The sequence below is a fragment of the Bos taurus genome, chromosome Y (genome assembly GCF_002263795.3).
Source record: "Bos taurus isolate L1 Dominette 01449 registration number 42190680 breed Hereford chromosome Y, ARS-UCD2.0, whole genome shotgun sequence".
In the NCBI taxonomy this organism is placed as follows: domain Eukaryota; kingdom Metazoa; phylum Chordata; class Mammalia; order Artiodactyla; family Bovidae; genus Bos; species Bos taurus.
Window position 1 is genome coordinate 57806188 of NC_082638.1, and position 72089 is coordinate 57878276.

A 72089-nucleotide genomic window follows, 5' to 3' on the forward strand; every position below is an offset into this window, starting at 1 on the left:
CATCACCAATATCGGTTAGACAAACAGAACAGATTTTGGTAAATCAACCTGCTGTTTTAAAAAAGTTGAGCATTTTTAATTGGCATTCACATAGCAGCTACACTCAAGTAAATGGCCCCATTGAGGACTTTGCTACTACAACTACATCTACTTCTCAGAACCACATTGTATCCCCATTACAGAGCACTTATTCTGGACTGATGGTGGAGCCTTCTAAATTTCCAGTCAGGCATAGCGATATGTCAGGCCATGACAATCCTTTTCCTAACCTGCAAGAGACAGGCAACTCGTGGTTCTCAGTGCCAACAAGCACTTACACATCTGCTTCCTCTCTTTCCAGTCAACTCATCAACAATCACCATTATATGGAAACCATGCTAATTAAAACTGACCTACCAAATACGTGTCAGATTATGGAGCCTAAGGAAGATTGAACGTTACTTTGGGAGATGTCAACAAATACCTACCATTCCTGTATTTGAACATTAAATTTACATGTTCATCTTCATAGTTTCATTTTCAATTTTTAAACAAAGAAGAGAAAATGAGGCTTTAGTTCATTGGTTTACTATTTTACTGCATGGTATTCCAAACTCTTCAGTTCAAGAAAGCATTCGTTATGCATCCTAGGTAAATGACACCTGATATAATATTTGTAAGCAAGAAAATGAGAAGCAAGGGAAAAGAGGTAATGGATGTAAAGTGATTTCTGAAATCATCCCTGCTGAAATGAAGGGGTGTCTAAATTAGGATGGTATGGGTGAAGAAAGAGATGCAAATAAAATTAGATAAATAAAAATACACAGTATGATCTTCAGCACATTCACATATTATATTCTATTAGTTACTGGTAGAGTCTTAAAGATTAGACAGCAGATTGTTTTCATTATAGAAATTAATTTTGTCCCTGAAAATATAGATATTGTAGTACATCCAAAATCATGATCACAATTATACCATCACTGTGATAGAAAAGATAGCATGATATAATCAGTGACTGGCCCATGGTCAGCACACGTTATGTACTTTACAAGTGGTATTCTATAGGGTCATTTTTGCGCTGCTGTCCTTAAGGTACGTCTTCATTTCCTGACACCAAGATTCCACCCTATAATTTCAAATGCATGTTTAGATGTTGCTTATCTGTCCCCGTAGAGACAGAATAAATTCCTGGTCATTACTGCAGCACATCAGCATGGTTACAAAGTTCTTGGAAGACATGATATCTGTTTTCCTTAGTCATTTCATTATCTTTCTCTTCTGAAGCTACAATCTCAAATTATTTTCAGTCATGCTAAGCCCTCGGAGAGGGCAATGACACCACGCTCCAGTACTCTTGCCTGGAAAATCCTATGGTCAGAGGAGCCAGGTAGGCTGCAGTCCATGGGGTCGCTAAGAGTTGGATACGACTCAGCGACTTCACTTTCACTTTTCACTTTCATGCATTGGAGAAGAAAATGGCAACGCACTCCAGTGTTCTTGCCTGGAGAATCCCAGGGATGTGGGGGCCTGTTGGGCTGCCGTCTATGGGGTCGCCTAGAGTCAAACACAACTGAAGTGACTTACCTAACCCACCTTACCTTATGCTAAGCCCCTTCTAACAACTTTGTCTCAACTATTTCTTGCGGTTGGAAGGAACTACTGTTTGCCCTTCTATGAAGGAGAGTACAGATATCTTCAATGTGTTTTGGGTCTACCCTCTTTATGTATCTTTCACAACAGCTGAAACATAGAGCCTGAAAATGACACATTTTAAGTGCTTACTGAATTATCAATAAAGAAATGTAATAACCAATCAAATGCTCTACACATTACTCAACAACATTCTATAACCTGCACTACTATCATAATTCACCTTTCCTATTGACTGAGAAAATTTTCCAAGTTGATAAATATTTATTTTATTTACATGGATGTAAGAATTCTCAGGAGGCATGTATTCCGATGTTTGGAAGAATATTCCACGTTTTGATGTGACTTTTTGTGTGTGTGTCGTTTTGTTGTGTCAGTCAAAGTCTTTGGCATAGTCAAATAAGAGTAGCTGCTTTCCTGGAGTTCTCTTGCCTTTTGGAGGACCCAACGGGTGTTGACAATTGAATCTCGGGTTCCTCTGCCCTTTATAAATCCAGCTTGAACATCTGGGAGCTCATGGTTCACATTCTGTTGAAGCCTGGCTTGGGGAATTCTGAGCAGTTCTGGGCAAGTGTGTCAGACATGTGCAATTAAGTGGTAGTTTGGACATTCTTTGGCTTGCCTTTCTTTGTGGTTGGAATGAAAACTGACCATTTCCAGTCCTCTGGCCACTGCTGAGTCTCCCAAATTTGCTGGCATATGGAGGGCAGCACATTCATATCATCATCTTTTAGAATTTGAAATATCTCAACTGAATTCCATCACCTCCACAAGCTTTGTTTGTCGTTATGCTTCCTAAGTCCCACTAGACTTCACATTCCAGGACATCGGGTCCTCAGGTGAACGATCACACCATCGTGCTTAACTGGGTCATGAAGATCTTTTGTGCACATTTCATCCATGTATTCTTCCCACCTCTTCTTAATAGTTTCTGTTTTGGCTACATCCATACCATTTCTGTCCTCTATTGTGCCCATGATTGCATGACATTTTCCCTTGGTATCTGTGATTTTCTTGAAGAGATCAGTAGACTTTCCAGTTCTATTGATTTGCTTTATTTATTGACATTGATAACTGAGGGTGGTTTTACCTCTCCTTGCAATTCTTTGGGGATCTTCATCCAAATGTGTATAATTTTCTTTTCTTTTCTTTTTATGTGCTATCCAGATTTATTATTATATAAATACAGATTTAGAGGAAGCAGTTAACATTTATTTTCTATTTGAACACATGTTCCAAATTGATTAAAACAATGAATCAAAATATTTTGCATTTTAAAATAAAATAAAAACATTTATAGGTGTTGCAAAATTGTCCTTTAACACGGCTGGCAGGAAGAATGATGAAAACATTCCAGAAATAGTGTCAATAGTTACACAACACTGTGAATGTTCATTTTTCCCTCTAAGGTTTGCTTTATTTTATTTTATTTTTTAATTTTACAATATCATATTAGTTTTGCCATATATCAAAATGAATCTTCCACAGGTATACATGTGTTCCCCATCCTGAAACCTCCTCCCTCCTCCATCCCCATACCATCCCTCTGGGTCATCCCAGTGCACCAGCCCCAAGCATCCAGTATTGTGCATGGAACCTGGACTGGTGACTCATTTCATATATGATATTATACATGTTTCAATGCCATTCTCCCAAATCATCCCACCCTCTCCCTCTCCCACAGAGTCCAAAAGACAGTTATATATATCTGTGTCTCTTTTGCTGTCTCCTCTCAGTGAACTCCGGGAATTGGTGATGGACAGAGAGGCCTGCCATGCTGCAATTCATGGGGTCACAAAGAGTCGGACACGACTGAGTGACTGATCTGATCTGATCTGATACAGGGTTATTGTTTTCTTTTTCCCCTTTTTGTTTAGCTTCGCTCCTCTTCTCAACTCTTTGTGAGGCCTCGTAACTTTACCATTTTTCATTTCTTTTTCATGTGGATGGTCTTGATCACTTTTTCCTATACGATATCACTAACCTCCATCCATAGGTCTTCAGGCACTCATCTGTCAGATAGAATCCCCTGCATCTATTTATCAATTCCACTGTCTAATCATAAGGGTTTTGATTTTACATGTGTAAAATATATTATTCCCTATTTCTTATAGGGAAATCTTCACCCAGATTTTTATCAAAGAAATACAGAAAACTCTATATGGTATTCAGGATATACATGAAATATAGCTGTTTGATGTTTGCGGTTTAGCTCAGATCTTAATTTCTGAATGACGGGAAATTCTCTTTCATGTGTACAAATCTGGAAAATGTTTCACATGTGAACAATTGAGAATTCATATTTCATATGAGAACATTTCTCCCCAGATTGTCAAATGGGAAATACACAGAATTCCGAATCTCATATCAGAATACCTTCCAAACATTCTTGATGAAAAGATAGAGAATTTCAGAGCCCAAGCATGAAAATCTGTGGGAAAATTCTATATTTCTTGTAGGAAAATTAACACAGGTTTTTCAAATGTGAAATAGACAGTATTCAATATTTCATGAAGGAAAGACCTCACAAATATTTTCAAATGACAAATATGAAAAAATTCATGTTTCATGTGACCATGTGTGGATATGTGAAACAGACATTTTTGTATTTCCTGTCAAAGAATCTGCATCCATATTTTCATAACTCTAATGTAAAAAAATTCCACATTTTCTGCAGAATATTTCGTGTCCGTACATTCATGTATGATGTACAGAGAATTCGTACTTTACGTTGGAAAATCTTTCTCCAGATTTGTATATGTGAATAATGGAGAATTTCATGTTTCAAACCCTGAAATCTTTATCTAGGTTTTCATATGTGAAACTGAGAATTTCATCTTTTATGTAGGACTCTCATTTCAGATGTCTATATTTGAAACAGATAATACTTTCATCAAGAGGCGCCTTAATTATTATATTTCTTCTGTCATTTTGGTGTTGTCACTGGGATAACTAAGGTTATTCATATCTCCCACATAAATTCGGTTTCTAATTTGAGATTCATCTAGATTTTTATTTTTTCATGGTGTTCTCTGCACAGAAGTTAAATAATCAGGACAACAATATATAGCTTTGACTTGTTCCTTTCCCAATTTTGAATTAGTTCATTGTCCCCTGTCCAGTTCTAACTGCTGTACCTTTACTAGCATACACGATTCCCAGGAGACATATAAGGTATTCTTGTATTCTTATCTCTAAGAATTTTACAAAATTATGTTTCTTTCTTTCTTTCGTTCTTTTTTTTGGTTTGTGTGTGATCCACAGTGTCCAAGTCATTAGCAGAGACAGTTAAGCAGATATAGATGATTGTATGCTATCTCCTTGCTTATTCTGTGATACAAACATCAATTCATGTGTACCTCTTATAATTAAATAACTAACTACACATTCCTGGTTTTTCTTTTTTTTTCAATTTTATTTTTTGGTCATTGCTGTCGTTTTCTCTCTTTTTTCAAGTAGTCAAGTACCAACTGGTAATTTCCTATGAACTTGCCATCTTATTATACAATAATTAAATTATGCCCATGGAAGTCTCACCTTTGATATCTACTGAATGGAATTGCGCTTTGAGATCTGAAGTTAGACATTTGTACGCTGGGAAAATGTCAGGAACGTTCAAAAAATAGCTAGAGATATTCAAGTGCTGCCTTTTTGAGCCCAATTTTGCTATTATATTTTATGTGGAAAGTTCTGCATTTCTTCATGCTGATGACAATTCCTCATTAAGAGAAATTTCCAAGGGGGAAAGAAAAAAAGACAACACAATATGCTTGATTGCATATTGAAAGTCAAAGTAGTACCAGTTACGTGTGTACGTAAGCAATGTCCCATCAAACAGATTGATTCATGGCAACTAATGTTTCATGTTTTTCTGTCAAGGAAAAAATAATAATTGAGCTTTCCAGGAAAAACTGAGAAGTTCCAAGAAGGCAGAAATGTAGGCAGATGTGAAATGCAACTCTCTCAATAAATGGATCACAAATAATACTTCTGCAAGGACAATAGTTCTCCCACAGCATCAAATAGCAGAAGACCCTGCTCACCAGAGTGTCCCATGTGGGTTCCAGACATACCTGAGTGAAAAGGAATTAAGAAGGGATTTAGAGGGATCCTGGGAGAGGACTGCTGTTGACTATGTGGAAATGGCCTGATGGAGCAGGTACAAGTCATTGTGTAGCAGGGAATACCTTTTGATAATTCCCAAACTGCCAAAGCGACTGTACTGTGTCACACTCAGGAGGCAGAGATACCTTGGTAGTGCCTCACCTTCCCACCTGTTAACACCTACTATAAGGCAATAGAGAAAGACCAGCAGAAGTACCACTCATGCTCCTGCAAACACAGGCTAGAAAAGGATCCCATTCAGGCAAAACCTTTTCTGCCTATGGCTGCTGGCTCCTATTCATAACTAGCACCACCATGTTTCCAGAATTCCAAGCAGCTGTACCTTAACCTTCTGTGCTCATCATGGCAGACCCCAGTGCACCACAAGTGTCTCAAGTCAGACACATTTGGTGACCACATGTGAGGAAGGATGAAATTTACACCTGAGGCCCAGGGACAGAGCCATTAAGAAAGAGGATTATGAATCTTCCATCCAGTTGTGCATGCTGCAGATTAAATACACAGGATTAATGATGCAGACCCTGTGTCTACGGATTACATCCAAAGCTGAGAAGAGGTCAAAAAAAAAAAAAAATGCCCAGGCTCAGGCAGCTATAAGAACGCACAGGAATTATAGCAGTTTTGAGTCTGAGGTGCCCTTAGAGATATCCAGAATCCAGTTCTCTCCATCTTTGGAGAACTTCCCAAAGAGGTGTAATTGTCCTCTGGCCCATGTTGAGCACTAGGACACTCACAGATGAGACACAAGGAAATATGTATTATTCTTTTGATGCATTGAATTGTTGTGTTGTTTGTGCACTATTTTTCTCAGTTGTATGCTTCTTTGTTACTACACATTGATTTGATCTTGAAGATTATTTCAACTATATTTTTATTTTTTGTATAGCTATTTCTACTTTTACTTTGGTTTCCTATTTTCTGTGCCTTTAGTTGCTGTTGCATCACTTCATTCTTTAACATGGGTATGCATTTCTATATTAACTGTGGTTTTCTGTTATTCTGTGGGGGCTGTCCTGCTCTTCTTGTCAGATTTGCTTTCTTTATTTTTCAGTTGGCACTCTACTCTGGTGGTGTTTTTTGCCTTGAGATTTACTTGATTGGCTCTCATTATGAATCTGTTGTCTTCTCTGTAGTGTTTATTGCTTGTGGCACCTTTTACTTATTTATTTACCATTTATCTATGTTACTTTTTTAATCTCCTCAATCTATCACTATGGTATTGTAGTTCTCTGGGCATAAGTTGGGCCTGATATTTTCTGCTGTCATCATCTGAGAGGGTAACAGGCAGGAAGGCCGGGGTCTCCAAATGAAGGATTTGGCCTGAAAGTATCAGACATTTTTATCTCTCTTAAGTAGCAGGAGGAAACAAACTAGCAATATTTTTTTTTTCTGTCTTTATACAAATTTAAAAGGAGGTTTCTCTTAAAATGTTATATTGCCAGAATGACACCTGGTTTCATCTGAAGTTAACTATTCTCAAACCCTGAGATAACCAATGCATTTTTCTTATGGAAATGTTTGTCTTAAACTATGCTAATGTACTATGCTTTTACCCCAAACTCTGTTCTTAAGTCAGTTCCTCCTAATGGCTCAGAACCTACTTGACAAACCAGTATGTCATACTCAGATAGTATTTCCCTAATCTATGTAAATGAATCATTGTATGGTAATCTATCCTTCTTCAGGACAATCATTTTATGGCCCGGGATGAATCATCTGATGCCAAGATTATCCCAAAATGCATCTTATGTGTGAGGGGGCCTGGTACCACTCTGAGTTTTAAAACATTCCTTTCTTTCATTAACAGACTACTAGTGACTATATAATATCCAGCTGAAGACTAGCAGGAGGGTACTCTTTCTGCCCCATTCTGATGCCTATATGAGAAGTTTTCTCTATCTCATTGATATTTTAATAAAATTTTATTATACAAAGCTCTGAGTGATCCAGCCTTATCTCTGGCCCCAGATTGAATTCCTCTCCTCTGGAGGCCAAGAATCCCAGCTCTTTGCATTCCATTACAACCTTTCACACTGAGACCAGGATCATGGGACACTAGAGAATTCCTGTCTACACTGATTATTAACTGGTGACAGTCTCGTTGAAGGCCTCTTTCTTAATCTCAGATGTACGGCACCCAACTGCCTACACAACCCAGGGCTGATGCCTCACACTACACAACAAGCAAGACAGAAAAACGCAACCAATCTTCAGCAAATAGACTGCCTAATGTCAGACTAATTCTATAGACATCTACAAATGACATGAACAGATATGGTATCACCATTAGAGATGGAAGACTCAACTGCAGATTCAAGAACATAGTTGTCAGTCTCTCCAACTGCAAAGCCCACACTAGACACTCAACTAATTTTATCAACTTGGAGTGGAGACGAGGAGCAATAACTATTACGCAGAAGTTTGGGAAGAAATGATGAGGAACGCAGTAGGGAAATGTGAAGCCAGAGAAATATGTTGTAGGCAAAGGAATGTGGTAAAAACTCAAAACATAATGAAAGAAAAAGTAGGCAGGCTCCTTGAAAATAACTTGGATGTTGTGGTAGTAAAGGTGATAAAACATTCTAGAAATGGAATGGGGAAAAGACGATAAACATTTCTATAGGGACTAGAAAAATGAATAAGTAACAGACAATCAACAACACACACACAAAAAAAGACTTTGGCCTCCTATATGCTAATACACACTGTTGTACAGCAGAAGCCAACACAACACTGGAAAGAAACTATCCTCCAATTTAGAAATAAAGTTTAAAATGAAACACAAGTGTTCAAAGGCACATGAGACCAGACAAAGTTAATTGATACGTATAGCACATTTCACTGAAGCAGAGCAGAATACACACTTTTTCTAAAGTGAAAATAAAATATCTTCAAGATATATCACAAAATGGATCTCAAATCAAGCCTTGATAAATTTGAGATAGTGGTAATGGTATTAATCTTTTTTTTTTTTAACCACAACGTTATGATTTACATAGCAGAATTTGTAGGTGAGGACTGTGAGAAACATGAATCCATGTAGATGAATAAATACAACTGTACATGGCCAAGAGATCACTCATGAAATGTGAGAGAAAATGAAAGAAAAATCTTAGAAGAAAATAATATTTAAAACATGATTATCCAAAAGTTATGGAGCATGCTAAAGCAGTAAAAGAGTGAAGTTGATAAATTCTACACATCTCAAGTAATCAACATAACCTACAATCTAAAGCATTTAGAGAAAGAAGAAAAATCAGGCAAAATTCCCCAAAGTGAATAGAAGGGGAAAAAATGATAAAAATCAAAGCAGAAATTAAAAAAAAAGAAATGATTAAAAAAAAATAGCCAAAATCAGTATCACTAAAAAGGGTCTCTTGGAGAGGAGAAGTAAAATAGACAAATCATGATACAGACTTATCAAGACAAAGAGGACAACAAATCCATCAATTTGACATGACAAAGGATGACATTATGACTAATATAACAGAAATAACAAAGAGTCATAAGGGACTACAGCAAACAACTATAAGTCAATAAAATTTAGAATTTGAGCCATGGACAAATACTAAGAAATTCAGCTAAATTTTTTTTAGCTGAAAAAAAAAAAAAAAAAACAGAAAATATGAACAGAGCAATTACAAGCACTAAGATTGAAACTGTGATGAAAAAATTTCCAGTTGGCAAACTTAAACTCCAGAAAGCTTCACAGGGAAATTTTATGAACCAGTCAGAGAACTGCTGGCACATGCACTTCTGAAACGTTTCCAAAACTCTAGAGTGGAAGGAAAACACAGAAGTCATCTTACAAGTTCACCATCACCCTGATATCAACCCCGAGATAACACAGAAAAAGAAAGTTAGAGACTAATATCTCATAGATGAACAGAGGCAAACATCCTTACCAAAATATTAGCAAAAAATTCCACCAATACCATAAAAGGATTGGACACCATAATTAAGTGTGGGGTTTATTCAAGATTTGGAAACATTCTTCAATAGTTGCATATCAATGTATAGTCAAGGTTTAAAACCATATGATTACCTCAATAGTTGGTGAAAGTTTTTGAAATAATTCAACAAGTGTTTGTGATAGAAGCTCTTCAAAAACTGAACATAGAAAAAACGACCTCAACTTAACAAAGGCACACAGATCAAAAGTACAACAACATATCACCTCACACCATTCCAAATGGCCATTATTTAAAAAAAACACAACAACAGGGGAATGCCCTGTTGGTCCAGTGGCTAAGACACCATGATCCCTATGCAGGGGTCCCAGGTTTGATCCCTGGTCATGGAATTGAATTCCACACAGAGCAATTGAGGTTTGTGGCAACCAAATAAAGAAGTAATAAATATATGTGTGTGCATATTAATGCATTTAAGTGGAATCCAGAAAACAGATGCTGAGTAAACCATTTGGAGTGTAGGAAGAGATGCAGTCATGGAAAACAGACTTGTGGACACAGTGCAGGAAGGACATACCAAGTATGTAGTAGATAGCTATTGCTATGCAGTGCTCTAGTGGAATTGGTTTTGGAGTAGGAGAGGAGGCCCAAGTGGGAGATCGGAGGACTGCTCAAAAGGGAGGCTCACCTGTATTTACTAATAACTGATTTATTTTGCTGGGCAGCAGACACTAACACAACATTGTAAGGAAAGAAAATCAGTCTTTGTCTAATTTGTGCTAGTGACAAGTAAAGCATCACTGCATGTCAATTAAAATGTGTACCCAGGATGGCTTTAGTATGTATAGGCAAAGAAAAAGCAAAAAAAAAAAAAAAAAGAGACAAACTTAAATGCAGAGCTATGTTGGGCAGAATAAATTCAGACTCTATACTTGTGTCCCTTCACTTCCCTAATTTTCCATTGTTTCCAAAAGTAAAGAACGGCTTTCTAAAAGTAAAGTAAACATATATGGTTATATATTTTCATAAACTGATGTCACCGGTTTATGAAACCATGAATCCCCTCAAGTTTAATTTTATTTTTTAAATTTAATTTTATTTTTTAACTTTACAATATTGTATTGGCTTTGCCATATATCAAAATGAATCCACCACAGGTATACATGTATTCCCCATCCTGAACCCTCCTCCCACCTCCCTCCTCATACCATCCCTCTGGGTCGTCCCAGTGCACCAGCCCCAAGTAATAGCTGACCTTTGACTTTCAAAAGTTTGGGAAGTAGGAATTAGTAAACATAGGTTAACAGTGAGGTGCTGCACAAGAATCCCTTATATTGCAGTTCTAGAATGTGTGCTACCTAATGGGAAAAATGCATAGTTCAAAAGTGGAGAATTATGTTTTCTTCATCAAGCCTTTCATTCTAAGAAGGATTTAATCATGAGAAGCGACTTCTCAAGTATCGCAAAAAGACTGCTCTAACGGAGGATAGGAGGGTCCAAGTTTTACAGAAATTTTGGTACAATGATCAGGTATGGAGAATGTCTGAATATTATGGTTAACGAAAGAAAAACTGGACACCTCAAGTGAATGGATTTAAATATTTTCTACCTATGGTAGATGCAAGAATCTGGGCTCCTTGAAATAATTCCTTTGATAATCACCTTAACTAGGGCTAGTATCTATTCTTTCTGTCTCAAGTCAGTTCTTCAGGCCACGCTAGCTTCAAGTGCAGTAACTAAGGACTTGATAGTGGGCAAACTGATTTCATCAAGAGTTCTCCCAGGATTTACGTTTATGGATAGATTCAAGGGCTTATGACTTGATGCCTGCAGCATCATTTGTTTACTGATATGGCTGGCAAATTTCTTGGTTCACAGTGTGCTCTATTCTCTACAACCTCAGAAAGATACTGTCTCTAGAAAGATTCTTACACTCTCAAAGAAGTTGACTGTGGGCTTCTGCCTGAATAGGACATTAGTTCAGTTCATTTCAATTCAGTCGCTCAGTCATGTCCAACTCTTTGCGACCCCATGAATCGCAGCACGCCAGGCCTCCCTGTCCATCACCATCTCTCACGTTCATCGAGTCGGTGATGCCATCCATCCATCTTATCATCTGTCACCCCATTCTCCTCGTGCCTCCAATCCCTCCCAGCATCAGAGTCAGAGGACCTAAAGTAATGTGAAAATACCTAATACAGGTTTACTATAAATCCCAAAAAGACAGGAGACTGAAAGCAAACTATAAATCTGAGGAACATGACCCAAAACACTTCAAGATCAAAGAAGGGTTAAAAAAAAAAAAAAATATATATATATATATATATATTTAAAATTATGTACCTACACTGATATGTTCAAATAGGCATATAAACACATACTGTGTGTGTGTGTGTGTGTGTGTGTGTGTGTGTGTGTGTGTGTGATATTTTCAATTGTACCTGAACTTTCTTTGGAATATTCTCAAAAATATGCTTCACATTAAGGCATAAAACAAGTCTTAGTATTTTACATAATACCAAGTATATTCTCTGAAAACCAAGATGTGAAGCTAAAATTTAAAAATGGGATATGTGTTTGCAAATTTGTCAATGTATGAAAAATTATACAAGATATTCCTAAAGAACCAATATTTCAAAGGGTAAGTCACAAGTGAAATTATATAATTCTCTGACATGAATGTAAGTGAAACCACTTTTAGCAAATCATTAGATCCTGCAAAAGGACATACCTGCAGTTATATACCTCCTGCAAAATATATACTGCTACCTGTAGACAGCAAAATTATATACCCAAACTTTCAACATATACATATGCATGTATATGTGTAGCCGTATATAAGCTAATGGTTGCCCAGGTAGTATTAGTACTAAGGAACCTGTCTTCTAACATAGAGGTCATAAGACAGGCAGGTTCGATCTGAGTTGGGAAGATCTCCTGGAACTAAGGATGGCAACCCATTCCTACTTTTTCACCTTGAGAATCCCATGCATTGAGGATACATTATGGTGACAGTCGGTGTGATACAGAGTGTCAGACAGGAATGTAGTGACGTAACACATGAAATAACACTTGAACGGGTATGTATGTATGTATTACACTTGTTCCTTTCATATATTACCAATGACATGCTCAACAACAACAACAACAACAACAAAACAGTTAATTTACTCATTTCATTTCAGTCACAGGCCCGTGTCCGAATCTTTGTCACCCCATGAATCACACCACACCAGGCCTCCCTGTCCATTACTAACTCCTGGAGTTCAGGCAAACATATGTTCATCGAGATGATGATGCCATCCAGCCATCTCATCCTCTGTCGTTCCCTTCTCCTCCTGATCCAAATCCCTCCCATCATCAGAGATTTTTATTTGTCAACTCTATGAGTGAGGTGGCCAAAATACTGGAATTTCAGCTTTAGCATCAGTCTTTCCAAAGAACACCCAAGACTGGTCTCCTTAAGGATGGACTGGTGGGATCTGCTTGCAGTCCAAGGGACTCTCAAGAGTCTCCTCCAACACCACAGTTCAAAAGCATCAATTTTTTGGTACTCAGCTTTCTTCACAGTCCAACTCTCATATCAATATATGACCACTGGAAAAAAACATAGCCTTGACTAGATGGACTTTCGTTGGCAAAATAATGTCTCTGCTTTTTAAAATGAGATCTAAGTTGGACATTACTTTCCCTCCAAGGAGTAAATGTCTTTTAATTTCATGGCTACAATCACCATCTGCAGTGATTCTGGAGCTCCAAAAATAAAGCCTGACATTGTTTCCCCATCTATTTCCCATGATGTGATGGGACCAGATGCCATGATCTTCGTTGCAGAATGTTGTGCTTTAAGCCCAGTTTTTCACTTTCCTGTTTCCCTTTCATCAAGAGGCTTGACACTTCCTCTTCATTTTCTGCCATAAGTGTGGTGTTATCTGCATATCTGAAGTTATTGACATTTCTCCTGGCAATCTGGACTCCAGCTTCTGCTTCTTCCAGCCTAGAGTTTCTCATGATGTACTCTGCATTCATGTCAAATAAGCAGGGTGGCAATATACAACCTTGACGTCCTCCTCTTTCTATTTGGAACCCATCTGTTGTTCCGTGTCCATTTCTAATTGTTGCTTCCTGACTTGCATATAGGTTTCTCCAGAGGCAGGCCAGGTGGTCTGGTATTTCCATCTCTTTCAGAATCTTCCACAGTTTCTAGTGATCCACACAATCCAAGCTTTGGCATAGTCAATAAAGCAGAAATAGGTGTTTTTTGGTTTGTTTGTTTTTAATTTTCTGGAACCTTCTTGCTTTTTCAATGATCCAAGATTGTTGGCATTTGGATCTCTGGTTCCTCTGCATTTTCTAAAACTAGTTTGAACATCTGGAAGTTCATGGTTCATGTATTAATGAAACCTGGCTTGGAGAACTTTGAGCATTACTTCACTAGAACGTGAGATGAGTGTAATTGTGTGGTAATCTGAGCATTATTGGGCACTGTGTTTCTTTGGGGTTGGAATGAAAACCGATCTTTTTCAGTCCCAGGGCCACTGCTATGTTTTCCAATTTGCTGGCATATTGAGTTCAGCACTTTCACAGCATCATCTTTCAGGATGTGTAATAGCTCAGCTAGAATTCCATAACCTCCACTAGCTTTATTCGGAGTGATTCTTTCTATGGCCCATTTGACTTGACATTCCAGGATGTCTGGCTCTAGGTGAGCGATCACACTATCGTGAATATCTGGGTCTTGAAGATCTATTTTGTACAGTTCTAGTCTGTATTCCTGCCACTTTTCTTAATATTTTCTGAGTCTTTTAGGTCCGTAAAATTTCTGTCCTCTATAGAACCCATCTTTGCATGAAATGTTTCTTCAGTATCGCTAATTTTCTTGAGGGGATGGTCTTTCCCATTCTTTTGCTTCCCTCTATTTCTTTGCATTGATCGCTGAGGAAGGCTTTCTTATCTCTCCTTGCTACTCTTGAGAACACTGCATTCAGATGCTTATATCACTCCTTTTCTCCTTTCTTTTTCACTTCTCTTCTTTTCACAGCTATTTTTAAGGCCTCCACAGACACCTATTTTGCTGTTTTGCATTTCTTTTCCATGAGGATAGTCGTGATACCTGTCTCCTGTACAATGTCACAAACCTCTGTCCATAGTTCATCATGCACTCTATCTGATCTAGTCCCTTAAATTTATTTCTCACTTCTACTATATAATCATAAAGGATTGGATTTAGGTCATACCTCAAAAAGTTGACTTAAAAGCCAACATTCAGAAAACTAAGATCATGGCATCAGTTTCCATCACTTCATGGGAAATAGATGGGAAAACAGTGGAAACAGAGTCATACTTCATTTGGGGGGGGGGGGGAGGGTGCTGCAAAATCACCACAGATGGTGATTGCAGCCATGAAATTAAAAGACGCTTACTCCTTGGAAGGAAAGTTATGGCCATCCTCGATAGCATATTCAAAAGCAGAAACATTACTTTGCCAACAAAGGACCGTCTAGTCAAAACTGCGGTTTTTCCAGTAGTTATGTATGGATGTGAGAGCTGTGCTGTGAAGAAAGCTTAGCGCCAAAGAATTGACACTTTTGAACTGTGGCATTGGAGAAGACTCCTGAGAGTACCATAGACTGCAAGGAGTCCAATCAGTCCATTCTAAAGGAGATCAGACCTTGGTGTTCTTTGGAAGGAATGATGCTAAAGCTGAAACTCCAGTAATTTGTCCATCTCATTCGAGAGTTGACTCTGGAAACTACTGAAGCTGAGATAAATTGGGGGCACAAAGAAAAGGGGACGACAGAGGATGAGATGGCTGGATGGCATCACTGACTCAATGGATGTGAGTTTGAGTGAACTCTGGGAGTTTTTGATGGACAGGGAGGCCTGGTGTGCTGCAATCCATGGAGTCACAAAGAGTCGGACATGACTGAGCGACTGAACTGAATGCATGGAAAATTAAACAACACATTCTGAAGGGCTCGATGAGGCGAAGAATAACTCACAGGGGAAATGGGAACATATTCTAAGGTGATTTAAAATGAAAACCCAATGTAGAAAGTCATCAGATACAGCAGAAGAAGAACCCATATATATTTAAGGTTACATAAAAAGAAAGCTCTTCAATTCTGGGGAGAAGGTAATGCCTTCTTTAAAAGCTGGGGAAAAAATCTAATTTCACAGAAAGAAGAAAGAGGAAATGAACAAATATTAGTATGGTTTTAAGTTAATAGAAAAAGAATACAGAAAATTGAACATGAAACAAAGATAGTAAAAAGAATATTAGGTAAACTAAAAAACGAAAAGAGCAGATTTAGTTACTGAAATGAGAATGAATAAGATGCCATTGCTACTAAACATACTAAAAAAGGAGGAATTTGGGTATTTACAACAGGAATATCTGTCAATAAAAGTCTCAAACTATGTGAAGCAGTCAAATTGCTAGAATAACAGAGTGACTAAAACAATTTTATATACTGGGGGGGGGGGGAAACGAACAGATTAATAAAAAAAAAAGAAGAAGAAGAAGTTGAATTGGTTATCCCATTGTTTGTAAATAAGCCCTTAGGACCAGTTTCTTTTTTTTTTTTTAATTTTATTTTATTTTTAAACTTTACATAATTGTATTAGTTTTGACAAATATCAAAATGAATCCACCACAGGTATACATGTGTTCCCCATCCTGAACCCTCCTCCCTCCTCCCTCCCCATACCATCCCTCTGGGTCGTCCCAGTGCACTAGCCCCAAGCATCCAGTATCGTGGATCGAACCTGGACTGGCAACTCGTTTCTTACATGATATTTTACATGTTACAATGTCATTCTCCCAAATCTTCCCACCCTCTCCCTCTCCCACAGGACCAGTTTCTTTTAAACCTGTACTATTTAGGTCGGTAGGTGCCCAATATGCTATTGGAGATGAGTGGAGAAAGAACTCCAGAAAGAATGAAGACATGGAGCCAATGCAAAAACAATACCCAGTTGTGCATGTGACTGGTGACAGAAGCAAGGTCCGATGCATCAAAGAGCAATATTGCATAGAAACCTGGAATATGGGGTCCATGAATGAAGGCAAATTGGAAGTTGTTAAACAGGAGATGGCAAGAGTGATCATCGACATTCTAGGAATCAGCAAATTAAAATGGACTGGAATGGGTGAATGTAACTCAGATGACCATGATATCTACTACTGTGGGCAGGAATCCCTTAGAAGAAATGGAGTAGCCATCATGGTCAACAAAAGAGTCCAAAATGCAGTACTTGGATGCAATCTCAAAAACGACAGAATGATTTCTGTTTGTCCAAGGCAAACCATTCAAAATCACAGTAACCCAAGCCTATGCACCAGCCAGAAATGCTGAAGACGCTGAAGTTGAATGGTTCTATGAAGAACCACAAGACCTTTTAGAACTAACAACCGAAAAGAAATTCTTTTCATTATAAGGGACTGGAATGCAAAAGTAGGAAGTCAAGAAACACCTGTGATAACAGGCAAATTTAGCCTTTAATACAGAATAAAGCAGGGAAAAGGCTATCAGAGTTTGGTTTTCCCTACTTTCTTGAATTTAAGTCTGAATTAGGTAATAAGGAGTTCATGATCTGAGCCACAGTCAGCTCCTGATCTTGTTTTTGCTGACTGTATAGAGCTTCTCCATCTCTGACTGGAAAGAATAGAATCAATTTGATTTTGGTGTTGACCATCTGGTGATGTTCATGTTAGAGTCTTCACTTGTGTTGTTGAAAGAGGGTGTTTGCTATGACCAGTGCATTATCCTGGCCAAACTCTGTTAGCCTAGAAGTAGTTCTAGATATTTTAATTGCTGTTGTTCATTCATTGAGTCATGTCCAACCCTTTGTGACTGTAGCACAGCAGGCCTCCCTCTCTTTCAGTGTTTCCCATAGTTTGCTCAAACACATGTCCATTGAACTGGTGATGCCCTCCAAACATCTCATCCTCTATCAGCACCTTCTCCTCCTGTCCTCAGTCTTTCTCAGTGTCATGGTGTTTTCCAGAGTTGGTTCTTTGAATTAGTTTAGCAAAATCCTCGACTTTCAGCTTCAGTATGAGTGCTTCAGATGTATATCCAGGGTTGGTTTCCTTGTGGATTGATTGGCGGGATCTGTTTGCAGTTCAAGGGACCCCTAAGAGTTTTCTCCAACATCACTGTTTGAAGGCATCAGTTCTCGAGCTCTCAGCCTTCTTTAGATTCCAATTCTCACACTTTACATGACTAATGGATAAACGATAGGGGTTGTGACTGAGGAGACCTTTGTTAATAAGCTCATCTTTCTTCTTTTTAATACAAGGTCAAGGTTTTTCCATCGTTTTTTCTCCAAGAAGAAAGTGTCTCTTCATTTCATGCCTGCAGTCACCATTCACAGTGATTTTGGAGCCCAAGAAAATTAAGTTTATCACTTATTCCATGTTTTCCCCTTCTATTTGCCAAGTCGTGATGGGACCAGACACCTTGTGTTGTTCATTTGACTATTGAGTTCTCAGCGAGGTTTCTACACTCCTCATTCATCCTTAGCAAGACCCTCTTTAGCTCCTCTTCACTTTCTCTTTTTACAGTGTTTCTATCCGTCTATCTAAGGTTGTTGAAGTTTATCCCAGAAACATTGATTCTAGTTTATTATCCACCCAGCCTGGCCTTTTGAATAGTATAGTCTGCATATATTTCACATAAGAAGACTGATAATATGCAGTCTTGTCACTCACCTTTCCCAGGTTTATACTGATCAATTTTTCCATGTCTTGTTCCAATTCTTACATCTTGAATGGCATACACATTTCTCATGTGACAGGTTAGAAGGTCCATGATTCCTGTCTCTTTCAAACTGTTCACAGTTTACTGTGATATACACAGTTAATGTCTTTAGTGGAGTCACTGAAGCAGAAGTAAATGATTTTCTGAAATTCCTGGTTCCCTCTAGGATCCAATGAATGTTTCCAAATTGTTCTCTGGTTCATGTATTGTTTCCAAGTCGAGCTTTCCCCTTGAAAGTTCTTAGTTTATGTACTGTTGTAGAATTTTGAGTTTTACCCAGCTAACATGTGAAAGGAGCAACCGTGCATGCTTGTTTGAATATTCTTTGGCCTTACCTACCTTTGGTGTGAATGAAAACTGTCCTTTTCCAAACTCATGTCCACTGATGAGTTTTGCAAATCTGATGACATATGAACTCAGTGTCCCAGTTTCACCACATCATTAAGAGTTTAGCAGTTTCATGTTAATGACTGCTTAAAACTTTTGCTTAAACCATTTGATTTCTCCTTCATATCTGAATAAGATCCGTGTTGGTGTTGGTTTTGGCTTGTTCATAATTTTGAGAATGTTCTACCATGCTCTACTGGCCTGAAGAGTTTCTATTGAAAGTTCAGCTGCTATCTTTATGGGGATCTGACAGTATATTTATGTCTTTACTCTCGCTGTTCTTAATGTTTGTTTTTTTGTGTTTAAATTTTCAGTGTTTGGTTAAAATATTGTTGTGGGATATTTCACTTTGGGTTCATCCTGTTTGTTGGGACATGCTGTGTTGGGACTCAAGGAGCTATTTCCTTGCCCATTTAATGGAGGTTTTCAACTTTTATCTCTTGAAGAATTTTCTCAAGCACCCAAACACCTTTTTTTTTTTTTCTTTTTCCTTTCCTTTCTTTCTTTCTTTCTTTTTTTTTTTTTTGTGGTCTTTTCCATGTGGATATCCTCACAGTATGGCATTTAATACTGTCTAAGAATTATCAGAGCTTTTAATGTTTTCCTTCTCTAAAAATATATATATATTTACACATGCCACTGTGTTTTCTTTATTCCCTCCTTTCTCAGTTCGGTTCAGTTCAGTCAGTTGTGTCTGACCCCATGAATCACAGCATTTCAGGCCTCCCTATCCATCACCAACTCCTGGAGTTCACTCAAACTCATGTCCATCGAGTCAGTGATGCCATCCAGCCATGTCATCCTCTGTTATCACCTACTCCTCCTGCCCCTAATCCCTCCCAGCCTCAGAGTCTTTTCCAATGAGTCAACTCTTCACACGAGGTGGCCAAAGTATTGGAATTTCAGCTTTAGCATCAGTCCTTTCAATGAACACCCAAGACTGATCTCCTTTAGAATGAACTGGTTAGATCTCATTGCAGTCCAAGGGAGTCTCAAGAGTCATTTGAACACCACAGTTCAAAAACATCGATTTTTTGGTGCTCAGCTTTGTTCACAGCCCAACTCTCACATCCATACATGACCACTTTAAAAACCATAGCCTTGACTAGTCGGACATTTGTTGGCAAAGTAATGTCTCTGCTCTTAAACATGTTATCTAGGTGGTGCACAATTTTCCTTCCAAGGAGTAAGCGTCTTTTAATTTCATGGCTGCAAATCACCAACTGTATTGATTTTGCAGCCCTCCAAAAAATAAAATCTGACACTGTTTCCACTGTTTCCCCATGTATTTTCCATCTCATTAGAACTGATTATGGATGAAACTGGAACCTATTATACAGAGTGAAGTAAGCCAGAAAGAAAAACACCAATAGAGTATACTAACACATATATATGGAATTTAGAAAGATGGTAACAATAACCCTGTGTAGGAGACAGCAAAAGAGACACAGATGTATAGAACAGTCTTTTGGACTCTGTGGGAGAGGGAGTGGGTGGGATGATTTGGGAGAATGGCATTGAAACCTGTGTAATATCATGTATGAAACGAGTCGCCAGTCCAGGTTCGATGCATGGTACTAGATGCTTGGGGCTGGTGCACTGGGACGAACCAGTGGGAGGGTAGAGGAGGAAGGAGGGAGGAGGGTTCAGGATGGGGAACTCAGGTATACCTGTGGTGGATTCATTTTGATATTTGGCAAAACTTATATAATATTGTAAAGTTTAAAAAAATAAATAAAGCTCAACATTCAGAAAACTGAGAAAAAAAATGTACTTTTTAATGGCTGAGTAATACTCCATTGTGTATATGTACCACAGCTTGCTTATCCATTCATCTGCTGATGGGCATCTAGGTTGCTTCCGTGTCCTGGCTATTATAAACAGTGTTGCTATGAACATTGGGGTACACGTGTCTCTTTCAATTCTGGTTTCCTGGGTGTGTATGCCTAGCAGTGGGATTGCTGGATCATAAGGCAGTTCTATTTCCAGCTTTTTAAGGAATCTCCACACTGTTCTCCATAGTGGCTGTACTAGTTTGCATTCCCACCAACAGTGTAAGGGGGTTCCCTTTTCTCTACACCCTCTCCAGCATTTATTGCTTGTAGACTTTTGGATCACAGCCATTCTGACTGGCATGAAATGGTACCTCATTATGGTTTTGATTTGCATTTTTCGGATAATGAGTGATGTTGAGCATCTTTTCATGTGTTTGTTAGCCATTTGTATGTCTTCTTTGGAGAAATGTCTATTTAGTTCTTTGGCCCATTTTTTGATTGGGCCGTTTATTTTTCTGGAGTTGAGCTGTAGGAGTTGCTTGTATATTTTTGAGATTAGTTGTTTGTCAGTTGCTTCATTTGCTATTATTTTCTCCCATTCTGAAGGCTGTCTTTTCACCTTGCTTATAGTTTCCTTTGTTGTGCAGAATATTTTAAGTTTAATTAGGCCCCTCAAAATGGATTAAAGATCTCAACGTAAGACCAGAAACTATAAAACTCCTAGAGGAGAACATAGGCAAAACATTCTCCGACATACATCACAGCAGGATCCTCTATGACCCACCTCCCGGAATATTGGAAATAAAAGCAAAACTAAGCAATTGGGACCTTATTAAACTTAAAAGCTTCATTTGGTTTAGATCGCAGTGGTTTTGGTCCCCTTTCTGCAGGCCGCAGCATTTTGGATCCAGTTTGTGGTGGAATCTGATCTTTGTGGGTGGGACTGAACCTGTAAGTTTTCAAGCTTTAATGTTTGGGATATTGTGTGCCTGTGGTCTGTCAGGTGGTGCTGGATCACTTCTCTATGAAATGCAATGAATTGTCCTGTAATGTGCATTGTGGTGTCTGTGGGTTTGGTACGGCTTCAGGTAGTACCTTTTATAATGTTCATTTTTGTGTTGCTGCTTTGCTGGAGAATAGGTGTGAGTTGTCTTGCACTGAAATTGCTGGTTTCAGCTTGGGGCTTCATTTCCATGTAGGCATGGAACCTTTTGACTTTGCTTCTTTTTTAAAGTTCATTGGTGTCAGGAGTTCAACAATGATCTAAAGCTCTGGATTAACTTTATGGCCTCTGCATTTTGGTGCTGAGTTACAGTCACATTAAGAATTCTGCATCCTCAGAACAGAGGAGAAAACCCAAGGTTGATGGTGAAGCAATTTTCCATAATCAAAAACAGTTAAAGGAATTGACAGAGTTATATGGATCAGAGCAAACTGAGGAGGGAGATAAAGGTTTCTAGGAGGAGTAAAGGGAGAGTAAAAAGGCAAGAGTGCAATCAACTGGGAATTAAATTAATAAGTGAAAATAGATTCTAAATACAGAATTCCTAAAGGATAAACATTTATTAATAAAAAGTTTCAAAATCAAAGATTAAGAACCTAGAATAGGATTTAAACTCCTATGATTACTGGAGAAAATTTAGAAGTCAAAATAATTATCAAACATTTATATTGTGGTATATAGAAATGAGATTAAAGGGAATGATAAGGAACAAAAGAGTGTTTAATTAAAAAACATGAAAACAGTAAAGAATAATCTACCAATTTCTCTAGAGAAATTGTTGTGAGTTTAGTGGTGCCAGATCTGTGTCAGACAATCTCTTTTTCCTGCTTCTACTTGTTGTCCAATACTATTGCTGTCCTTGAATTGCACAGTTTCTACATTAGCTTCAGAGTTTCAATCTGTAGCTTCTGTCACTTCTGGGCTAGTTCACCCTTCTTTGCTTATTTTTACTTCCTCATTTTGCAATTCTCTTCTGTGACATGCTTACACAAGACTAGTTTGCACCATAACACAAGGGGACAGCAGGCCCTTATTTGTATCAGTGGTACAATGATGAGGAGGAGCACACTGAAAAAAAAAACAAAAAAAAAAACAAAAAAAAACACCTGTAGAATATGTGGGTGAGGGTGCTTAAGGTGGATGGAGCACAGTGGGCTTGCCACTGTCATAGGTGACATGTACTTCCTCAGTCCACCCAGCTCAGGTTCCTGGGTAATCTGCGATGGCACTGCCCAAAGTGTTCCCTGTGTTTCATGCACATCCCAAGTCTAAGCCACTCAGGCTCCTAGGTGATCTTCAAGGGCACTGAACTCCATTGGCTATGTGCATTGTTTCCTTCCCTGTTCCAAACTGCTCAGGCATCTGGATGGCAGGAAAGGCACCTCCAGGGTAGGTCATGCATCTTATGTACCTGTCAACCACTCAGTTTGTCTGTAGCATAAGGGAGTCAGAGAAGGCAAGGTTCAGAAAAAGAATGAGACCAGCACTTTACAGGAAGAGATCACCTTTAATAAGGTGAGAAAGGGCAGCAGTCAGATTAGTGAGCTGCTGCACTAACCCAAGACAAGAGTAAATATATATATAGGCATATATTTGGAAAGCCACTGTCTTAAGTGGGCCTGTTCTTCTCCGAGGTTGTTTGGAATAGTTATCTCATAAATGGCTGGGGCAAGGAAATGTGGAGATCAGCCAAAGGCTGATAGGATGATATGGGAGAAGGAACAATACAAATCCCATTTAGAGAAAGCAAATGAACAGTATATACTTTAGTGCTTTTTCAGTTTTATTATTTTATGTCCATTATTGGGAAGAAAGCTAAGAGTTTAAACAGCAGGTTTTATTCATTGAAAATATATATAAATATATGTTTCATACTTGACAGTATAGATGCAGCCTACTCAGAAATCACGATCACTATCATAACATGACTGATATATTCAAAGATTACACCAAAGTCAGCAAAAGTTAGGCATTTTACAAGTAGTATTATAAAAGGTCATTCTTGCTCTACTCTCCTTATATTATGCCTTTATTTTCTCCCACCAAGACACCACCTATATTTCTTAGTGGATATTTTGATGTTGCTTTCCTGCTCCTCCAAAGACAGACTTAAATCCTTGTGGTGAATGCAGCATCTCAGCATGGTAATCAGTTCTTGGAAGACATATGTTGTGTTTCCCTTCGTAGCTTCATTATCTATGTTTTTATTGAATTTCTAGAGATACATTAGGCAAAATATTTTCAGTCATAATAAGCCACTTTTCACAATTTTTCCTAAGCATTGTTTGGGATTGGAAAGAAACTGTCTTCCTTCCTACCAAGTTAATCACAGATTTTCAATTCTTCTATGTGTTTCATGTCTACACAAGTTTCCTTATGTATCTTGCACATCAGCTAAGACATAGTGCCTGCCAAATGATGTATTTTAAGTACTTACTGAATTAACAATGAAAAGATGCTAAATAAATTAGCAATCAAAAGCCATATAAGTTACTCAAAAACATCCGAGAGTCTCCACTCTTACCATAATTGACATTTTTTATTTACTGACAATTTAGTAAAGTGGTGTGTTTTCTTTATAATGCAATGCTTAGGTTTGTCATAACTTTTACATCCAAAAGCAAGTGACATTTAATTTGATAACTGCAGTCACCATTCCTAGTAATTTTGAAGCTCAAGAAAATTAAGCTTGTCACTGTTTCCACATGTTTACCCCTTCTATTTTGCAAGTAGTGGTTGGACCAGATGCCCTTATCTTTGTTTTTATGAATGTAGAGTTTTCAGCACGGTTTTTCACTCTAATCATTCACCCTCATGAAAAGGCTCTTTATTTCCTCTTCACTTTCTCTTTGTTTTTGCGTTAACATCTATATATGTGAGTGTTTTGCTGTTTCTCCCAGCCACTTTGATGCCAGCTTTTGATTCACTCAACTGGTATTTAAATAGTATATTCTGCATATGATTCACGTAAGCAAGTGACAGTAAAGAGATTTGTCACTCTTCTTTCACTTTTGAAGTGGTCAATTTGTCCATGCCCGATCCAATTCTTGCGTCTTGACTCATTTAAGGGTGATTCCAACTTTTATTTCCTCAAGATTTCCCATGTACCCCAACCCTTTTAGTTTTGGTGTTCTCCATCTAGACACCTACATTTCTCATTGTGGGGCATCTATCATTGCTACATCAGACCTTTTCCTGGTTTCCTTCTTTCTTTCATTTTTTTTCCCCGCACCACACTCTGTTTCATTTATATCCTCCTTTCTCAGTTAAGTTCAGTTGGTCCTTCATCACCGACTCTTTGCAACCCCATGAATCGCAGCACACCAGGGCTACCTGTTCACTGAGTTCACTCACGCTCATGTCTACTGATTCGGTGATGCCATCCAGCCTTCCATCCTCTGTAGTCCCATTCTCGTCTTGACCCCATTCCCTCCGAGCATCTGGGTCTTTCTCAATGAGTCAACACTTTGCATGAGTGAGCAAAGTATTGGAATTTCAGCTTTAGCATCAGTCCTTCCAATGAACACCCAGGACTGATCTCCTTTAGGATGGACAGGCTGGATTTCCTTGCAGTACAAGGGACTCTCAAAAATTTTATCCATCACCGCAGTTCAAAAGCATCAATTCTTCAGCACTCAGCTTTCTTCACAGTCCAACTCTCACATTCATACATGATCACTGGAAAAACCAGATCCTTGACTAGACAAACTTTGTTGGCAATGTAATGCCACTGATTTTTAATATGCTATCTAGGTTGGGCATAACTTTCCTTCCAAGGGGTAAGCGTGTTTAAATTTCAAGGCTACAATCACCATCTGCAGTGGTTTTGGAGCCGCAAAAAAGTAAAGTCTGACAATCTTTCCACTGTTTCCCCATCTATTTCCCATGAAGTGATGGGACCAGATGCCATGGTCTTCGTTTTCAGAATGTTGAGCTTTAAGCCAAATTTTCCAGTCTTCTCTTTGACTTTCATCAAGAGACTTTTTAGTTCCTCTTCACTTTCTGCAATAAGGTTGGTGTCATCTGCAAATCTGAGGTTATTGATATTTCTCCCAGTAATCTGAATTCCAGCTTGTGCTTCTTTCAGCCCAGCGTTTCTCGTGATGTACTCTGCCTACAAGTTAAATAAGCAGGTGATAATACAAAGCCTGATGTCCTCCTTTTCATATACAAAACCAGTCTGTTGTTCCATGCCTAGGTCTAACTGTTGCTTCCAGACCTGCATATAGGTTCCTCCAAGGCAGGTCAGGTGGTCTGGTATACCCGTCTCTTTCAGAATCTTCCACGGTTTATTGTGATTCACACAGTCAAAGGATTTGGCATAGTCAATAAAGCAGAAATAGGTGTTTATCTGGAACTCTCTTGCTTTTTTGATGATCCATCGGATATTGGCAATGCGATCTCTGGTTCCTCTGCCTTTCCTAAAACCAGCTTGAACATCTGGAAGTTCACAGTTCACATATTGCTGAAGCCTGGCTTGGAGAATTTTGAGCATTGATCTACTAGCGTGTGAAATAAGTGCAACTGTGAAGAAGTTCGAGCATTCATTGTCATTGCCTTTCTTTGGAATTGGAGTGAAAACTGACCTTTTCCAGTCCTGTGGCCACTTCTGAGTTTTCCACATTTGCTGGCATATTGAGTGCAGCACTTTCACAGCATTATCTTTCAACATTTGAGATAGTTCAACTGGAATTCTATCACCTCCACTAGCTTTGTTCATAGTGAGGCTTTCTAAGGCCCTCTCGATTTCACATTCCAAGATGTTTGGCTCTAGGTGAGTGATCACACCATTGTGATTATCTGGGTCTTGAAAGTCATTTTTGTACAATTTTCCTGTGTATTCTTGCCACCTCTCCATAATATCTTCTGCTTCTGTTTGATCCTTACCATTTCTTCCCTTTATTGAACCCATCTTTGCATGAAATATTCCCTTTGTATCTAATTTTCTTGAAGAGAACTCTAGTCTTTCCCATTATGTTGTTTTCTTCTATTTCTTTGAATTGATCTCTGAGGAAGGCTTTCTTATCTCTGTTTGCTATTCTTTTGGATCTCTGCTTTCAGATACATATATCTTTTCTTTGCTTTGCTTTTTGCTTCTCTTTTTTTCACAGCTATTTGTAAGGCCTCCTCAGGCAGCCATTTTGCATTTTTGCATTTCGTGTCTACACGGATGGTCTTAGTCCCTGTCTCCTGTACAGTGTCATAAATACCCATCCATTGGTCCTCAGGAACTTTGTCTATTAGATCTAGTCCCTTAAATCTATATTTCACTGTATAATGATAAGGGATTTGACTTAGGTCATACCTGAATGGTCTAGTGGTTTTCCCTACTTTCTTTAATTCAAGTCTGAATTTGGCAAAAAAGGAGTTCATGATCTGAGCTACAGTCAGCTCCCGGTCTTGTTTTTGCTGACTTTATAGAGTTTCTCCATCTTTGGCTGCAAAGGTAGAATTAATCTGATTTTGGTGATTTTGGTGTTGACCATCTTCTCTTGTGTTGTTGGAAGAGGGTGTTTGCTATGACCAGTGTGTTCTCTTGGAAAAACTCTATTAGCCTTTGCCCTGCTTCATTCAGTATTCCAAGGCCAAATTTGCCTGTTACTCCAAGTATTTCTTGACTTCCTACCTTTACATTCCAGTCCCCTTTAATGAAAAGGACATCTTTTTTGGATATGAGTTCTAAAAGGTCTTGCAGGTCTTCACAGTACCATTCAACTTCAGCTTCTTCAGCATTTCTCATTGGGGCAAAGGCTTGGATTACCGTGATATTGAATGGTTTGCCTTGGAAACGAACAGAGATCATTCTTTCATCTTTGAGATTGCATCTAAGTACTGCATGTAAGACTCTTTTGTTGACCATGCTGGCTCCTCCATTTCTTCTAAGGTATTCCCGTTCACAGTAGTAGATATAATGGTCATCTGAGTTAAATTCACCCATTCCAGTCCCTTTTAGTTCGCTGATACCTAGAATGTTGACGTTCACTTTTATCATCTCCGGTTTGATCACTTCCAGTTTGCCTTGATTCATGGAACTGACATTCCAATTTCCTATGTAATATTGCTCTTTACAGCATCAGACCTTGCCTCTATTACCAGTCACACCCATATCTGGATATTAGTTTTGCTTTGTCTTCATCCCTTCTTTCTTTCTGCAGTTATGTCTCCACTGATCTCCAGTAGCATATTGGATACCTACCAACCGACCCGGGGATTTCCTCTTTCAGTATCCTATCATGTGTTTCATACTGTTCATGGTGTTCTCAAGACAAGAATACTGATGTAGTTTGCCATTCCCTTCTCCATAGACCACATTCTGTCAGAACTCTCCACCATTACTCGCCCATCCTGGGTGGCACCACAGGGCATGGCTTACTTTCATTGAGTTAGACAAGGCTGCAGTCCATGTGACAAGATTGGCTAGGTTTTTGAGATTATGGTTTCAGTGTGTCTGAAATCTGATGCCCTCATAAGTGAAATCTGATCCTAAAAATTGTATTCCTAAAGTTACAACATTGATAAACATTTTTGGAAAGCAAAAGTTAAGAACCAAGAATAAAAATTAGACTCATTTAAATAGTACAAGAAAAGAAAACGGAGGTCGAATTCATTCTTGTATATATAACAAGTGTTTAAAACACAGACGTGTTGTTTTTATTTGAAAGGTAATAATAGTTAACAGAAATAAAAGTTTAGGGTATTAAAAAGGCCTAGCATTGTTAAAAGTTACAGAAATCATATAGAAATAGATCTCAGAATTAAAAAAAAAAAATTGCTTTTTGGTGTCAGTACAGTGTCAGATAGTCCCTAGTTGAAGCTTGTACTTGTTGTCAAATTCTACTATTGTACCTCAGTTGAACATTAATTGAATTAATTGGCATTAATTGAAGATTTATGCTGTTGAACCTATCACTTCTGGGTTGGTTTATGCTCCTTTGTTTATATTTCCTTCTTTTATTTGAAAGCCTCTCCATATCTGGCTTTCAACATGAAACGAGGGTGTGGTAGCCTCTTATTTGACCTCACTTGCTCGGTGTTTTGGCGGTGAGGTGGGACACTGAAAACAAATACCTCTGGGATATGTGGGTGCTTGAGGTGGATTGACCACATTGGGCTTGCCACTGACAAATGTGACATGTTCTTCCTGGGTCCACACTGCTCAGCCTCCCTGTTGATACGTGAGGGCATGGTCCCAAGTGGGTCATGTGTTTCATGCACTTCCCAGCCAGTCAGGCACTTAGGTGCTCAGCAAGGGCAATGACCATGATTGGCTCAGTGCTTTTTGCTCTTCACAAGTCAAAAATCTCAGGTGGCTGGTTGGAGGACAAGACACAGTCCTAGGTGGCCCATGCCTTATGCAGCTCTCTGGTCTCAACCACACAGTTTGCTACCTGTGCCAGAGCCCACAGCCTCAGGTGTTCCATGTGTCTCTTCAGGGTAGCTGACCCCAGGCTGTCATGATCCCGGCCTATGTGAACTGTCCATGAACTCAGGAATTCATCATTAGCAAATTTCAACCAGCTTAGAGTTTGGTAGGGGATGTCTGTAGGACCAAGTTACTAGTAACCTATTTGCTTCTGCCTCTGGCAGTCATATACATTCCTCTCTACATCCATGGAGGAAAGGGTCTTCAATGGAAGCTGGCTTGGTCTTCTTTGGTATTTTCTAGTTTTCTGGTCTGTGAGTGTGCCATGGTTCACTATGTGGGCTTAGAGCCTTCCTGTAGGAAAAGTCCTTTCTAAAATGGCTGTCTCTAGTTTTCCCATGGTTTATGTTCTTTGTCACATTAGCTCCATCAGATTGTCCTCAGGGCACTAAATCCTGGTTCTAACAATACTGTGTTTGATACACCACAGGTCTCCTCCCAGACCTCATGTATGACTGTGGACAGAAGAATCCGAGTGACTTTTTGGCTAGTAATTGCATTTATTGGCATAATCTGTGTTTTTGTTCTTTTTCCCCTGGTTCTGTTTTTTTCTTTTTTTCTTTTTCCTCCCACTGACACTTTTGAGAGAGGGTTTCCTATCTTGTTTTAATTTTCCTCCTTTACGACTCCCTCTCCAAGGGGAGTCTCGTTCCCTAAAACCTTTTCTTCATGTCCATCTCTTATTTTGTCCTACCTCCTTTTTAAGAGATGGGTTTTCATTTCTTGGTTTCTAGGGACCATCAACATCGTTCAAGTTGATTTCTGGAAGGTGGTCCATGTGCAGTCGATCTTTTGATGGATTTGTGTAGGAGAAAGTGGACTGTGCCTCCTATTCCTCTAACATTATGAGACCTCCACCATGACCCTGGAAGATCCATTTTATTAACTGAAATCTTGTTGTTATTCAGTCACAAAGCCATGTCTTACTCTCTGTGACCCCTTGGACTGCACACAAGGGCTTTCTGCCCTCTGCATCACCCAGGGTCTGCCTGAAATCATATCCATTGAATGGGTGAAGCTATACAACCTTCTCCTTCGTTCTCACCCATGTCTCCTCCTGATTTCATTGTTTCCTAAGAATCAGGTTTTTTTTTTTTTTTCCACTGAGTCATTTCTTTGCTCAGGTGGTCAAAGCTTTGAAGACTCATCTTCAGCATCAGTGATTCTAATTCTTCTTCAGAGTTGATTTCCTTTATGTTTGACTGGATTTATGTCCTTGCAATTCAATGGATACACACAAGTCATTCCTAGCAGAGCAGTTTGGTGTTCTCACATCTGTACATGTCTACTGGAAAGACCATAGATGTGACTCAAAGTGCCTCCATTGATCAAGTCATGTCTTCACTTTTTAACATGCTTTCTAAATTTGTGACAGCTTTTCTTCCAGGAAGAAATTGTCTTCTAATTTTATAGCTTCCATCACCATCTGCAGTGAATTTAGAGCCAAAAGAGGTAATCTGTCACTGCTTCTGTCTTTTCCACTTCCATTTCCCATGAAAGTGTGGGACCAGATGTCATGATCTTACTTTGTGTAATACTGAGAAGGAAATGGCAACCCACTCCGGTGTTCTTGCCTGGATAATCCCAGGGATTGGTGAGCCTGGTGGGTTGCCATCTCTGGGGTCACACAGAGTCGGACACAACTGAAGCAACTTAGCAGCAGCAGCAGAGAATTCAAATGTACTGTTTACCCTAAGTTTTCCTATGAACACTGAGAATTACTGTATTCTCGTACCTTTGTTTTCCCTCAATGTTTTGAATAAGAAATTGTTTTCTGAGAATATTCTATGATAGTTACTTATTATATATTATACTGCTGGTTTTAAGTTGCCTGTTAGAGCATTTGTGCCATACTTCTGTGACAACTGGGTAAAATATTGCAAAATACACAGCCTATAATATATTTTTCCATTAACATAATATATTGAGACTGTTTTTGTTATCTTGTTAGATTTTCTCCAATGTGGCTACCTCAAAAATACAAAGGAGGACAAGGAACAAGATAAATGATATGGATGGGGGCAGGAAGCTGAACCCCTGTGGCATTAAGCAAGATAAATTTTGATCATCAGTGATTTCTATTGAAATATTTCTTACCAGAAGTTGAAAGTGATGAAAGAAAACTTTACATACTGAATTATGGAGAAGTAATTTTGATGTACACCTCATATAATTTCAGTGTTCAGCTAGTCAGAAGAGCCTGTCTATGATCTATGCACAATGCCCTTGGCATCTCTTTTAGCCATTAAGTGGGTAGCTGTTTATCCTAAACCCAGCTAGTTGACCATTGTGCATGTGGTTCCAACATGTTCCTATGCTATTACAGACTTGAATGTTTAAAATTGTATCCAATGTGGGAGAACAACAGCTTTCTTCAAACAATATCTCTAAGCAAATGAGAGTAGCAATTGTATGGCCTCAAGGTTTCCTCATATGTAAGAACGCCATCTCTTATTACAGAAACAATAGTGGAAGACGAACTAGATTAAAGGAGAGCCTTTCAGCAACAGTATCTAAAGCATTCAGCCAGTAATTTATTAAGCAATGTTGGGCTTCCCAAACAGTTCATTTAAGATCTTGGGAGCAAGCAAAGTGTTTGGCCACCTGAATAATGTTGCCTAAAATTTTATTTTGACATATCCACATACATACCCATGTGTGTATGAGTTTGGGTATAAAAAAAGTATATTGAGTTTTAATTCCCATTAGGTAAAACAACATGGAAAAATTAAAACCCAAATGCAGAATGACTCAAGACTCTACTCAGTTATTGAATATATGTAAGTGGAAATACTTCAAAATATGTTTTATTGGCTACATCTAACATATAAGGACTCTTTTATACCACTCCCCTCTCTCCTTTTAATAAATACCTACCAATTTTCAAAAGTTTGCCCAGGTTTAATGAAAAAATACTCAGATATAGAAAAAAAAAAACATATATATTTATATATATATGAGAAGGTGACGGCACCCCACTCCATTACTCTTGCCTGGCCAATCCCATGGATGGAGGAGCCTGGTAGGCTGCAGTCCATGGTGTCACAAATAGATCGGTACAACTGAGTGACTTCCCTTTCACTTTTCACTTTCATGCATTGGAGAAGGACATAGCAACCCACTCGAATGTTCTTGCCTGGAGAATCCTGGGACAGGGGAGCCTGGTGGGCTGCCGTCTGTGGGGTCACACAGAGTTGGACACGTCTGAAGTGACAGCAGATATACCTATTTATATGCATATTTATGTATATAGATATACAAATATCTATATAAAATAGATATGTTTCCATTGCAGAAAATGTTGATACCAACCTTAGATCTCAGAATTTTTTCCAACTCCATGCTCCAGGTCAACAGGAAATAGCCAAAGTTGCTGCTGACTCAAACAGCTCAAGAGCTGGGAAGCCTGTAGACCTCCTCATTTTCCAAGAGTAATTTTAATCAGAGAAGCTAGAAAAGCCAGAAATTAAGGAAAATAATCAAGCAACAGAAGATAGTAATGATACTTTCACTTTTAACTTTCATGCATTGGAGAAGGAAATGGCAACCCATTCCAGTGTTCTTCCCTGGAGAATCCCAGAGACAAGGGAGCCTGGTGGGCTGCCGTCTATGGGGTCACACAGAGTCGGACACGACTGAGGTGATGTAGCAGACATAGCAGAAAGGTCTTTAGTTCCTCCTCAAAGGCCATAGATAACATTCTGAGCAATACACTGTGAACAGTTTTAGAGATGTTAAAGCTCCAACCAGGCTGAAATGTACGTACATAGACCACAGAGTAGTTGGAAGCAGACGGTCGATGATGTTGACTCCCAATATCCTCAGTAACAGGCCATTAGTACAATGCCCCAAAACTGATCACAGGTGTGTGATCAGTCATTAAAATCCTTCCCCTGAAAGTATTTGTGAATTTGGGTCTTTGAAGCACCAAAGACTGCTAGGAAACCTTGCTCAGTCCTACAATAAACACATGCTTTCACTGTAACTCAGTCAGTTGATTGATTTTACTTCACAGTAGCGAGTAGACCCAAGTTTGCATGGGTAACAGTAATGAATATTAAGAATGTGTGTCTAGAAGGATGATAAATCGCTTTTAGTTCAGATTTCAAGTAGATTTATTGATATGATTTTTCTGTGTAAAAATTCTTTAGGAATGAGGTTTTGCAGCCTTCATGGCTTTGGTTAGTATTTCTGTAAGCAGTGTGTATTTTAAGTTGATGCTGAAGTAAGCACTGGTTGAACATTATCCTTCAATTGCTCAAAGACCAGTGACTTTGTGATGTCACAGTTACCCTTCAATTGCTAGGTGACTTTGAGGACCTCTGTGATGGTCTAGAGAGGTCTGTAGGCCAGCCAAGCAGCATTTGAAGTTGCAGTGTGTAAAATCAGACAAATGAGAAAAATATCTGAAGAAAGACTTTCTTTGAGATGGCACATATTTCTTCAGAAATTCAAGATGGGACTCCTAAGGATGAATCAACTGGTTCAGAAACCTCCGTTAGATCTTCTTTGTATGATTATACACTTACTAGGGACTCAGTTTTGAGATCTATGATTGAAGAATATGCTTTTCAGGCCTTGTCTGAGGATCTTGTGATAAAAAGGCTATGCTACACAAATTCTGTCTCTGAAACAGATGAGCTGAATGATTTTCTTTCACATTTCCACAAAACTTTGGAGTATAGTTGCAAATTATCAGCTGGAATCTATTAGGTAGGATGAGAGTGGTGTATGTATAGTGATCAGTGAAGAACTTTTTAAAAAGGTCTTGAAAAGAAAGGAGCCTTTCAGAATATTTGAAACCAACAGTATGAAAAGTTTAGTTTGACAGGTTAACCTTTATGGGTTTAATAAAAAGCAACAAACTTTTCAAAGATCTGCTTCACAAGCGGACTTTCTGGAAGAAAACATCTCTCTTTTGAGCAAGATATTCCAAAAATTTCACTTATTAGCAATACATAAGATTAAATCATGTGACCTAGAAAGCATGTTCACATATGTAGCTAAAACGAATTTGAAATTGAGATAGGGAGGAGGAGCCAAGATGGCGGAGGAGTAGGACAGGGAGAACACTTTCTCCCCCACAAATTCATGAAAAGAGCATTTAAACGTCGAGTACATTCCACAAAACAACTTCTGAATGCCGGCAGAGGACATCAGGCACCCAGAAAAGCAATCCAACTCTTCGAAAGGAGGTAGGAAAAAATATAAAAGACAAAAAAAGAGACAAAAGAGGGAGGGACGGAGTTCCATGCCGGGAAGGGAGTCTTAAAAAGAGAGAAGTTTCCAAACACCAGGAAACCTTCTCACTGCCGAATCTGTGCCGAGCTTTGGAAGCACAGAGGGCAACATAACAGGAAGAAAAAATAAATAAACAATTAAAACTCGAAGATTGTGAGTCCTATGGTAACTCCCCCAGCGGAGAAGCAGCGTAGATGCCTGCACGCGCCATTAGCAAGTGGGGGCTGGGCAGAGAGGCGCAGCGCGGGCTGCATCGCTTAGAGTAAGAATCTGGCCTGAATACCCTGAGCACTATCTGAGCGAAATAATCTGGGCTAGCAAACCAGACTGTGGGATATCTACCACGCGAAAAGCCAGCCCCAACTTAAGACACCGCCAGGCCCGTGCACGGAACAAAGAATTGAACAGAGATAGCCAGCTGCAGACCTTCCCCCTCCGGTGACAGGCAGCCAGAGCCGGAAGGGGGCAATCGCAGCCCCAGAGAGACATTATCTATAAAACTGTAAGCAGGCTTCTTTGCTAACTAAAACTTCTTGGGGGTCTGGACGGTTAACATCTGCCTGAGAAGGTGCGCCGGTATTACGCCCAGATAACCGAGTGGCGGGGAGGCGATAAGTCGCAGCATTGGCGCTCACCAAACACCTCATCACTTGAGCTGCTCGGACCTGGGAAGAGCACAAAACTCAGGCCCAACTGAGTCTGCGCTTCTGAGGACTACCCGAGTGCCTGAACCTGAGCGGCTTGGACCTGGGAGGTACATGCAACCCAGGGCTAGCCTCGGATTGTTCCCGGCGGAACAACCTAGAGCCCGAGCAGTGTGGGCAGGGAGGCTACACGCGCCGTGAGCGGGGGCAGACCCAGTATGGCTGAGGCACTGCGAGCGCACGCCAGTGTTATTTGTTTGCAGCTTCCCTCCCTCCCTCCCCACAGCGCGACTGAACAAAGAGAAGAAATACAGCTCCACCCATTAGAACACCGACACAAGCTTACCAAACCAGGAAACCTTGACAAGCCACCTGTATAAACCCACACACAGCGAGGAAAAGCCACAATAAAGAGAACTCCACAAACTGCCAGAATACAGAAAGGACACCCCAAACTCTGCAATTTAAACAAGATGAAGAGACAGAGGAATAGCCAGCAGATAAAGGAACAGGATAAATGCCCACCAAACCAAACAAAAGAGGAAGAGATAGGGAATCTACCTGATAAAGAATTCCGAATAATGATAGTGAAATTGATCCAAAATCTTGAAATTAAAGTGGAATCACAGATAAAAAGCTTGGAGACAAGGATTGAGAAGATGCAAGAAAGGTTTAACAAGGGCCTAGAAGAAATAAAAAAAGAGTCAATATATAATGAATAATGCAATAAATGAAATTAAAAACACTCTGGAGGCAACAAATAGTAGAATAACAGAAGCAGAAGATAGGATTAGTGAATTAGAAGATAGAATGGTAGAAATAAATGAATCAGAGAGAATAAAAGAAAAACGAATTAAAAGAAATGAGGACAATCTCAGAGACCTCCAGGACAATATTAAACGCTACAACATTCGAATCATAGGGGTTCCAGAAGAAGACAAAAAGAAAGACCATGAGAAAATACTTGAGGAGATAATAGTTGAAAACTTCCCTAAAATGGGGAAGGAAATAATCACCCAAGTCCAAGAAACCCAGAGAATCCCACACAGGATAAACCCAAGGCGAAACACCCCAAGACACATGTTAATCAAATTAACAAAGATCAAACACAAAGAACAAATATTAAAAGCAACAAGGGAAAAACAACAAATAACACACAAGGGAAATCCCATAAGGATAACAGCTGATCTTTCAATAGAAACACTTCAAGCCAGGAGGGAATGGCAAGACATACTTAAAATGATGAAAGAAAATAACCTACAGCCCAGATTATTGTACCCAGCAAGGATTTCATTCAAGTATGAAGGAGAAATCAAAAGCTTCTCAGACAAGCAAAAGCTGAGAGAATTCTGCACCACCAAACCATCTCTACAACAAATACTAAAGGATATTCTCTAGACAGGAAACACAAAAATGGTGTATAAATTCAAACCCCAAACAATAAAGTAAATGGCAACGGGATCATACTTATCAGTAATTACCTTAAACGTAAATGGGTTGAATGCCCCAACCAAAAGACAAAGACTGGCTGAATGGATACAAAAACAAGACCCCTACATATGTTGTCTACAAGAGACCCACCTCAAAACAGGGGACACATACAGACTGAAAGTGAAGGGCTGGAAAAAGATTTTCCATGCAAATAGGGACCAAAAGAAAGCAGGAGTAGCAATACTCATATCAGATAAAATAGACTTTAAAACAAAGGCTGTGAAAAGAGACAAAGAAGGTCACTACATAATGATCAAAGGATCAATCCAAGAAGGAGATATAACAAATATAAATATATATGCACCCAACACGGGAGCACCGCAGTATGTAAGACAAATGCTAACAAGTATGAAAGGAGAAATTAACAATAACACAATAATAGTGGGAGACTTTAATACCCCACTCACACCTATGGATAGATCAACTAAACAGAAAATTAACAAGGAAACACAAACTTTAAACGATACAATAGACCAGTTAGACCTAATTGATATCTATAGGACATTTCATCCCAAAACAATGAATTTCACCTTTTTCTCAAGCGCACATGGAACCTTCTCCAGGATAGATCACATCCTGGGCCATAAAGCTAGCCTTGGTAAATTCAAAAAAATAGAAATCATTCCAAGCGTCTTTTCTGACCACAATGCAGTAAGATTAGATCTCAATTACAGGAGAAAAACTATTAAAAATTCCAACATATGGAGGCTGAACAACACGCTGCTGAATAACCAACAAATCACAGAAGAAATCAAAAAAGAAATCAAAATTTGCATAGAAACGATTGAAAATGAAAACACAACAACCCAAAACCTGTGGGACACAGTAAAAGCAGTCTTAAGGGGAAAGTTCATAGCAATACAGGCACACCTCAAGAAACAAGAAAAAAGTCAAATAAATAACCTAACTCTACACCTAAAGCAACTAGAAAAGGAAGAAATGAAGAACCCCAGGGTTAGTAGAAGGAAAGAAATCTTAAAAATTAGAGCAGAAATAAATGCAAAAGAAAGAAAAGAGACCATAGCAAAAATCAACAAAGCCAAAAGCTGGTTCTTTGAAAGGATAAATAAAATTGACAAACCATTAGCCAGACTCATCAAGAAACAAGGGGAGAAAAATCAAATCAATAAAATTAGAAACGAAAATGGAGAGATCACAACAGACAACACAGAAATACAAAGGATCATAAGAGACTATTATCAACAATTATATGCCAATAAAATGGACAACGAGGAAGAAATGGACAAATTCTTAGAAAAGTACAACTTTCCACAACTCGACCAGGAAGAAATAGAAAACCTTAAAAAACCCATCACAAGCACGGAAATTGAAACTGTAATAAAAAATCTTCCATCAAACAAAAGCCCAGGTCCAGACGGCTTCACAGCTGAATTCTACCAAAAATTTAGAGAAGAGCTAACACCTATCCTGCTCAAACTCTTCCAGAAAATTGCAGAGGAAGGTAAACTTCCAAACTCATTCTATGAGGCCACCATCACCCTAATACCAAAACCTGACAAAGATCCCACAAAAAAAGAAAACTACAGGCCAATATCACTGATGAACATAGATGCAAAAATCCTAAACAAAATTCTAGCAATCAGAATCCAACAACACATTAAAAAGATCATACACCATGACTAAGTGGGCTTTATCCCAGGGATGCAAGGATTCTTCAATATCCGCAAATCAATCAATGTAATACACCACATTAACAAATTGAAAAATAAAAACCATATGATTATCTCAATAGATGCAGAGAAAGCCTTTGACAAAATTCAACACCCATTTATGATAAAAACTCTCCAGAAAGCAGGAATAGAAGGAACATACCTCAACATAATAAAAGCTATATATGACAAACCCACAGCAAACATTATCCTCAATGGTGAAAAATTGAAAGCATTTCCTCTAAAGTCAGGAACAAGACAAGGGTGCCCACTTTCACCATTACTATTCAACATAGTTTTGGAAGTTTTGGCCACAGCAATCAGAGCAGAAAAAGAAATAAAAGGAATCCAAATTGGAAAAGAAGAAGTAAAACTCTCACTATTTGCAGATGACATGATCCTCTACATAGAAAACCCTAAAGACTCCACCAGAAAATTACTAGAACTAATCAATGATTATAGTAAAGTTGCAGGATATAAAATCAACACACAGAAATCCCTTGCATTCCTATACACTAATAATGAGAAAACAGAAAGAGCAATTAAGGAAACAATTCCATTCACCATTGCAACGAAAAGAATAAAATACTTAGGAATATATCTCCCTAAAGAAACTAAAGACCTATATATAGAAAACTATAAAACACTGGTGAAAGAAATCAAAGAGGACACTAATAGATGGAGAAATATACCATGTTCATGGATTGGAAGAATCAATATAGTGAAAATGAGTATACTACCCAAAGCAATTTATAGATTCAATGCAATCCCTATCAAGCTACCAACAGTATTCTTCACAGAGCTAGAACAAATAATTTCACAATTTGTATGGAAATACAAAAAACCTCGAATAGCCAAAGCGATCTTGAGAAAGAAAAATGGAACTGGAGGAATCAACCTACCTGACTTCAGGCTCTACTACAAAGCCACAGTTATCAAGACAGTATGGTACTGGCACAAAACAGAAATATAGATCAATGGAACAAAATAGAAAGCCCAGAGATAAATCCACGCACATATGGACAGCTTAGCTTTGACAAAGCAGGCAAGAATATACAGTGGATTAAAGACAATCTCTTTAACAAGTGGTGCTGGGAAATCTGGTCAACCACTTGTAGAAGAATGAAACTAGAACACTTTGTAACACCATATACAAAAATAAACTCAAAATGGATTAAAGATCTCAACGTAAGACCAGAAACTATAAAACTCCTAGAGGAGAACATAGGCAAAACACTCTCTGACATACATCACAGCAGGATCCTCTATGACCCACCTCCCAGAATATTGGAAATCAAAGCAAAAATAAACAAATGGGACCTAATTAAACTTAAAAGCTTCTGCACATCAAAGGAAACTATTAGCAAGGTGAAAAGACAGCCTTCAGAATGGGAGAAAATAATAGCAAATGTAGTAACCGACAAACAACTAATCTCAAAAATATACAAGCAACTCCTACAGCTCAACTCCAGAAAAATAAATGACCCAATCAAAAAATGGGCCAAAGATCTAAATAGACATTTCTCCAAAGAAGACATACAGATGGCTAACAAACACATGAAAAGATGCTCAACATCACTCCTTATCAGAGAAATGCAAATCAAAACCACTATGAGGTACCATTTCACGCCAGTCAGAATGGCTGCGATCCAAAAGTCTACAAATAATAAATGCTGGAGAGGGTGTGGAGAAAAGGGAACCCTCTTATACTGTTGGTGGGAATGCAACCTAGTACAGCCACTATGGAGAACAGTGTGGAGATTCCTTAAAAAACTGGAAATAGAACTGCCTTATGATCCAGCAATACCATTGCTTGGCATACACACTGAGGAAACCAGAAGGGAAAGAGACACGTGTACCCCAATGTTCATCGCAGCACTATTTATAATAGCCAGGACATGGAAGCAACCTAGATGCCCATCAGCAGATGAATGGATAAGAAAGCTGTGGTACATATACACAATGGAGTATTACTCAGCCATTAAAAAGAATACATTTGAATCAGTTCTAATGAGGTGGCTGAAACTGGAGCCTATTATACAGAGTGAAGTAAGCCAGAAGGAAAAACATTAATACATTATACTAACGCATATATATGGAATTTAGAAAGATGGTAATGATAACCCTGTATACGAGACAGCAAAAGAGACACTGATGTATGGAGCAGTCTTATGGACTCTGTGGGAGAGGGAGAGGGTGGGAAGTTTTGGGAGAATGGCATTGAAACACGTGAAATGTAAAAAAAAAAAAAGAAAGAAAGAAATTGAGATAGTAAATTTTTTTAAAAAAGTTTTGTTTTGAAGTTGAGAACAGCTGGAGGTTAAAATATTGGATGTTTTAAAAACTTTCCTAGCAATGTGAAACCAGATACAGGTCCTGAAGCTACTTAAAGTGGTATTTACTATATATATACAACATATTTTTAGTTGAGCATAATTGCTTTTAACATATTACCTGTTAAAACTACTAATGGAGGTGTTTTATTTGATGCTATTTAATTGGTGTCATTAAATGAATAATTTTTTATAGCTTAGCTTTGATTGTCAGTTTTACCTTGGTTTATAAAGAAACTAAATAAGTTTTTCTTTGATTTTAGTTACAAACCTACTATAAATCAAATTCCAAACAGGCCATCCCCAACTTTTAGTAAGAATGCAAAGAAGACTTGGAATTAACAATGTGTCTCTAATATCTTCATTAGTTCAAGATAACAAGACGTATGTTAAAGCAAGCGTCAACAAAGATGATCATAACTCTGACTTTCTTCGAGAAACGAGTGGAGAGAGTGCATTTTCAGCCTCCAGAACTTTAAATGTGCCATACATACCAAAGCCTCATAGCAGCCAGATATTTGCTAATACAAGCGCTGTAAGTCCATGTGACTTACCTTCCCCATCACCAATATCACTTAGACAAACAGACCAGATTGTAGTAGATCAACCTGCTGTTTTTAAAACACTGAGCATTTTTAATTGGCACTCACATAGCAGCTACACTCAGGTAAATGGCCACGTTGAGGACTTCGCTACTACAACTACATCTACTTCTCAGAACCACATTGTGTCTCTATTACAAAGCAGTTATTCCAGACTGATGGTGGAATCTTCTAAATTTCCAGTCACATATAGCAATATGTCAGCCCATGACAGCCCTTTTCCTATCCTGCAAGAGACAGGCAACTCACGGTCCTCAATGTCAATGATCGCTTATATATCTGCCTCCTCTCTTTCAAGTCAACTGATCAACAATCATCATCAGATGAAAACTATGCTAATTAAAACTGACCTATCAAATAAGTGTCAGATTATGGAGCCTAAAGAAGATTGAACTTTATATTGGGAGATGTCAACAAATACCTAAAATTCTTGCATTTCAACAATAAATTTACATATTCATCTTCATAGTTTCATTTTCTATTTTCAAACAATGAAGAGTAAAATTATGCTTTAGTTCAAATGGCTGGCTATTTTACTGCACGGTTTTATAAACTCTACAGTTCAAGACAAAATTTGTTATGCATCCTAGGTAAATGACACCTGATCTAATGTTTGTAAGCAAAAAAAAAAAAGAGAGAGAGAGAGAGAGAACCAAGGGAAAATAGATAATGGATGTAAAGTGATTTCTGAAATCATCCCTGCTGAAATGAATGGGTGGCTCAATTAGGATGGCATGGGTGAAGGAAGAGATGCAAATAAAGTCAGAAAAATGGAAATACACAGGATGTACCTTAGTGTGTTCACAGTTACCTTATATTCTATTAGTTACTGGTAGAGTCTTAAAAGGTTAGACAGCAGATTTTCTTCATTATAGAAAGTCATTTCATCCTTGAAATATAGACAGTGTAGCATGTCCAAAATCATGATCACCATTATACCATGACTGTGTACCAAAGATAACATGACATAATCAGTGATTGTCCCATGGTAAGCACAAGATATATAGTTTACAGGTGGTATGCTGTAGGGTTATTTCTGCTCTACTGTCCTTAAGGCATGCCTTTATTTCCTGACACCAAGATCCACTCTATATTTCCTAAGACATGTTTCAATGTTGCTTATCTGTCCCCACAGACACAGATACATTCCTGATGGTGTTTGCAGCACATCAGCATGGTCAACAAGTTCTTTGAAGACATGATATATTTTCCTTAGTAATTTCATTATCTTTCTCTTCTGGAGCTACAATCACACAAACTATTTTCAGTCATGCTAAGACCCTTCTCAAATTTTTGCCTCAATTCTTTCTTGGGGTTGAAAGGAACTTCTGTTTGCCCTCCTACCAAGGTGAGTGCAGATATCATGTCTTCAATGTGTTTTATGTCTACTCTCATTTTTTAATGTATCTTTCACATCAGGTGAAACTTAGAGCCTGCAAATGACACATTTTAAGCACTTACTAAATTATCAATAAAGAAATGTAATAACCAATCAATGCTCTACACATTACTTAACAGCATCCTATAACGTGCACTTATCATAATTCACCTTTCCTATTTGCTGAGAAATTATTACAAGTTGATACCTATTTATTGTATTTACATGAATGTTAAATGTGGGAATTCAAATTATAAAATGATTGCTGCTTTTATGAAATTTACAGTCTACAATAACCCATTCTAAGCATGTTGTTTCAGGCCACAGTTCCCTAAAATGCAGTAGTAGTTATAGAGACATGTATCCAAAGGTGTGGGAGGAGAAGAAAAGGAATCATTTATTTTAATAATCTAGAAAAGTTATGGAGTAAGCAAGGATCAAAATCAATGGTGGATCCTAAATATATTTCAGTTTGAAATACTCTGAACAGAGTCCCTGCTTGTTGGACTATCCACACTGTCATGAAGACTACCTAGAAATATTGGCAATCTCAAATTTGTGGTCATTCCTTCAGATGGCAGTGGGAACATCAAGTCATGTCCCTGTTTTGGTATGGTAACCCCCATAGGACAACACCAAGTTAAGTTCAACGTTCTCATTCTTGCAGCTAACAGACAGTGAAATCTGTCGAATATCTGTGTAGTTAAGGGAGTGGTAGAAAAATCACACTCTTTTTCTTTCACTGAAATGTTTTGCTAAATGTAAGAGAGAATACTATGCTTTAGAGAGGTGAGCATTTTGGAGCCATTGTAAGAGTTATTGAAATTGGTGTCCTTAGTAATCATTTCAAGACCAAAGTCCAATAGCCTTGTTTTAAATTTCAGGTGTCTTACTATGTAGTCAAATTTGCATGCTTTGTACAATATCACCTTAAAGGCAATTCCATCTTCCATTTCATCGCCTTGTACTGACTAATCCTTCTCAGTCCCTTTTATCTTCTTTTCATGCTCTGCTTTGAGTGGCAGGTCCTTCTCAAAAAGAACAGGATTAATTCATGTCATCCTCTGTCATAACTTGGAAGAGGCATGGATAAGGATATTCAACATATCATGTTGAAAAGCTGCTGTTTTTGTTCCTTCATGAGAGCATATTAGTAAACTGTACTTCAATTGTCTGATCAAAAGAAGCCTGGTAAATGATCCTTTACCTTGATGATCAATTCCCAGATGGCTTCAACATATTGGTGCCTTTAATTCTCAAAAGAATAAAGAAAATAGCTCAATACATTAGGGAAACATTGTACATGAATTCAAATTTTCTTTCCTTTATGCATTTACCTTATAATTGGTGCCTAAAATTGTAAAACAATGGAAACAGATTCAGACTTTCATTGTAAAACAATGGAAACGGTTTCAGTGGAAACAGTGTCAGACTTTATTTTTGGGGGCTCCAAAATCACTGCAGATGGTGACTGCAGTCATGAAATTAAAAGACACTTACTCTTTGGAAGGAAAGTTTGGACCAACCCAGAGAGCATATTGAAAAATAGAGACATTACTTTGCCAACAAAAGTCCATCTAGTCAAGGCTATGGTTTTTCCAGTGGCCATGTATGGAAATGAGAGCTGGACTGTGAAGAAAGCTGAGAGCCAAAGAATTGATGTTTTTGAACTGTGGTGTTGGAGAAGACTCTTGAGAGTCCCTTGGACTGCAAGGAGATCCAACCAGTCCATCCTAAAAGAGATCAGCCCTGTGTGTTCTTTGGAAGGAATGATGCTAACGCTGAAACTCCAGTACTTTAGCCACCTCATGGGAAGGGTTGACTCATTGGAAAAGACTCTGATGCTGGGAGGGATTTGGGGCAGGAGGAAAAGGGAACGACAGAGGATGAGATGGCTGGATGGCATTACCAACTCGATGGATGTGAGTTTGAATGAGTTCTGGAAGTTGGTGATGGACAGGGAGTCCTGGCCTGCTGCAATTTATGGGGTTGCAGAATCGGACATGACTGAGAGACTTAACTGAACTGAACTGAACTGAAAATTGTAAAAGTAAAAACAAAAATGTAAGTGAGGTAAATATGGCAAATTGAGGCAAAAAGTAGAAATATTGGATGGAGAAGGTTAGAGGATGAAATTGGATGCTTAAAATATAACAAGCAAAATTGTAACTGCAGGGCCTAACGAGGTCAAAATGACTTCCACATTGTTACCCTGCATTATTTTCATTTTAGCAAATCACAGAATAATTTTACATGCAAAATATTCTAAGATCCCATGGGATCCAGGACAACGTTATGTATAGCAAAGCATTCTGACTTAAAATGTCACTAGACTGAAATCATTCAACTACAAAATAACTTCCAACCTTAAGCCTAAAAACAAATATCAGAGAACTCTGTGCAGTTCGTAGGTTTCCTTCTGTGAGTCCTTTGGTTTTATTTTCCTTTCATAATTGTGTTTTGAGTATATAAGACTGAGACTGTGCTTGTGTGTGTGTGTGCACATCAGATTAAAAATGTGTTTGTGAGTGTATGTCTAGGTTCTCCTTTGGACTTTTATATTAGAGATTTCGGCTGAAGAAATGGCTAATTCAAAAATATAAAGAGGCACAAATTAAAATGCCCACTCAAATCATCCCTCCCCTCCCTCTCCCACAGAGTCCAAAAGACTGTTCTATACATTTGTGTCTCTTTTCCTGTCTCACATACAGGGTTGTCATTACCATCTTTCTAAATTCCATATATATGCCTTAGTATACTGTGGAGAAGGCAATGGCACCCCACTCCAGTACTCTTGCCTGGAAAATCCCGTGGACGGAGGAGCCTGGTAGGCTGTAGTCTGTGGGATCGCTAAGAATTAGACACGATGGAGAGACTTCACTTTCACTTTTCACCTTCATGCATTGGAGAAGGAAATGGCAATCCACTCCAGGATTCTTGCCTGAAGAATCTCAGGGATGGCGGAGCCTGGTGGGCTGCTGTCTATGGGGTCACACAGAGTCGGACATGATTGAAGTGACTTAGAAGCATACTGTGTTGGTGTCCTTCTTTCTGGCTTAATTCACTCTGTATAATAGGCTCCAGTTTCATCCACCTCATTAGAATGGATTCAAATTGAAACATGTATAATATCATAAAAGAAATGAATTGCCAGTCCAGGTTTGATGCAGGATACAGGAAGCTTGGGGCTGGTGCACTGGGATGACCACTGGGATGGTATGGGGAGGGAACTAGAAGGAGGGTTCAGGATGGGGAACACACGTACACCCTTGGCAGACACATGTTGAGGTATGGCAAAACCAATACAATATTGTAAAGTAAAAAATAAACATAATAATAATAATAATAAATGCCAAAAAGCTCAAGACAACTGGCTGAGTTTCAGAAGTTGAAAGCATTTCAGTAATAACCAAGCTACTCCATCCTAACTTTTGTACAAACTATGGTACTCTCCCAATCACCTAGCAAAAATTTAATGGGACCTTAGATGTTTATTATGTCTGGCAATAACAAAACACAAACCTGCTAATATGGCAGTACCAGAGAAGGCTCAGTAGATGCCTGAAGTTTCAACCAGGCCTTCCTATAATAGGATACTACCTTCCTACAGGAGGCTGGACACTCACCAATAACAAAGAATACTCTTAGGCATCAAAGAACCTAAGGATGAAATCTATAATTCTATTCCCACATGGTCGACATTGATTTCCCCCTTCCCAAGAGTATCTGACAGACAGTTAAAATAGAAGGAAGTTATAACATAGCCCACATACTTCTTACATAATACCTTAAATGTCCAAGCCCAACTACACTACTAAGATGATGACAATACAGGAGTTCCAGCTTCAAATCTGTGTGGCAGTCATCATATAAACATTTTATGAATATTTGAGATGCACTGATAGTACAAATCTATTAAGCCAGAAGCCTTGAGATCTGATTCAAAGAGGAAAACTGTGTACTCCATGTCCTCAGTTTTATGGGACATTCACACGCATTCACACATTTCCACAATCCTCAACCTTTATCTGAAGTCAAAAACTGACATTAAGAGGAATGGTCTATTTACACAGAAGCCAAGCGTAAAAGTCAAAAATGGATCCAGTCTCCTACATACTTCCATGCTCAGTAATGGAACCCCTTGTAAGCATTCCTAAGGGCAACTAGGATAAACAACTCAAAGATGCTTCTCCCAGGATAAGAGAGGTTGATTGAGAAGCTATAAGTGTGCTTAACTTAGAGATAACCCTTAAGATCACATACCATTCCTGTTAACACATCAGAAGATGGACAGCTCTACCAGGTATTTACAGACAATGTCTGCTTCTGCCTAAGGCCAAGCTTATAGATCCAAGTGGCAGGTGGGATAAGGTTTCCATCTCAGGATATCATATGACACCGCCGGTGTTCTCCTTCTCTGGGAAGCTTTAAAAAGACATTGTGGGAAGTACAATATGAGGGAGGAAAACAAGGAAACTGACAAGAGCTGTGTTCTTTCTAAATGTCCCAAATCTCACTTATCATTCCAATTACAATGACAGACTTAACATGCAATCTGAACCATGTCCCAAGCATTGCCAGTTCTAACTTTTTGATGTTGTTCAGTCACTCAGACTTGTCAGACTCTTGTGACTCCGTGTACAGCAAGAACCCAGGGCTCACCTGCCATTCAAATCTCCCAGAGTTGTATTCAAACCCATGACCTTTGAGTCAACAATGCTTTTCAGCCATCTCACCCTCTGTCGTTTCCTTCTTCTCCTGTGCTCAATCTTTCCCAGCATCAGTTTCTTCCCAGTGATTTTGCTCTTGGCTTCAAGAGGCTGATATATTGGCTCTTCATGTGCAGCATCAGTCCTTCTGAGAATAATCTGAAATCATTTCCTTCACACTTTATTAGTTTGAACTCCATTCTCAACATGTCTTCTCTAGCCCTCCTGTTGTAAAGCATCTATATTTTGGCAGTCAGTTCTTGTGTTCCTGCTCACTCCTCCATACATTACTCCTGAAAATCAACTTTGACCATTCAGGCCTTTTTCAATAATCTCTCAGCTTTGTAATATGGTTTTGAGATTGGTCATAGCTTTTCATCCAATGGGCAAGTGCCTTTTTGTTTCATGGCTTCAGTCACATCACGCAGTCATATCAGAGATCAAGAAAGTGAAACCTGTCACTAATTCAATTGTATCTCATTAAAATATCTCAAAATGATGGGGCCAAATTCCATGATCTTATGTTTTGTGTCTGTTTTTGTATTGAGTTTTAATTCAGCTTTTTCAATTTCTCCTTTCACCTTTAGTTCCTAGTGTTTTTCAGCCATTTATATGTTGTCATCTTAAAACTAAGGTTATTCATACTTCTCACAGTAATTTTGTTTCCCACTTCAGATTCTTTCAGCAAGTTACTTTCCATGAAGTACTCTGCACATAAGTCAAATAAGCTGGATGAAAATATATAGCCTTGATGTATTTCCTTCTCCATTTCCTGGAGAAGGAAGTGGCAACCCACTCCAGTGTTCTTGCCTGGAGAATCCCAGGGATGGGGAAGCCTGGTGGGCTGCCGTCTATGGGGTCACATAGAGTCGGACACGACTGAAGTGACTTAGCATAGCACAGCATTTCCTTCCCTATTTTGTACCAGTTCATTGTTCTTTGTCCAATTCCAACTCCTGTGTTTGACTTGCCTCGCCTCCAGCCTTCCGTGGAAACAGGGACAGTAGTCTGGTATTCTTATCTCCTTAAGAATTTTCCACAATTTGTTGTGACCCTCACAGTCAAAGGTCTTCCCTGGTGTATCAGATGATAAAGCATCTGCCTGCAATGGGGCAGAACCAGTTTGGTACCTGGGTTTGGAAGATCCCCAGGAGAAGGAAATGGTAGGCTACAGTCCATGGGGTCACAAAGAGTCAGACATGACTGAATGACCTCATTTTCACACACAGTCTAAGCCAGTAAGAGATAATAAAGTAGACGTAGACGACTTTATGAAGCCCCCTTGCTTTTTTCTATGATCCAAACTCAATTTAAGGTTTACCTATTAATATTACATGAGTACGACTAACTATACCTGCCTGTTTTATATATATATATATATATATATTTTTTTTTTTTTCCCCTCAGTCTCTCTTTTTCAAGCTATCATCTACATATTTTTACGTTCCTGGGCATTTGCCACCTTCTTATACAAGAATTAAATTATTATCATGCCAGTCTCTGGCCTTTGACACCTCTGTAAAACAACTAAGTTTCCAGGACAGAATGAATCTGTGCTCTGGGAAAACGTCAGGACATTTTGATAAATAGCTAGATATTTTCAGGAAATGACTGATTTTGAGAAAAATTCCTGTACCATCACTTATCTGGAAAAGAACTATGTTTCCTCATGTTGATGAGAATTTCTCATTAGCAGAAATTTTAGGAAAAATAAATGTGCTTATTGGAATGTTCATGTTAGTGAAGTACCAATTATGTGAGTATGTATGTAGCCTCCCATCAGACAGATTAATTTATGTCAAGCAAATTTGTTGTTTCACCAGCATGTCTAAAAGAATTACCTAGTTTGCCTAGAAAGGAAATCAAAACTTCTGATTTGACAGAAAATAAAAGAGCACATTGAGTGCAACTCTCTCCATGGAAGCATCACAAATAACCCTTCTATAAAGGCAACAGTTCCTCCAGAGCATCAAATGAATATTAGCAGACGATCTTGCTTAAGAGAGACTATATGAAAAGTAGACATAACTGGGAAGAACGGAGGGAAGATGGGAGAAGGAGGACGAGACAAATAGAAACAAATATGTGTCCTGGGTTAGGATTTGGAGAAGCAAGGAATAGATTGAGGATTCAGATAAGTCACCTCACTAAACTTAAATTTCTTTTGACTGAAAGGAAGCAAGGTGAAGAAGATGATGACATTTAGTTTGTCTAGAGTGAGAATCAAATAGAGAATGTGTTGTGTGGTCCTGCATCCCCCAAACTGCAATGCAGGTCAAGTAGTGTGCATAGGGCCTGGAAGATGAAACATGAGGTTAGAAAGCCAACCTGGGAGGGTTGGTTTTTGACTATGTGGAGACGGAATGTTGGATCTGTGATGACAAGGTGTGTAGAAAGGAATGGCTTTTGAAAATTCCCAAACTGACAAAGAAGCAGGACCTTAGGGCTCAAGTCACCCAGCGAGGTGGTGAGAGTATTGAATTTTCCCCTCTTGCCACATACTAAGACCTACTATCAGGTGATAGAAAAGACTAGCCAGAACTACCACCCATGCTTCTGCCACCACAAGCTAGAAGATGATCGCATTAGCGCCATATCATTTCTGCCTGTGATTGCTGGCTTCTCAGAAAAACTGACACCACCAGGGTTCCAAAACTCCAAGCACCTGTAAAATGTTGATGGCTTTTTCAAAGATCTGCTTCACTAGCTGACCGTCTGGCAGGAGAAAAAGAAGTCTCTGTTTTGAGTAAGGCACTCCATAAATTTCAATTATTATAGGAAATATATATTTTTAAAATATAGTGACAATTTAACTGTGTTAACATAGGTAGCTAAAACTGACTTTAAAATTGAGATAATATGCTGCTGAAATATTTTTCTATTCTTCTCAAGTTGAGAAGAGCTGGATATTAAGACATTTTAAGTGTAACAAATTTAAGTTTTAAGTTCCCCTAGCAACTTGGAACCAGAGAGAAATCCTGAAGCACTTAAAGGAGTATATGGTGTGGATATATAATATATTGTTACATGAGGAAATAATTCAAATATTTAAATATTTAAAACTATTAGTGGAGGTGTATTATTTGAGGCTATTATCTTTGTATGTTTAAAGGAACGATATTTTGAGTCTGGCTATGTTTCTCTATTTTACCTTGGTTTGAAAGGTCACTAATAATGTTCTTCTTTGGTTTTAGTTGAAGTTATCTCATAATCCAAATGTTAAGCGATACTATCCCCAAGTTTTACTAAGAATGGAAAGAAGAGTTGGCACTAAAAATATCTCTCCAGTACCTTCATTAGTTTGAGATTACAAGATGAAGCATGCTAAAGGAAGGAGTAATGTGGATGATCATATCTCCTGGATTCTTCCCGAAACTAGAGGAGAGTGTGTATTTTCAGCCTTCACAATTCTAAGTGTGTCTTTCATACGAAATTCTTCTATGAGCCACATAGTTGCTAGTGCAAGTGTCCCAACTCAAAGTGATTTTTTTCTTCATCATCAATGTCAGTTAGACTGAAAGAGCAAAGTGTGATAGATCAAACTGATGTTTAAAATCTGTTGATCTTTTTACATCAGCATTCACAGAGCAACTAAAATCAAGCAAATGGTCACAGGGAGAATTTTGTTACTATGACTATTTCTGTTTCTCAGTACCACATCATATCTCTTTTGCAGATACATGATTTTGACTGATGATCAGCCTTGTACCTTTACAGTTAGAAACAGCAATATGTCAGCCCATGAAGATATTTTCCCTAAACTGCAACTGGGAGGCATGGTTCCCAGTGCAAACAATACTGATGCATTTACTACTTCTCTTTCAAGGTCAACTCATCAGCCATCTTTCATATAATTACATATAATTTCTTTCATATAATTACTAATTACAACTGATCTCCCAAGTAGGAACCTGATCATGCAGGATATTGTAGATTAAAATTTATGTTGGTGATGCCAACAAATTCCTACATTTCTCTTATTTCAATATTAAATTTACATCTTCACCTTCATAGTTTCACTTTCTACTCTGAAATAATTAAGAGGAATATGAGGCTTTATCTCAATGCCTGTGTTTATATAAATGTGCATTTGTATAAACTGTCGGGCTTTTGAATGGCCCTCTGAATTATATTCGTCCATTGCAGTGAATTTTAATTCATTGAATCCTGAAAGTCTGATGTTCACACATGTCATCTTCTGTTTGACCACTCCAATTTACCTTCCTTCATAGACCTAGCATTCTAGGTTCCTATGAAATATCGTTCATTACAGCATCAAACTGTACTTTTATCCATAGTCATATCCACAATTATGTGTTGTTTTTCCTTTGGCTCCATCTCTTCTTTTTTAGTGATTTCCAGAAGCATAGAGGACACCGACAAACCTGGAGAGTTTACCTTTCAGTGTCCTATCTTTTTGGCTTATCATATTGTTCATGGGGTTTTCAAAGCAAGAATACTGAAGTGCTTTTCCATTTCCCTTCTCCAATGAACCACATTTTGCCAGAATTCTCCACCATGTCCAATCCATCCTGGGTGGCCCTACATGGCATGTCTCATAGTTTTATTGAGGTAGACAAGGCTGTGATCCATTTGATCAATTTGGTTAGTTTTCTGCGATTGTGGTTTTCATTCTGTCTGCCCTCTGATGGATAAGGGTAAGAAGGCTTGTGGAAACTTCCTGATGGGAGAGACAGACTGTGAGTGAACCTAGGCCCTGTTCAGGCCTAATTATGGTATGAGTAATGAAAGTAATCGGGACCTTCTTCAAAAGGACTTGAGCAGGCACTCTTGTATTCAATGCCCACCACCCTGCTGCATCGCATTCTTGGACCATGCCTCTGCTGGAGACTCCTAGACACTCACAAGCAAGTCTGACTCAGTCTTTTGTGGGGACACTGCCCTTACTCTTGGCTCCTGGTGGACACAAGGTTTTGTTTGTGCCCTCCAACAGTCTGTTTCAGTCCTGTGGAAGTTCTATAATTAAATCAACTGGCCTCCAAAGTCAAATTCCCTGAGGGTTCTCAATCTCTTTGCCAGATCCGCAGGTTGAGAAATCTCTAGTGGTCCTAAAACTTCCTTACCTGTACAAGAATTTCTTTAGAATAATTATCCTGCAATTTATGGATTGTGCACTAGGCCACTTTTTGGTGGGTTGAAAGGTTACCTCCTCTGAGAGGGCTTATATCACAAACTGCATGAACAAGGTCTGTAGCAGACAGAGCCTCTCTTCCATGTTAGGCCATTGCTGACCCATGCTTCTGCAAGAGACACTCAATCACTCAAAAGCAGTTCTGACTCTGTCTTTGTGCATTCCTTGGGTATAGGTGCACAAAATATTTTATTGAGCACTCTCAGTGTGGCTGGTAGGTATTGATTTTAAATGGAAATTCACCCCTTCTACAATCTTGTTGGCTCTTTTCCTTTGCCATGGACATGTCTTTTTATTGTTGTTGTTGTTGTTGTTGTTGTTGTTTTTCTTTTTGGTGGGACCCAACATTCTCCTGTCAATGATCATTCAGCAGAAAGCTGTAATTTTGGATCTCTCACAGGAAAAGATGAATTCAAACCCATCTACTTTGCCATCCTCACTTACTCATGGGCACAAACCGGCAAAGGGCAAAATGTCTACATCCCACCTCTGAAATTTCTTCACCTTTCTGCACTGTCAGATAGGCTAGAAGCCCATGGACAGAGCCAAGGTCACCTCCTCTCTTCTAGGATGTCTGTCTTTTCACAATGAAGAATCCTACCTTATCATGTCATTTGTCTCACATGATGATATTATTTGTGACGTGTAAAGAGAGAATGTGCTTTTTGATGGGCTGACCCAAGGCAGCACTATCCCAGAGCCTTCCTCTAATATTGAAAACTTCTCCAGTGCAGTATCTTATCTTTCTGTTCCTCCTCCTTCCAGTCTCTACTCTTTTCTGAAGGACCTTCACCTCTTCACAGACTTAGATCCAGTTATAGCCATATCCACCATTTCGACAGGCCAGCCCAGTTATCATAGACTGAAAGGTCCACAGGCTATGCTTTAAAAGCCCCACACCACTGGATTTACACTGGATGAGTCCTCAAGCCTTCCACATACATTTTATGTACACACACACATCAACACAGCAGACACTGTGAGCTTCTTTATGTCTCTTGATGTAAGCCCAAATTTGTGAATACACTGTTCTGTGTTGTCACTGGCCATTCTTTCCTCATTCCTGTCTTGAACAGGACGACCTCAGAGATGCATGGGCCAGTCTCCCACACTCTGTGGATGCCTGGTGCAGCCTTCTGCTTGCTCCATATCTCACGGTCTGTAACATTCATTTCTGTCAGCTGTGGTTGGACACAATCCACACAGAAAATCACACAAACCTGGGCAACAAGCTCATGTGGGTAGGCACACAAATGTTTAAGGCACGTGGAAACATAAGCAAACAGTGAATATAGATGTTTCCAGTGCTTCATATGAAATACAGCTATTTCCATTTTCTTATAGGAAAATCTCCATTCTAAGCTGAAATATGAAGTATAGAGAAGTCCAAGTCCATGATGGAGACTTAGCACCTAGGTTTTCATGCAGTACATTCAAACCATTCCCCACTTCATGGAATCAATCCTTTGTTTTGGTATATATTATTAGAAATACAGCAAACTCCTTACTTCACTTAAAAAAAGGGGTGCCCAGATTTTCATTTGTACAATAGAGATAATTCCATTTTCATAAGGGTTTTCCATATCTTCAGAAACCACTGCCAAGATTGTCCTATGTGAAATATCCAGAACTTCACATTTAATGGTAGAAAACCACCATCTAGATAGATATGAAGGATGGACAAGTCCAAATTTCACATAAGAAAAAGAGGTTCAAGATTTTCATAAAGTGAGATAAAAACTGTGATATATCATGGAGGGAAACAAGCATCACTATATTTGCATGTAAAAATATAGGTACTTCTACATTTGAGATCAGTTCAGTTCAGTCTCTCAGTCGTGTTCAACTTTAATGACCCCATGTACTGCAGCATGTCACGTGTCCGTGTCTATCACCAACACCCAGAACCTCTGTAAACTCATGTCCATCAAGTTGATGATGCCATCTAACCATCTAATCCTCTGTTGTCCTCTTCTCTTATTGCCTTCAATGATTCCCAGCATCAGGGTCTTGTCCAATGAGTCCATTCTTCACATCAAGGGTCCAGATTATTGAAGTTTCAGCTTCAGGATTAGTGCTTCCAATGTATATTCAGGACTGATTTACTTTAACATCCTTGCAGTGGAAGTGACTCTCAAGAGTCTTCACCAACACCACATTTTAAAAGCATCAACTCCTTTCCTATGAAACGAGTTGCCAGTCCAGCTTCGATGCACGATACTGGATGCTTGGGGCTGGTGCACTGGGATGACCCAGAGGGATGGTATGGGGAGGGAGGAGGGTTCAGGATGGGGAACACATGTATACCTGTGGCGGATTCATTTTGACATTTGGCAAAACTAATACAATTATGTAAAGTTTAAAAAATAAAAAAAAAAAATTTCAAAAAAAGGAAAAAAAAGAAAGAAAGAAATTGTATTGGTGAAGGGTTTTTCACTTGTTAGGCCAATGTTTGTTGCTAAGTTTCCATATCCCTTACCTGCTGTGTCCCTGGCAGTGTATTTATTAATATAATTGGTGTAAGTAGTAGCTTTAATGTTTGTAACCTTGGACCCTTGAGTTAATTATTTTTCTTGTTGTAGCCCACCACACCTTTACCCTATAGGAATGCAACTTTATCTAATGCTTTTGGATGGTGGCACCTGACTAATCACCTTCAGAGAAAAATAAGTTTTCTGAAGAAATGATCTTAAAATGTTAACAGTCCTCTGGGCCAGAAGATGATGCAAATCACCTAAACTTTTGCATGTGATAAGTTTGCAGGAAGAAAGCCTGGCTTACTGTATGACTCTACCCTTTCCCCCATTATCCTCTATGCATAACTTAAGGTATAAAAACTACTTTGGAAAATAAAGTGTGGGCCTTGTTCACCAAAAAAAAAAAATAATAATAATAAATAAATAAAAGCATCAATTCCTCCATGCTCAGCTGTCTTTCCAGTCATGACCTCTGGAAAAACCATAGCTTTGACCAGGTGGACCTTTGCTGGCAAACAATGTCTCTGTTTTTGAATATGTTGTCTAGGTAGTTCCCGGCTTTTCATCCAAACAGTAAGTACCGTTTAATTTCATGGCTGCAGTCACAATCTCCAATAATTTTGGAGCCCCCCAAAATAAAGTCTTTTGGTATTTTCATTGTTTCTCCATCCATTTGCTAAGCAATGATGAGACCAGTTATCATGATCTTACTTTTTGAATGTTGAGTATTAAACCACATTTTTCACTCTTTTTCATTTTCATCAAGAGCTTTTTTACATTTCTTCACTTTTTGCCATAAGAGTGATTTCGTCTAAGTATCTGAGGCTGTTGATATTTCTCCCAGCATTCTTGATTCATGCTTGTGCTTCTTCAAGCCTGGCATTTAGCATGTTGTACACGACATATGAACTATGGACGGAGGTTTGTGACATTGTACAGGGAACAGAAATCAAGACCATCCCCAGCACAAAGAAAAAGGAAAAAAAAAAAAAAAAAAAGCAAAGTGGCTGTCTGAGAAGGCCTTACAAAGAACTGTTAAAGAAGACAAGACAAAAGCAAAGGAGAAAAGGAAAGATTTATCTATTTCAATGCAGAGTTACAAAGAATATCATGGAGTGTTAGAAAGTCTTCCTTAGCAATCAATGCAAAGAAATAGAGGAGAACAATAGAATGGGAAAGACTAGAGTCTATTCAAAAAATTAGACATACCAAGGGAACATTTCTTGCCAAAATGGCCTCAATAAAGAACAGAAATGGTATGGACCTATCAGAAGCAGAAGATATTAAGGGGTCTCAAGAATACACAGAAGAACTATACAAAAAACATTTTCATGACCTAGATAATCACAATGGTGTTATAACTTAGTCTCACCTAGAGCCAGACATCCTGGAATGAGAAGTCAAGTGGGCCTTAGGAAATATCACTATTAACAAAGCCAGTGGAGGTGATGGAATTCCAGTTCAGCTATGAGAAATCCTAAAAGATGATGCTGTGAAAGTTTTGCACTCAATAGCAAATTTGGAAAACTCAGCGGTGGTCACAGGACTGGAAACAGTCAGCTTTCATTCCAATCCCAAAGAAAGGCAATGCCAAAGAATGCTCAAACTATCGCACAATTGCGCTCACCTCACACACTAGTAAATAGTGCTCAAAATTCTCGAAGCCAGAGTTCGATATGTGTGACCATGAAGTCCTAGATGTTTAAAGTGGTTTTAGAAAAGGCAGACGAACCAGACATCAAATTGCCAACATCAAGGCAATGGCACCCCCACCTCAGTATTCCTGCCTGGAAAATCCCATGGATGGAGGAGCCTGGAAGGCTGCAGTCCATGGGGCCACCGAGGGTCAGACACGACTGAGCAACTTCATTTTCACTTTCAGGTATTGGAGAAGGAAATGGCAAACCACTCCAGTGTTCTTTCCTGGAGAATCCCAGCGATGGGGGAGCCTGGTGGGCTGCCGTCTATGTGGTCACACAGAGTCAGACACGACTGAAGTGATTTAACAGCAGCAGCGGCAGCTACTATCATCAAAAAAGCAAGAGAGTTCCAGAAAAATATCTATTTCTGCTTGTTTGACTATGCCAAAGCCTTTGACTGTGTGGATCACAATAAACTATGGAAAATTCTGAAAGAGATGGGAATACCAGACCACCTGACCTGACTCCTAAGAAACTTGTATGCAGGTCTGGAAGCAACAGCTGGAGCTGGAGATGGAACAGCATTTTGGTTCCAAATAGGAAAAGGAGTATGCCAAGGCTGTATATTGTCACCCTACTTATTTAACTTAAATGTAGAGTACATCATGAGAAAAGCTAGGCTGAAAGAAACACAAGCTGGAAGCAAGATTGCTGGAAGGAATATCAATAATGTCAGATACGAAGACAACACCACACATAGGGCAGAAAGTGACGAACAACTAAAGAGCTTCTTGATTAAAATAATGAGGAGAGTGAACAATTTGGCTTAAACCCCAGCATTTACAAAAACTAAGATCATGGACTCTGGCCCCATCATTTCATGCCAAATAGAATGGGAAAAGGTGGAAACAGTGCCTGACATTATTTTAATTTTTATTTATTTATTTATTTTTGTTGGTGCGTCTCCAAATCACTTCAGATGATTATTGAAGCCATTAAATTAAAAATGCTTACTCCTTGGAAGGAATGTTATCACCAACCTAGACAACATATTAAAAAGCAGAAACATTAGTTTGCCAACAAAGGTCTGTCTAGTCAAGGCTATGGTTTTTCCTGTAGTCATGTATGGATGTGTTATTTGGACTATAAAGAAAGTTAAGAACCAAGAATTGATACTTTTGAAATGTGATGTTAGAGGAGAGTCTTGAAAGTGCCTTGGACTGCAAGGAGGTCCAATGAGTACATCCTAGAAGAGATCAGTCCTGGGCTCTCACTGGAAGGATTGATGTTGAAGCTGAAACTGAAATACTTTGGCCACCTGATGCAAACAATTGACTCATGGAAAAGCTTCTGATACTTCAAAATATTGAGGGCAGGAAGATAAAGGGATGGCAGAGGATGAGATGGTTAGATAGCATCTCCAACACAATTGACATGAGTGGGTAAACTCAAGGAGCTGGTCACGGACAAGGAGGCCTGGCATGCTGTGGTTCATGGGGTCACAAAGAGTTGGACACCACTGAACTATTGAAGTGAACATTACATACAATTTAAATAAGCAGGGTGACAGTATGCAGCCTTGTCATACCCTTTTCCTTTTGAGAAGCATTCAGTTGTTTTACATTCAGTTCTAACTGTTGCTTCTTGAGCTGAAACAGATTTCCTGGAGGCAGGTAAGGTGATCCGGTATTCCTATCACTTTAAGAATTTTCCAGTTTGTTTTGATCCACACAGTCAAAAGCTTTGGTATAAACAATGAAGAAGAAATAGATTTTCCCCACCTTTGGAGCTCTCTTGTCACTTTGATAACCCCACACATGTTGGATATTTGATTATTAGTTCCTCTGCCTTTATTAAATCCAGCTTGAACATCGGGGATTTCATGGTTCATGCACTGTTGAAGCCTGGCTTGGAGAATTTTGAACATTACTTTGCTTCCGTTTTAGATGAGGACAATTGTATGGTTGTGTGAACAGTTTTTGGAATTGCCTGTCTATGGAATTGGATGAACTTTCCCAGTTCTGTGTCCACTGTTGAGTTTTCCAAATTTGCTGGCATATTGAATGAAGCATTCCCATAGCTATGAAATAACTCAAGTAGAATTCCATCAATTCCACAAGCGTTGTTCATAAGGATGCTTCATAAGGACTCCTTGACTTCACATTCTAAGATGTCTGGCTCTAGGTGCGTGGTCATTTTGGCTATCTGGTTCATGAGTACTTTCTTTGTGCAGTTCTTCTGTGAGCGCTGAAGAATTGATGCTTTTGAACTGTGGTGTTGGAGAAGACTCTTGAGAGTCCCTTGGACTGCAAGGAGATCCAAGCAGTCCATTCTGAAGATCAGCCCTGGGATTTCTTTGGAAGGAATGATGCTAAAGCTGAAACTCCAGTACTCTGGGCACCTCATGTGAAGAGTTGACTCATTGGAAAAGACTCTGATGCTGGGAGGGATTGGGGGCAGGAGAAGAAGGGGACGACAGAGGATGAGATGGCTGGATGGCGTTACTGACTCGATGGATGTGAGTCTGAGTGAACTCCGGGATTTGGTGCGGACAGGGAGGCCTGGCATGCATGGGGTGCTGTGATTCATGGGGACACGACTGAGCGACTGATCTGATCTGTGTATTCTTGCCACCTCTTCTTAGTATCTTCTGCTTCCATTAGGTCCGTGAAGTTTCTTTTATTTTGACCAACTTTACATGCAATATTTCCTCGGTATCTCTAATTTTTTAGAGAGACTTCAAGTCATACCCATTCTATTATTTTTCTCTATTTCTTTGCATTGATCACTGAGGAAGCCTTTCTTAAGGGATTTGACTTAGGTTATACCTGAATAGTCTAATGTTTTTCTCTACTTTAAAATTTTAAGTCTGAATTTGGCAATAAGGAATTCATGATTTGAGCCATAGTCAGGTCACCATCCTGTTTTTGCTGACTACATATTGCTTCTCCATTTTGGCTGCAATGTGATGTCAGTCCTGAACTTACGGTGAATCCATGAGTAGAGTCTTCTCTTGTGTTGGTGGACCAGGGTGCGTGCTATATGTTGTGTGTTCTCTTGGCAGAACTCTGTTAGACTTTGACTGGATTCCTTTTGCACTCCAATGCCAAATTTGTCTGTTATTCCAGGTATCTCTTGATTTTCTACATTTGCATTCCATTCCTCTATGGGGAAAATGATGTCTTTTTTTGGATGTTAGTTCTAGATGGTCTTTCAAGTCTTCATACAAATGTTCCACTTCAGCTACTTCAGCATAACTGGTCAGGACACAGACTTGGTTTACTGTGCTGTTGAATGGTTTGTCTTGGAAATGAAGAGAGATCCTTCTTCTTACATATCTTGTGATCTGTCAGCTTCATCTCTTCATCAACTGTGGAAGAACACACAACCACGCAGAAAAATATACAGAAAAGAGTCAACAATCTCACATATACAGACACAAATTAATATTCAAGACACAGGAAACAGGTAAACAGGAAACATAGGTGTTTCTGTAGCTGCAGAACCCGTTCTTTGTATGAAATATAAGATTTCCAGGTTTTTATGGTAAAATCTCCATTCTGATCTCAAATACTATATCAGTTCAGTTCAGTTCAGTCGCTCAGTTGTGTCTGACTCTTTGTGACCACATGAATTGCAGCACGCCAGGCCTCCCTGTCCACCACCAACTCCTGGAGTTTACTCAAACTCAAGTCCATTGAGTGGGTGATGCCATCCAGCCATCTCATCCTCTGTCTTCCCCTTATCCTCCAGCCCTCAATCCCTCCCAGCATAAGAGTCTTTTCCAATGAGTCAACCAGCTCTTCACAAGAGGTGGGCAAAGCACTGGAGTTTCAGCTTTAGCATCGTTCCTTCCAAAGTAAACAGGACTGATCTCCTTTTGAATGGACTGGTTGGATCTCCTTGCAGTCCAAGGCACTCTCAAGAGTCTTCTCCAACACCACAGTTCAAAGGCATCAATTCTTCAGGACTCAGCTTTCTTCACAGTCCAACTCTGACATCCGTACATGACTACTGGAAAAACCATAGCCTTGACTAGATGGAACTTTGTTGACAAAGTAATGTCTCTGCTTTTCAATATGCTATCTAGGTTGGTCATAACTTTTCTTCCAAGGAGTAAGCGTCTTTTAATTTCATGGCTGAAATCACCATCTACAGTGATTTTGGAGCCCCTCAAAATAAAGTCTGACACTGTTTCCACTGTTTCCCCATCTATTTCCCATGAACTGATGGGGCCAGATGCTATGGTTTTAGTTTTCTGAATGTTGAGCTTTAAGGCAACATTTTCACTCTCCTCTTTCACTTTCATCAAGAGGCTTTTGAGTTCCACTTGACTTTGTCCCGTAGAAGTCCAAAATTCTAGATGGAAAATTTGCACCTAAGTTGTGATACAGCTGATACAGAACATTACATATTTCATCAAACAAACTCTTTGTTTTGATATATGTTTGAGAAATGCAAACACTCTCTGTGAAGAAACAGTGGTGTCCAGATTTTCATTTGTGAAATAGAATTGAAATTTCATATGGGTTCTTCTTATCTTCAGATCGAAGATTCAAATCTTCAGCGCCATGGTTTTCATATGTGAAATATACATATGTCCACATTGAATGGTAGAGAACCACCGCCCAGATTTTCATGCATGAGGTGGAGAGAATTCCACCTTTCATGTAAGAAGAACAGCTTCCATATTTTCATGAAGTGAAAAAGAAATGCAATATATCAGGTGGTAAATCCAGCATCGTTATATTGGCATGTAAAAATATAGGTGATTCTACATTTGTGTTTAGTTCAGTTCAGTTTCTGGATCTTGTCCAACTCTGCGACCCCACGGACTGCAGCACGCCATGCTTTCCTGTCCATCAACAATTCCTTGAGCATACCCAAACTCGTGTCCATCAAGTAGGTGATTCCATCCAACCACCTCATCTTCTGTCATCCTCTTCTTCTCCTGCCTTCAATCTTTCCAAGCGTCAGGGTCTTTTCAAATGCGTCATTTATTTGAATCAGGTGGCCAAATTATTGGAGTTTCACCTTCAAAATCAGTGCTTCCAATGAATAATCAGAAACGATTTCCTTTAGCCACCTTAAGGCCAAGAGACCCTTAAGAATCTCCACCAAAAGGACAGATTAAAAGCATCGATTCTTCCACCTTCAGCTATCTTTAGACTCCAAATCTCACACCCATACATGACTGCTAGAAAAGCCATATCTTTGACTATGTGAGCCTTTGTTGGCAAAGCAATGTCTCTGCTTTTCAGTATGCTGTCTAGTTTGGTCATAGCTTTCTTCCAAGGAGGATGTTTTAATTTCATGGTGAAGTCAACATCTGAAGCAATTTTGGACCCACCAAAATAATGTCTTTTGCTCTTTCCATTGTTTCTCCATCCCTTTACTAATCAGTGATTGTATCAGAAGTCATGATCTTAGTTCTTTGAATATTGAGATTTTAAGCCAGATTTTTCACTCTTCTCTTTCATTTTCATCAAGAAGCTCTTTAGTTCTTCTTCATTTTCTGTCATAAGGCTGATGTCGTCTACTTCTCTGAGTTTATTGATATTTCTCCCAGCAGTATTATTTAAAGCCTGTGCTTCATACAGCCTGGCATTTCTCATGTTGCACATTGCATTGAAATTAAATAAGCAGGGTGACAATATACAGCCTTGGTATAATCCTTTCCTTATTTGAAAGCACCCTGTTGCTCCATAGCCTGTTGCTTCTTCACCTGGATACAGATTTCTCAGGAGGCAGGTCAGGTGGTCGGTTTTCCCAGCACTTTGCATGTATTTAACAATTTTTTCTGATCCCCTCAGTCAAAGGCTTCTGTATAAAGAATGAAACAAGTCTTTTTTTATATATCTTACTTTTTTGATGACCCCATGGTTGTTGGCAATTTGATCTTTTGTTCCTCACACTTTTCTAAATTCAGCTAGAACATGTGGAAGCTCATTGTTCAGGAACTGCTGAAGCCCAGATTGGAGAATTTTGAGCATTACTTCTCTCCCATTTGACATGGGGGAAAATGTGTGATAGTGGACATTCTTTGGTAATGCCTTTCTTTAGGATTGGACTGAAAACAGATATTTTCCAGTCCTGTTTCAACTGGTGAGTTTTTCAAATGTCCTGGCATATTGAATGTAGCACTTTCATAGAATCATCGGTTAGTCTGTGAAATAGGTCTACTGGAATTCCATCAGCTCCACTAGTTTTCTCCATAGTGATGATTCATAAGGATGGCTTGATTTCACATTCCAAGATGCCTGGCTCTAGGTGAGCGATCATCGTGGATATCTGGATATTGAAGATCCTTTTTGTATAGTTCTTCTGTGTATTATTTACACCTCTTCTTGATACATTCTGCTTCTGTTAAGTCAGTACCACTTCTGTTCTTTATTTCGACCATCTTTGCATGGAATGTTCCCATGGTATCTCTAATTTTCTTGAACATATCTTGTCTTTGCCATTACATTATTTTCCTCTGTTTCTTTGCATTCTTCACTAAAGTCAGCTTTCTTATCTCTCCTTCCTCTTCTTTGTAATTCTGCATTCACATGGATATATCTTTGTCTTTCTCCTTTGCTTTCTCTTCTCTTCTTTTCTCAGTAACTTGTAAGGTATATTCAGACACCCATTTTGGCTTTTTGCAGTTTTTTTTTTTTTCCTTGAGGATGGTCTTGATCACTGCCTTTTGTACACTTTCACAAACCTCTGTCCATAGTTACTCAGAAACCCTTTCTATCAGATCTAATCTCTTGAATCTATTTGTCACTTTCACTGTGTAATCAAAAGGGTTATGATTTAGGTTCTACCTGAAAATTCTAGTGGTTTCCCCACTTTTTTTCAATTTAAGCCTGAAATTGGCAACAAGGAGGTCATGATCTGAGCTACAATAGATCCCAGTCTTGTTTTGCTGAGTGTATATAGTTACTCCATGTTTGGCCACAAATAAAAGAATCAATCTGATTTCAGTATGAGCATCTGGTAATGTCCTTGTGTAGAGTCTTCTCTGGTGTTCCTGGAAGTGAGTGCTTCGTATGAGCCGTGTGTTCCCTAGGCAAAACTCTATTTCTTTTCAGTGGTTTCATTTTGTCCTCCAGGGCCATATTTGCGTGCTACTCCTGGTGTCTCTTGACTTCCTATTTTGAATTCCATTCCCCTGTGATGAAAAGGACATATTTTATGCATGTATGTTCTATAAGTTCTTGTAGGTCTTCATAGAAAAAGCTATTACTTCATTTCCTTCAACATTACTATTACTTATAGTGGCATAGAATTAGATGACTGTAATATTGTTTGTTTTGAAAATGAACAGGGATCATTCTATCATTTTTGAGATTGCCTCCAAGTACTACATTTCAGACTCTTTGTTGACTATGGCCACTACTCCATTTTTTCTAAGAGCTTCATGCCCACAGTAGTAGACATAGTGGTCATTTGAGTCAAATTCACCCATTCCAGTCCATTTTAATTCACTGATTCCTAAAATGTTGATGCTCACTCTTGGCACCCCCTGTTTGACCCCTTGCAATTCTCCGTAATTCATGGACATAACCTTCCAGGTTCCTATGCAAAATTACTCTTTTTTTAAATTTAAATATATTTATTTTAATTAGAGGCTAATTACTTGACAATATTGTACTGGTTTTGCCATACATCAACATGAATCCGCCACGGGTGTACACATGTTCCCCATCCTGAATCCCCGTCCCACCTCCCTCCCCATACCGTCCCTCTGGGTCATCCCAGTACTCCAGCCCCAAGCTTCATGTATCCTGCATCCTGCATTGAACCTTGACTGGCAGTTCTTTTCTTATATGATATTATATATGTTTCAATGCCATTCTCCCAAATCATCCGCCCCCTCCCTCTCCCACAGGGCCCAAAAAACTGTTCTACACATTTGTGTCTCTTTTGCTCTCTCACATACAGGGTTATCATTACCATCTTTCTAAGTTCCATATATATGCATTAGTATATTGTATTGGAGTTTTTCTGTCTGGCTTATGTCACTCTGTATAATAGGCTCCAGTTCCATCCACCTCATTAGAACTGATTCAAATGAATTCTTTTTAATGGCTGAGTAATACTCCATTGTGTATTTGTACCACAGCTTTCTTACCCATTCATCTGCTGATGGTCATCTAGGTTGCTTCCATGTCCTGGCTATTAGAAACAGTGATGTGATGAACATTGGGGTACACGTGGCTCTTTCAATTCTGGTTTCCTCAGTGTGTATGCACAGCAGTGGGATTGCTGGGTTATATGGCAGCATTACTCCTTATAGCATCGGACTTCATTCCATCACCAGTCATATCTACAACTGGGTGCTGTTTTTTCTCTGGTTCCATGCCTTCATGGAACAAGAATTTTCTTTCTGTAGTTTCTTCTCAACTGATCTCCTGTAGCATATCAGGCACCTGCCACCCTTGGGAGTTCTTCTTTCTGTATGGTATATTTTGCCATAGCATCCTGCTAATGGCTTTCTCAAAGCAGGGATACTCAAGAGGTTTTCCATTTCCTTCTCCAAGGACCTCGTTTTGTCAGAACGCTTCACCATGACCCGTCCATCTTGGGTGGCCCTACACCCACGACTCACAGTTTCATTGAGTTAGACAAGGCTATGGACCATGTGATCAGTTTGGATAGTTTTCTGTGATTATGATTTTCATTCTCTTTACCCTCTGATGAATAAGAATAAGAGGCTTGTGGAAACTTCCTTATGGGAAAGACTAACTGAGGGGGAATCTGATTCTTGTTCTGATGGACAGGGCCATGTTTGGTTGAGTTTTGTGGCTCAATCATGTTCAAATCTTTGTTGATTTGAACAAGCTCCACGTAAACTGGAGCTTGCCAGGAATCCCTGTTGGTCACCAACTCACTAAGTTTACTCAGTCTCATATCCATTGATTCAGTGATTCCATCCAATCTTCTCATCCTGTGTTGTCCCTCCTCCTCCTGCCTTGAACCTTTCCCAGCATCATGATCCTTTCCAATGTGTCAGTTCTTCACATCGTGTGACCAAAGTATTGGAGTTTCACCATTAGCCCCAGTCCTTGCAAAGCATATTCAGGATTGATGACCTTTAGGATGGACTGGTTGGATTTCTCCTAGCCATCCAAGAGACTCTCAAGAGCCTTCTCCAACACCACAGTTCAAAAGCATTAATTTTCCTGCTCACCTTACTTTATAGTTCATCTCTCACCTCCATACATGACTTCTGGATAAACAAAGGCTTTGACTAAATGTGTATTTCATGTAAAATTGCTTCATTCAAATTTTCATATCTGAAATATGTACAGTTCATATCTTATAAGACAAACTGTGGCCTGGTTTTCACATGTGAAAGGAACAAAAATCCGACTTTGCCATGTCCAAGATTCCTCAGCAGTTTTTCTTACGTCAAATATAGAGAATTCACTACCGCATATTGGAGACCCTGCTTGCAGATTTACATACCATGAGATATAGAGAATTTCCTATTTCAGTTAGAAACATCTACATCTAGATGGTGAAATAAAAAATATAAGGAATACTATGTTTTAAGCAACTTTGTTAGTATATATTTTTAACTGATGGACAATTATTTTACAGAATTTTGTTTGGTATTAAACTTTAACATTCAGTTGAGAATACCATATTTCATGCAAGAAAGTATGTGCCTTGATTTTTATACATGAAATAACGTGCATTCCATAATTCATGTTAAATTATCAAGGACCCACCTTTTAGTGCATGAATTCCACAGATTTCATCTATCATACTGCAAAGTTCAAAGCTATATTTTCAAAAGGGAAATAGAAACAATTGCATATTTCATGTAACAAAAACTGTGCTCAGTTTTTGGTCCTGGAAATACGGAGAATTTCATCTTTAATATAGGAAAATGGACACCCAGATTTTCTAATGGCATGTCCCATAAGGACGTGTATACCCTCATTTTCACATTTGAAATGTACAATACTCTGTATTACATGTAAACATCGTTGTATTAAAATTTGCTTCCTGAATAATTGAATCTCTCATAGATTAAGAAGTGAAATATCCACCCAGACTTTCATAAATGAAATGGAGAGATATCCGTAATTCATAAAGAAGCATTTAATTTTCCTAAGGGGATATAGAAAATTCCATATTTCAGGTACAAAAATCTCCTCCTGATTGACATATATGAGACAGAGTTTTTGCTGGTTTTCAGTTGACTGGCCAGTTCCAACACTGTAACACCGTGGACAGCATCACTGCAGCCTTCCCAACCCTTCCCTGTTTCCAACACTTTGCTCAGACTCACCTTTGTTGACTCAAGAGATTCCAGGATGGACGTCCAAGCAACTCAACTTCTGTTGCCTTCTTCTCCTTCACTCAGTCTTTCCCACATTAGAGCCAATAATGTTTCATGACAAGTTAGAGTGGCAGTCTTTTCTCATGAGTCCTTTAGCCAAAATATTGGAGCTTGAGCTTCAGCATCAGACCTTCCAATGAACATTTACAGTTAGTTTCTTTTAGGATTGACTGGGTTGAACTCCTGCTGTTCAAGGGACTCTCAGTAGTTGCCTTCAGGACAGGGTTCAAACCTCAGTTTTGATACTCAGGCTTCTTTATAGTCGAACTCTCACATCCATACATCGGCTCAGATCAGTTCAGTTCATTCTCGCAATCATATCCAACTCTTTGTGACCACATGGACCACAGGAGTCCAGGTCTCCCTGTCCATCACCAACTCCCAGAGTCTACACAAACTCATGCCCATTGAGTCTGCTATGCCATCCAACCATTTCATCCTCTGTCATCCCCTTGTCCTCCTTCCCTCAATCTTTCCCAGCATCAGGGTCTTTTCCCATGAGTCAGCTCTTCTTATCAGTTGGGCAAAGTATTGGAATTTCAGCTTCAACAGCAGTTTTTCAAGTGAACATCCAGGGACTGAACTCCTTAAGATGGAATGATTGGATCTCCTGCAGTCCAAGGGTTTCTCAAGAGTCTTCTCCAAAATCACAGTTCAAAAGCATCATTTATTCTTCTCAGCTTTCTATATAGTCCAACTGTCACATTCATATATGACTACTGGAGAAACAGTAGCCTTGACTAGACAGACATTTGTTGGCAAAGTAATGTCTCTGCTTTTTAATAGACAGTGTAGGTTGCTCATAAATTTTCTTTCAAAGAGGAAGCATCTTTTAATTTCATGGATACAGTCACCATCTGCAGTGATTTGGACCCACCATCCACCAATAAAATAAATAAGGTCTAACATTGTTTCCCTATCTATTTGGCATGAAGTGATGGGACCAGATACCATGATCTTAGTTTTCTGAATGTTGAATTTTAAGTCATTTTTTCACTCTTTTTCACTTTCATCAAGAGACTTTTAGATCTTCCGTTTTTTCTGTCATAAGGGCGGTGTCATCTGCATGTTTATATTTATTGATATTTCTTGGTGCAAGCTTGATTCCAGCTTGTACTTCATACAACCCAGTGTTTCTCATGATGTATTATGCATATAAATTAAATAAGCAGGGTGACAATACAGCCTTGACCTACTCCATTTCCTATTTGAACCAGCCTGCTCTTCTATGCCTTGTTCTAACTGTTTCTTACTGACCTGCATCCAGATTTATCAAGAGACAGCCCAGGTGGTCTGATACTCCCATTTCTTGTAGAATTTTTCAGTTTGTTGTGATCCATAGAGTCAAAGTCTTTGGCATAGTCAATAAAGCAGAAATTGATGTTTTTCTGAAACTCTCTTGCTTTTTCAGAGATCCAGCAGATGTTTGCAATGTGATCTCTAGTTCCTCTGTCTTTTCCAAAACCAGCTTGAACATCTGGAAGTTCACAGTTCACATATTGTTGAAGCCTACCTTGGAGAATTTTGAGTATTACTTTACTAGTGCATGAGATGAAGGCAATTGTGTTGTAGTTTGAGTATTCTTTGGCATTACCTCTCTTTGGGATTGGAATGCAAACTGACATTCCATTCCTGTGGCCATTACTGAGTTTTCCTAATTCACTAGAGCAGCGAGCTGTGGCTCTGTGGCACTGGAACAGCCAGCAGTCAGGAGGAGATATCCCACGTCCAAAGTAAGGAGCAGCGGCTGTACTTTGCAGTAGCAGGAGTGAAGAGATACTGCACATCCAAGGTAAGAGAAATCCCAGTAAGATGGTAGGTGCTGAGAGAGGGCATTAGGGGGCAGAAACACTGAAACCACCATCGCAGAAACTTAACCAATCTATCACATGAACCCCGGCTTGTCTAACTCAGTGGAACTAAGCCATGCTTTGTAGGCTCACACAAGATGGACATCCATACATATCCCCTGAGGGGGCGGGGGGAGGAAAAACTAGCTTTGCCTGGGGGTGGGGGGAAGGAAAAACCAGCTTTGCCTAAACGGACCTTTGTCAACAAAATGATGTCTCTGCTTCTCAGCACATTGTATCTAGGTTTATCATAGGTTTTCTTCCGTGGAGCTAGAGTGTCCTATTTTCGTGGCTGTAATCACTGTCCCCAATGATTTTGGAGACCAGGAACACTGTCGTCTTTCTATGTTTAACCTTTGTATTTGAAAAACTGCATTTAGCCTTTGTTCTGCACCATTTTATACCCAAGTCCAAACTTGCCTGTTACCCATGTATCTCCTGACTTCCTGTTTTACATCACAGTCAGCTATCATGAAAAGGGCATCTCTTTTGGGTGGTAATTTTAGAAAATCTTGGATGTTTTCCTAAACTATTAAAGTTCCATGATAGCTTCAGTGGTAAAAATTTGAAATGCAGAAATTTGCATTGTTTATCTATGAAAATCTACATTCAAATTTTCATACAAAATTAAGGAATTCCACATGTGCAGTAGGAAGCATAATCATCCTGAATTTCAAAAGTGAATTATAGAGAATAGCAACTTTCAAATAGAATTGACACCTATGTTTTCCTATGTGAAATTTAGAGACTCATATAAGAAAATCTACACCAAAATTCTTATATGTGAAATATAGAGAATTTATATTTCATTTAGGAATAGTGCCCTTGATTTTAATATTTGAAAGAGAGGAATTCCATATTTCAAGCAGTCAATCCAACATCTGGATATTCAATGAAATACCGGAAATTCATATTATATGGAAGAAATTTAAAAATCTAGAATTTATTTATATTTTTTAGAAATTATTTATTTATTTATGGCTGCACTTTCTTCATTGCTGTGCACAAAGTTTCTCAAGTTACAGTAGTTGGGGACTACTCTTCATTGCAGTTAGCTAGTGTCTCATGGTACTCCCTTCCATTGCAAACAGAAGCCCTAGGACGCCCAGATTAGGTAGTTGGGGCAAAAAGGGTTATCTACTTTGGTAGCATGTGCCATATCTTCAGACCAAGGATCGAACCCACGTCCCCTGCATTGGCAGGGAAATTCTAAACCCACAGGATCACTGGAGAAACCCAGCAGGCTTTTTTTAAAGTATATATATATATATATATTTAAATTTCATTTATATTAATTGGGGCCTAATTACTTTAAAATATTGGAGACTAGTCTAAGATGATGGAGGAGTAGGACGGGGAGAACACTTTCTCCCCCACAAATTCATCAAAAGAGCATTTAAACGTCGAGTACATTCCACAAAACAACTTCTGAATGCCGGCAGAGGACATCAGGCACCCAGAAAAGTAATCCAACTCTTCGAAAGGAGGTAGGAAAAAATATAAAAGACAAAAAAAGAGACAAAAGAGGGAGGGACGGAGTTCCATGCCGGGAAGGGAGTCTTAAAAAGAGAGAAGTTTCCAAACACCAGGAAACCTTCTCACTGCCGAATCTGTGCCGAGCTTTGGAAGCACAGAGGGCAACATAACGGGGAGAAAAAATAAATAAACAATTAAAACTCGAAGATTGCGAGTCCTACAGTAACTCCCCCAGCGGAGAAGCAGCGCAGACGCCTGCACGCACCATTAGCAAGCGGGGGCTGGGCAGGGAGGCGCAGCGCGGGCTGCATCGCTTAGAGTAAGAATCTGGCCTGAATACCCTGAGCACTATCTGAGCGAAATAATTTGGGCTAGCAAACCAGACTGTGGGATATCTACCACGCGAAAAGCCAGTCCCAACCTAAGACACCGCCAGGCCCGCGCAGGGAACAAAGAACTGAACAGAGATAGCTGGCTGCAGACCTTCCCCCTCCAGTGACAGGCAGCCAGAGCCGGAAGGGGGCAATCGCAGCCCCAGAGAGACATTATCTATAAAACTGTAAGCCGGCTTCTTTGCTAACTAAAACTTCTTGGGGGTCTGGACGGTTAACATCTGCCTGAGAAGGTGCGCCGGTTTTGTACCCAGATAACCGAGTGGCTGGGAGGCGATAAGTCGTAGCATTGGTGCTCGCCAAACACCTCATCACTTGAGCTGCTCGGACCTGGGAAGAGCACAAAACTCAGGCCCAACTGAGTCTGCGCCTCTGAGGACTACCCGAGTGCCTGAACCTGAGCGGCTTGGACGTGGGAGGTACATGCAGCCCAGGGCTAGCCTCGGATTGTTCCCAGCGGAACAACCTAGAGCCCGAGCAGTGTGGGCAGGGAGGCTACACGTGCCATGAGCGGGGGCAGACCCAGTGTGGCTGAGGCACTGCGAGCGCACGCCAGTGTTATTTGTTTGCAGCTTCCCTCCCTCCCTCCCCACAGCGCGACTGAACAAAGAGAAGAAATACAGCTCCACCCATCAGAACACCGACACAAGCTTCCCTAACCAGGAAACCTTGACAAGCCACCTGTACAAACCCACACACAGCGAGGAAAAGCCACAATAAAGAGAACTCCACAAACTGCCAGAATACAGAAAGGACACCCCAAACTCTGCAATTTAAACAAGATGAAGAGACAGAGGAATAGCCAGCAGATAAAGGAACAGGATAAATGCCCACCAAACCAAACAAAAGAGGAAGAGATAGGGAATCTACCTGATAAAGAATTCCGAATAATGATAGTGAAATTGATCCAAAATCTTGAAATTAAAATGGAATCACAGATAAATAGCGTGGAGACAAGGATTGAGAAGATGCAAGAAAGGTTTAACAAGGACCTAGAAGAAATAAAAAAGAGTCAATATATAATGAATAATGCAATAATTGAAATTAAAAACACTCTGGAGGCAACAAATAGTAGAATAACAGAAGCAGAAGATAGGATTAGTGAATTAGAAGATAGAATGGTAGAAATAAATGAATCAGAGAGAATAAAAGAAAAACGAATTAAAAGAAATGAGGACAATCTCAGAGACCTCCAGGACAATATTAAACGCTACAACATTCAAATCATAGGGGTTCCAGAAGAAGAAGACAAAAAGAAAGACCATGAGAAAATACTTGAGGAGATAATAGTTGAAAACTTCCCTAAAATGGGGAAGGAAATAATCACCCAAGTCCAAGAAGCCCAGAGAGTCGCAAACAGGATAAACCCAAGGCGAAACACCCCAAGACACATATTAATCAAATTAACAAAGATCAAACACAAAGAACAAATATTAAAAGCAGCAAGGGAAAAACAACAAATAACACACAAGGGAATTCCCATAAGGATAACAGCTGATCTTTCAATAGAAACTCTTCAAGCCAGAAGGGAATGGCAAGACATACTTAAAATGATGAAAGAAAATAACCTACAGCCCAAATTATTGTACCCAGCAAGGATTTCATTCAAGTATGAAGGAGAAATCAAAAGCTTCTCAGACAAGCAAAAGCTGAGAGAATTCTGCACCACCAAAC

At 39.0% G+C, this 72089-nt stretch overlaps 1 protein-coding gene across 1 annotated transcript in view; it reads left to right on the forward strand.

Annotated features, from left to right (window-relative positions):
* The window catches only part of LOC132344719 (heat shock transcription factor, Y-linked-like), a 1838-nt gene extending 1328 nt beyond the window's left edge, over positions 1 to 510 (forward strand). Inside the window, exon 2 of the mRNA XM_059884364.1 lies at positions 1 to 510. This exon is cut by the window's left edge and continues 301 nt beyond it. Within this exon, the coding sequence (XP_059740347.1) occupies positions 1 to 434 (434 nt within the window). The 3' untranslated portion in view covers positions 435 to 510.
* Positions 511 to 72089: the final 71579 nt, after the last annotated feature.